A 72,089-nucleotide genomic window follows, 5' to 3' on the forward strand; every position below is an offset into this window, starting at 1 on the left:
TGTGGCATTTTTTCGAGAAGAATAAGCCAGAAACTCCGCGGCCTTGCAACCAGATATCATTACAAGAACGGTCAAATAGATCACAGGGCTTCTATCGTTTTCAGGTTTTTAATATGCGAACTTCCTAAAGGTGGTATGTCTGGCCTCGCGCCTGCAAAATGAACATACCCGTGGCAAACGCTGGTTGGCACACATTATAACGTGCACTGAGAGTTAAATATATGCATTTAGGTTATTACATTTTTCGTAAACAAAGTTATGAAATTGCCTGCGCCGCAGCGTTCACTTGCACAGGCTTGCATAGGGCGCCCATAGGAGCTTCAATTAAGAGGAAAATGCATGTCATACTTACATTCCATTTTTATTTTCAGGTTTTTCCTCCTCTTGGTCACTTTCCCTGTGTGAAATGGTCGCTCTCGTGTGCACAGTTAGGCGAAAAAAGACGTAATTAAGTGCGACAAATTGCACGCCAGGCCCAAAAGCATGCTCCCTGAATACAACCAGGAAAGACGACAAGCCCACGCCCGTGCTCTGCAAACTAAATTGCGAAAATCTAGAAACGTCCCGTACACCCACGCAGAAAGCTAGCCAGGGAGCTCAGCTATGGTCATCAGCGTCACGGGATGAGGACATGCGAGAACGAACAACCGGAACAGTGAAAACACAATTCCCTTTGGACGCAGGAGAAACAGCAAAAGTGCTAGCCATCATCACAAGCGGCCTGTCGCAGCTTCAGTAAAGGCAGAATACCTGAAATCGCCATTAACAACTGGCTGAACATTCACCCAGTTCACTTCTCACAACCTCAGTAATCAGGATCCCAGGACACAGCTCCCTGGATGGGAACGAACGAGCGCATGCGTCACACCGAGCTATAGTTGTCCGGGTCACGGCACCACAAAGTGACCAGTCCGCAGTTCCAGCGCCACTACTTCTCACATAAGATGACGTTCTGCAAAATCAGCTGCCGGTCTCTTCCTCCGCCGCACAAACAACTAACCAAAAAGAAGACAGCAGAATGGCGCTAAAATCGGTCACGCGTAGTAAGCGTGAAACACGCTCCCGGCGTCGCACACTTCGCTTTGAGCACCACGTGACTCAAATTGCGCGTTGTTTTTTTCCAACGCATTGTTTTTTTCCAAACCCCACATTGCTTTCTTTTACGCGTGATGCAAAATTGTAGGCGTGTGAACCGAAAAACTCACGCTTAGGAAAATCCTGCGCCGCCGATCACGCCTCTCTTTATCACGCATATACATACCGTGATACATATCCCAAAGGGTGCCGCGTGACGTGTGGCTGCATGCCTAATTTCTTTCTTTTTTTCACGCGAAGGCATTGAAAGGTGGCGCTCGCTACAGCAACTTTGGTGGGAAAACAAAGTTAGAGCTGTTGGGGGCATGGGCTGAAGCACACGCTTTGTGCGTCGTGTCTGCCTGCCATTGAAGTGTGTACTGTGAGGAGTGCTCGTTTTCTCGTAGTAAAAAGTGGCGAAGAAGGAACAACCTGATGAGTGATTTGACATCGACTGGTCCGTGTGGAGTACCGCGCGGTAGGTGCGGAAACATTGAGTGTCGACTGCGGGGAATTCTCGAGCGACACGACGCCGCTCCTATACGAACTCCACTTTTCCGGCCGCACGGCGTTCTTACAGTGGGCAGTCAGCTGTCCTGCACAGTCGCTTAGAATTTCCAAGTAAGATAATTATTTCTTAATGTCCTTGCTTGACGTCCTTAATGACCTTTCTGCGGACTCCTGAGGTTGAGATGTCCTCCGCGTCTACATCAACTTCCGTGGTGCAACTAATGAGGCACAAAAACAAAAAGGATCAGCTGTGAAAAGGCAGTAACCCCAAAAAAGACAACTCGCGGTCTTATTTTCCCTTCCTTGATTCAGTGAAATATTCATCAACGAGCTGTTCGCCAACGCAACCTAAACACCAGAAATTCTTCGCGATGGCTCGCACAGAACCTATATCGAGGTTGTCTGTACTGTGATACCTTTACTCCGGCCACGTTCCATCATCTCTCCTCGAATTGTTCTACTTTTGCTGTCTATCACCCTCTAACGACCATGTAAATAGTTCTCACATAGACCCGCACCCACTGGGTCCGGATAGCCTAATTAAAACAGCCATTTATTCAGTGAAACTCGGCCTGGCATGAGTGCTATGAATGCTGGGTCTGCATTACGTTACTCATTACGATTAAAAGGCACCTCCTCACAGTGCCCATCAATAAGCCTTCTTCCCCCTTTCCTCGTCCTCCCTTCGCCTACTTTTTTCTCTTTTTTTTTTCTAATTAGAAGTGCTACTACTATTCTCCCTACTGACTCTACTACTAGTACTGCTACTACTAATACTACTACTACTACTACTACTACTACTACTACTACTACTACTACTACTGCTACTACTATTACTACTTTTACTACTACTACAAGTGAGCCACCTAGTGAATATTAACGACAAATGACCGTATAATGCTCATAGAGTGAGTGAGTGAGTGAGTGAGTGAGTGAGTGAGTGAGTGAGTGAGTGAGTGAGTGAGTGAGTGAGTGAGTGAGTGAGTGAGTGAGTGAGTGAGTGAGTGAGTGAGCCAGCGAGCGAAGTAACTTTATTCGATGTAAAATGTAGAGTTCCTTAGTCCAGAGTATCATTAACGAAGAAAATCAGGCAGTTGTGGCTACGCAACTATAAATCTCGCAATTGCCTACAGGTTCCCAGAGAAAGGCCATTTCTGTAATCCCTAAATACTTAAGCATTAGAAAGCCGTAATAATAAACCTTTAGGTTTACCCCACCGAAGCTATAACGTTTCTGTGTGATACATGTTATGTATAGTAGAGCGGGTCAATTTGGACCTCGTGGGGCGATCTACACGACAAACAAAAGGTTCTGGGCAGGTAAACTTCGGTGTAGCGCGGGTGCAGATATCAAGGTTAGTGAACTTCTTCAAGGTTTGGAGGATAAGCTTTCAGTCGGCACTTCGAGGTTGTGTTGTGACATGTAATGCATTACTTACAAACGCTACTTACAAAACGCTACAAACGGAAGAAAAAATAATGCCGCAAAGACGGCGGTGTCTGACCATACTCTTGCGGTTAGGCATGTTCTGTGCAAGTTGAGCAAAATTTTGCTGCGTTTGGGATTTTGTCGTCAGGTCCGAGAAAGGAACTCATACAATTTTTGTAGCTTTCGTTTGCGACACGGGAAATGGAAGTTATGTTGGGAAGCTCCTTGGTCCAGCAGAAAACAGGGAGCATTGGGCAGTTGTACAGAGTCAGCGTGACCTTTGGGCGTGGGCACACGTTCAAAACGAGTCAGCATTTTGTTCCCCGCAGTGTGTAAGACAACATGCGTAATGACATGGCCCATCACACATAATCGCTACAGCCTACCGTGTTTCAGAATGTACGGACTGTAATGGCACAGGGAAAGCATTCCATTGGTTGGCAGCGACCGTGATGTTCAAACTGAAGCATGTAGCATGTTTTAATACTACATGCTACCTTTGCTGAGAACGACTCAGCCGGCCAATTGTTCGCCACGTGGCGACATGTCACACACAAAGGGACACAACGCACGCCTTTGGCGCCCCTTGCGCTGAGCTTACCAGAGGGCTGCCATCGCTTTTGGGGCCGCACCCCTCCGAAGTCATCCTGACTGAAACTCTTCGTTTCGTGTAGCACCCGTGCGTAGTACAGGCATTGAGTCGTGAATATTTGTAGTAGCCGCACGTTCGAAGGATATGCGCCTTTGTTCACTGACAGCGCACCAGGAATAACAGGCAGCAACGCTCCGGCTGGAAAAAAATTCGGGGGGAGGAGGGAGGCTGAAGGGAAGTCAGACCCCCCTAGCTACGCAATTGATTTCAAGCGGCCCAGCCTAGCTAACCCTATTTCGAACATAGGCGCGCCGAGAAACGGCACCAATGGCCGACTCTCCGCGTAGCACTTTCGTGACCGTGCCTATACCCATTGATAGTATGCTATCGATGAATACAAATTCAAATTTTGTTGCTCTCCGAGCGCTTCTGGACCGATAACGTCATCCGAACGGTAAAAGAGAAAATATTTTATCAGTTTCGCTTTCTAGTTTCGTTTTTCCGCCGCGGGGGGATTTTTAAATGTCCTTCGCCAGCGGGGAGACGAGCTAACGTGGTTTCAGCAGTTTCAGTTATGGCGTTGCCGCCGCTCGCCCATGCTTCGCGCGAACGGCGAATATCGACGGATTCCGATGTATCTGAGCTTGAATATGTGCATGATGGTAGCAGCACGGACACGGAAGACGACTTCGATTCGTCAGACTTTAGTACGAACAGCGAAAGTGCATCAAGTCGCCCCTGACCATCACCATGTGTGTGCCGGTGAGTTTCGCTTTCTTCACCGGTCACTCTATCGCGGGCGCGCCTTGTTGTAAACAGATCCGGCCCTGTTCTAAAGGCCACAGCTCTTATCCGCCGGGTGTCGACTACATTCGGGCTAGACTGTTTAGCGCCGGCTGCACAGAGTCAAGTTTTCTCCACGAAGACGGCCCGGAGTTGACCTTGTCGCGGCGCTCCGGAGCAGCGCGCGGCTGTTCATGTTTATATTTATATTTTTGTGTGTAAATACCTTTTGTACACACACCGCTCATTATTACAGTATTATTCTATAAGAATTTTATGTTCAAAGTGTATATTTCAAATTATTTTATGTGTACCGTGTGCACAGTAGCATTGAGGTTATCATCAATGTTTTTTTCTTTTTGCTACTTTTTCTTGTTTTCACATTTTTTTAATAAAATTAGTGATATATCTTTTGTTTGAAATTATTACTGTTGAGAAGCCCCATTCTTCCTATATCATTTTATAACTTTCACTTTCGCATCCATCATTTTCTGTGGCAAGAAAAAAGATATATCCTGGACTACCCAAAAAAACCGGTGTTTATAGAATTGTATGTATGTAAATAACTTTTGTACTTACAGCGCTCATTTTTGCAATATTACTTTATAAGGGCATCATGTTCGAATTGTATGCAGTAATCCCTCGTTATAACGAAGTCATTGGGGGCGAAAAATTTCGTTATAAGCGGTATTTCGATATAAGCGATGACTCGAAAAAGGTAAATCAGTTGAGCTTTAATTGCACCAGAACTGCAAGGAATCAAAACACAATGTATTTAGTGAAGCAAAGCTTTATTCAGGTGCACAAAAAAAAGCAGTGAGCTTTGGTTGTTTCACTGTTCTTGAAGGGCGCGAGCAACCCCTGCTCCAATTTAACCAAGTATTGCATGAGGCTGTGGTCGACGCCCATAAAAGTGGCAGTGGCTGCGGCCAATTTACAGGGGGTCGTGCGGGCGTCACGGAACGCTACGCGAGTTTCGCGCTGGAAAGCACCGCAAATGCGGCTCGAGTCTGAGGTTGTGCTTGTTGCGCTCAAAAAACGATTAACCGCTCATTTTGTGTGCACATCGCAATCATGAAAACTGTCTGGTTTTGCACTAGGGGCTTTGCATGATCTCTGGGAAATTTTCCCCCGAGGTGTGCAGCAGTGAAGTTTGCAAAACAAGAGTTTTTTGGCGCCATGTTGTCACTGCTAATACTACGGTTCGAGTGTCGGTTTTCGCGCAGCGTCGCGTCCACGACATTGACCGATGTCTAGGAACAAAATTCAATGACCCTCCGTTTGTCTAAAGTCGGGTGGCGTGAATCGAGCATGGCCGGCTCGATAAAATCGCCGGGGAAAGATCAGTTGAAGCGCCATGTTGGCAGCCTGACTCGTCGCTGGGTCGCCGCCGCTCGGCCATGCCTCCGCTCGCTACTTCGCTCTAAAGGGGTCAAGCTCTTCCTGCACTTCGAGTAATGCGTCCTAAAATGCATGCGTTTGGGTTGGGACCAGAATAAATTTTGAATAAACCGATATTTCGAGTAAAGCGATTTTGTTATAACTAGGAATTACTGTATTTAAATTTTTTATTTCCACGCTATGCAAAGTGGCATTGAAGTTTTTGTCATGTTTGTTTTCTCTTTGTTACTTTTTGTTTTGATAATATTCTATAAATGCGTAATAAATCTGTTGTTTGAAATTATTACTGTTAGAGAGCCCTATTCTTTCTCTATCATTTCTAATCTAACACTTCAGCATCAGTCACTTTCTGTGGCAAGAAAAAATATTTCCTGGAACACCCGAAAACAACCGATCTTTCCGCGGTCACGAAAATACTAGACTCACGGGCGACCTTCCCCCGAGGACCGGAGTCTAAAAAAATTAGCAGTGGCTTAGCTCGGCTATGCCAGGATATACGTAGCATGAGCTAAGGTTCAGCTGGTTATTCTTAGGTTTCGGGTTGTCTAGGATTAGCTGATTATCATGCTTACTGCTGCTAAAACGATTTCCAATCCAAACAAATGCAATGCAATCCAATCCAATCCAATCCAATCCAATCCAATCCAACCCAGTCCAGTCCAGTCCAGTCCAGTCCAGTGCAGTCCGCTCCAGTCCAGTCCAGTCCAGTCCAATCCAGTTCAATCTAATCCAGTCCACTCCGGTCCAGTCCAGTCCACTCACTGCTCCTCGCGCATGCGTAGCACGGCTCTCCGGGAGCCACGTGAAACGGCTACCAAGCGGCTCCGGCGCACCGTCAGACTTGGCTACTGCGCAACGGAGGGGCACAGCTGGGCACGCGCCGGCGCCAGTGCAGCTGCCGCGGCTATGACGTCACTCCTCTGGAATGCGCAGACCGGCGAATGTAGAGACCCTATTCTCTACACACCCGTACTCCAATTGAATTGGATTTGTAATCAAATCCAATACACTCCAATTTATTCCAATCCAATCCAATCCAATCCAATCCAATCCAGTGCTCATCGCGCTTGCGCAGCCCGCCCTTCAAGATCCAAGCGAAACTGCTCAACCTCGACCAGTGTAGCTAACGCTACAAAAGGGACGTCGAAAAGTAGAAGGTGAGCCCATCTCTCCTCCCCAGCGTTCGCCCTGGCAGTAAGCCCCGCCCAAGGAGGACTGACTATCACTGCCTATATCAAAACACGCTCACCAGATGAAGCTGAAGAGGCGGCAATCGCGCTTGCCATCTCCTCAACCCAGGCTACCACTGTAGTGACGGACAGCCAACAGGCCTGCCGGCACTTTCAGGCCGGAACGGTGCACGCTGAGGCCCGCGCAATGCTACTCCGCCACCTCCCGCCGCGACAGATCCAGATCGTATGGATTCCAGCCCATGTGGGAGTACGAGGTAACGATACGGCCCACGACCTTGCGCGAGAAATGACACGCCACCCGAGGAGTGAAGACGCCGCCTCGGAGAGATTTACTCCCATGCTGGCATACACGGAAATGACCCAACATCTACGCCTGGCCCGATGCACCCTTCGCCCACCCCACCGACTCCTATCTATCGAGCAGGCACACCACTACTGTGCGTTGCAAACGAACACCTTTCCCCACCCAAAAAGAGTGTGCCACTACTCCGAACAAACTACGTCCCCTAGCTGCCCATTCTGTGGAGCAGACTGCTCTCTGTTCCACATGGTTGGTGGATGCCTCTCCCACCCTCTCCCCAAACCGAATCCATACAACTCTCCCGAGCTCCAGAGGCGCGCCCTGTCCAGCTCATGCCGGTCCGACCAGCTTCGGCTGGTGGAGCGGGCTGTATCGGCTGGCAAAGCATATGGGGTCCTGGACTGAGGACTCCACCTCCTGAAGACGCCATACAAATTTTCTACAAAATAAGGATGTTTATCCTCGCCAGAAGAAATTACGGAGGAGGCCGAGTGGCTCACGTGCTATCGTCACCGCAGCGATCGCGCCCTCGCAAACTGGACCTGGCCACGGGGCTCCCTCTTGGGCAAGACGCTGGTGGCGTCTGGTCAACGAACCAGAGGCTACATGTGCAGCCGCAACCGCGCAGGCAACGGCACCTGCCCAAGAAAGACAAAGATCGTGCTCCGGCCGAGGGATGGCCTACACATCACCAGGATCAGTACCGCTGGACTGCGCGATGGCGTGCTGGACACGACCGGCATCGCATGCAGGTAGCGGGAGAATACGTCCTCCGCATCCCCACAACCAAGAACACCATCCTTGCAAGTACCCCTAGCATAAAGCGGGCAGAGCAGTACTACGCGATCAGAGAGTTCCGCATCGGAGAAAAGACCTATTGCGATGACCGCGTACGTGGCCCCGCCGGAAGACACCGTCAAAGGGGTCGTCACAACCTCCGGGAATATGACACTGCCGAAGCTGTAACGAAGGGTCTCGTCTACACGAAAAGCCCACTATTCTACAAGCGAGAAGGTTAGGTCGGACCAACTCGGTTATCATCGTTTTCGACGGCAACAGAGTACAGGTCCATTATCGCGGTCTATAGGTCTATTATTGCGGAGATGAGTATAGACGATTCCCACATAAGGAGCAGCATGAGATATGCGACGCGTGTGGTAGAGTGGGTCATCGGTCCAATGTGCTGGAGTTGGAGCGTTGAAACGAGTTGGAGTGTTTGAGCACCATTCGTAGTAGTTCTTTTGATTTCCTCTAGTAAAAACCAACCCACAGTAAATTATTAACCGAAAGAACGTGGTACTACCGGTTTAAGTACTTACATCCTGCCTCAAATGTGGCGGAGGTTTCCTTTGCGCTAAATAATGGGGACATGTATGACTTTAAAGAGCGGTTTTAGTACTTCGGAATGGCTCTACCTGTACAAACTTCTTTTTGATTAATTCTTGAATCGAGGGACAGACAGACGGACACACAGACAGACAGACAGACAGACAGACAGACAGACAGACAGACAGACAGACAGACAGACAGATAGACAGACAGACAGACAGACAGACAGACAGACAGACGAAAATTTTCACGTTTAAGTAATCCAATAGAGGCTATCGTCTTTAAAACTACAAAACGCCGCATGGCCAGGAGTAGTTGGATGTGCCGCCATTGTATCAAAAACAAAGGGGGGAAAGCGTGCGCTTTGAAAGACTGCTCTATGAACGTCATTTCCAAGTTCACGTGGATGCCAACGTGCATCTCGCCGCACGTGGGGTAGTTTCACCTGTTGTTCCTCACGCCAGCTGCGTTTTTTGCCGGCCAGCTATATCCTGTCAGTAGCCGGCAAACGTCCTTTCAAAATGAACAAGCTTATTCAACCACTAGAGCTGGGCTATGTTTCCCTTCTAGCCGAGCCTTGCAACTCTCAGGATTCTTTCCGGATGGTCAAAAAGAATGAGCAGCAGTAAATTGCAGTTTTGCTCCGGGGAGAAAAACGCTGGTTTATAATAACCATTTGAATCCACTGTTAGCCCTCGCAAACACCCTCTCACCCACACACATAATTGGAAGTACACAACTAGGTGCTCCTGCAGCGGCACGTACAAACACACACACACACACACGCACTTGAAAATGCAAGGCGCTAACTTTTGTTTTTGCCGAGACTGCAGCACATCAACGAATTTCGTTTTACATAAAACAAAGAAAATTAAAAATGCAACATCGAGTAACGGAAATTTTATTTTACTCCGTGATAATTGTTTCGCGTCATTTGTCTCCTCGTTGTTTAAGAACCCAACGCCATCTGTTGTTAACCATTGTTATGTGGGTCGTTCTGGAGAGCAAAATCTTCGGCTACTGTTTCGCCACTTACACCCCTTGTCACTATGAAGGCACCATCCATTAGCAAGTAGGCGTGGGACCGGTTGACAGACACCGTAACATAGGGCATAAAATCTATTTCGCCAACCCCATAAAACTGTCTGTGCTGTCCCCGATCATTTCGGTAGGTGGCTATGATGTATCCTGTCACATGAACTTCGGCGGTCCAAGGAACTTCCTGCAGAAAAAAAGAATGGAAGTTAATTGGGCATGTTGTCCTAATTACTCAACTGTTCAATAAAGTCATTGCTGTTGGGTCGACAGCGGAAGCAGTTGCACCAAGCATAATTGAATTCAACGTGCGTCTGAGATTAGCAAAGGCTTTAAACAGTCTCAAATAAACCTATGTCATGGTACGCATGTTTGTATGAATTGTTATATTGCCGCGAACCATGCATTGAGTTTGTTTATTTGTGTTTTGCTTTTACCGCCCGGCTGCGCTGGTCTGTGTTATCTCCGTGCCAAGGGAAGCGCGTGTTCCATTCCTTCTTTATGTGCCGCATGTGTTATCTGTTCTGATAGGGAGAGCATTCCGATTTACGTGAACAGCCCGGAATAATCTTCTTGCATCTACAATGTTCTCGATGCGAATCGACGGTTCCAGAACCACGCGCGCCGAAAGATAAAAAGCCTGCAGAGCAGACGCCGGGGCATTCCGATTCTGCGACGCTCGCCGACGCAAGTCACTTTGTTGACCGCTGCTTCGCCGCCTCTGTATTCTTTTGAGTTGTTAGGGGAGCACAAGTTCGCTCCAATAAACGTGTTTCTCATTCAAGACAACTGCATCGTCCTTGTCTTCGTGACAATATTTTATCCTTGTTTTCAGGGGTTCGTGGAACCTTCATATTTTTTTGAGATGTTCTTTTTTCCTGGTAGGGTAAGGAGATTATACTCGCCGAAGCTGCACTTTCCGCTTTGAGATGCACCGTCATTTGTAGGCTACTCAATATTTTGGACCAGCTGGAGTTATTTTATGCGGACTAAAATTTCAGCACACGGGTGTTTATTGTTTTAATAAGAAGCTTTATTTTCTTCATTGATGCCGTTGTAGGCCAATACGCCCTGCAGGAAAGTCAACTTTCTCTGATAATGATGATGAATGATCGTGGGTGAAGGGAAAAAACCAACTACCCCTCTGTCTAACGACAACTATTTGAAAACGCGAAGCTTTTGCCGTTTAGTTTATCGTTTGATCGTTGAGTTTAATCCCCTCTGTCCCACGACGACCACGGTTGAACGCGAAGCTTTCTCGTGATGGATTCTTTGGTTGGCCAGTCCCAATCTAAGTGGTGCGTACATCCAGAGTAGCACATACTCGAACAGCTAGGAGGAGGTGGAGGAAAAAACTTTATTCCAACGCAACATTAAGCGTCGAGAATGTCCCGGGCCAGGTTCACCAACGCCAACTGGTCCGTGAGCTGGTCCGAGGCTAGCCAAGCCCGCCACGTTGAAGGAGGTGGGTGGGGAAAATGTGGGGATTGAATTGCAATGGGGCAGGCGAAAATGCAGTGTTCTAAATTAGCGTATGGTTCGGGACAATTGGGACATGCTGGTGAGTGTCGGATACGGTAGAGGAAGGAACGAGCAGGTGTAAGGATGGTATTTAACTGTACGCGTCGAAGAATGCGTAGTTGCGTGGTTGTTAGAGATTTGTCTGGAACAGGAAGTGTACGAAGAGTTTCTCTGATGTTCTTGTAGTGAAGTTTTATTTCTTGTTTGTAGTGGAGAGTAAGTAGCTAAGTTAAACACCGAAGTTACCTTGCGACACGTCACTGACGTAGTGATGTGCCGGGCCTCCGACGTATATCTCGTACACAGATCGGAAGAGGAACTACAGGGCGCCAAGATCAAGTTCAAAAAACTGCCTCAGGGCGAGGAACAAGCCCTACGTGATCAACGCCAACATCGATGTCAAAGACGGCTGATCTACGGCGCGGTCGGCATACTCAAAGCCCTGGGAAACCGGGAGGTCGCATGAAGATACATTGCCTGTGGTTAAACTTGGAAGACCCGGGAACCGGAATTATCGCCAAACTAAAGGCCAGACCGTTGGTGCGGGACGCCGCCATCAGGGGACTGATGATGGAGAAAGACTGGGTACCCGTACAGAAGACGAGCGCCACCGTGACCATAGACAGGAATACAGGCCTCGTGTGCAGGAGGACGCAGTTCCCCCTCGTGCAAGCCAGCGCCGTGACCGTTCACAAATCGCAGTAAGCGATCTACTCGGAAGTCGTGTACGAGTACAACCGCGCGCATCCGCAGAAGCTAGTGTACGTGGCTCTCAGCAGATGCGCCGACGTCAATCGTCTCTACTTGACCAACTCGACCGGACACCACGAGCTCTACCACACCGCATGAAACGCCGACCGCGACCTGATGAACGCGTTCTACCGCTTGAACAAGCATCACCTGTCCACCGTCACCAAGTCCGTGCTGCAGACGTTGAAGCGCGACGAAGACGAGTAGGAGGACCTGATTGTCGGTGCACTCCACGTTGGGTACCTTCAGAAGCACGCGAAAAAATTTATGCAAGACGAAGTCCTCTGCACGGCAGACGTTCTTTGCTTCTCTGAAACATGGTCGGACTGCACAGTAAAACTCAAGGGGTACCGATCGATAACCACGTCATCCGATCTACATCGCCGCGCGTGCGGAGTGGCCGCCAAGAGCGACATGGCCAATACGTTCGTCGCGACGTGCGTCTCCGAAGCACCCAGCGTCAAGCGGAATGCGTGTGCGGTCATCACGCCGAATGGGCTCGTGATCGTCACCGTATACATAAGACCGAACACGTCCCAGAGAGAGCTTCAGAGTTTCCTGGTCGAGGTTATGTAGACACTACAAGTACCGGTAGAAGAGACTTCGATTCTGCTCTGCGGAGACTTCAACACGGACGAGTCTAAGCAGTCAGGGAAATGGATCAAGAACTATATGCCAGCCCAATACTCGTTGTGTCTATGGACCCCATTTCGACCCAACACCCAAAAGTGTTTCTGCATAGATCTCACATTTGCAAACATACTGTGTCGAGTCACGACGACAGAACCTCTGACTGTCTACCACTGCTATCACAAGGCAATACTGTGTAAATGTAAAGTCGTTCGTTCTCAGTGATCCGCTGTCAGACTTAAGGAACGTGTCTTCATTCCCTCAACCTTTCAAACAAGTCAGCTACCACCCTGTCTAATGACAACGATGGGAAAACGCAAAGCTTTACTGCGTCTATCCGAGTCGAAGCTTCCGAACCAGCGCTAAATCCGAGCCAATTAAACGATCAAACTGAACGATCGAACGACAAACTCAACGACTAAAGCTTTCCGTTTTCCCATCGCTGTCGTTAGACACAGGGGCAGTTGATTTTTTTAGTTTCCATCGCCCAAAAATTAGCCCAGCTTCACTGACACAAAGAAAATGGCGGAGAAAACTGTGGTGAAAGGGGGAGGGGGAGGGTACTATGCTGAGCCTGCACGAGACGATCGTCGGAGAGTCTGGCGAAAGTCTAATGGAGAAGGGTGGCACGCGCTGCTATGGCGTCATCTCTCTCACTGCCTCTCTCTCACATTCTCGCCACCTCTACTCCTCCGTGCGCGGCTCATGCGAACCGCGTGACACTTTCGCGGGAGGTTCAAACACGATTTGCAAAACATGCTTGCCGGCGGCGGCTACGCGTTGCGAGATAACAGAACAGTAGCGCGCTCCAACTTACGTTCGCTGATCACGCGATCATGTCCTGAGACGCGCAGCAGACATGCGCGGTGACCGAGAAAACTGCAGTTCGTGCGGCGCACAAATTTCGCATTAGGGAGTGTAGGAATCGTCAGCGAATTCTTTTGCCGTGTTCCACTGCTCGCGCCATCTACTGGAAGCTTTTATAACTTTTGAACAGTAACCAGTGCCACAAGGTGCGCCTCGAGCGCCTTCGGTTTTTTCATGGCGTATTTGTGTTATTTACTATCACAAAAATCAAAGAGTAATGTATTTTTAATTAAACGAACCATGCAAATATCACTTATATATTGATGTCTTGTCTCACATATGCTTAACCTTTTCTTTTTTCTGAATAAGGTTGGCAAGTATGAACATTGCCATCAGATTTAATAGCTTAAAAAAACTTTGCCCATGTAAGCATCTGGTCCAAGTATTCTTCTGACTTGCTGCATGTGTGCTTGGCGCTTGCTCTCCTCATCGATAGGCTATGCACTCTTCATGTTACCACATTTCGTCCCATGAAAGCCTCGATCATCGGGGTGGGGATCGAACCCACGTCCTCGGGTTCAGCAGCACAACGCCTTAGCGAGTGAGCTACAACGCCACGTCAGGTGGGTGCTTTAAAGAAGGCCGCAATACGACTTTTTTTAAAATGTGATATCCGTTTTCTAATTAAACTCAGTGACTTGAATGACCATTAATATACAAAACTGGCTATGTTACTACTGCAAGACCAAAGTGAGACTAACAATTCATTCGTGTTAATTATTTTTGTGGTCTCGGTTCCCTGAAGAAGCTCATTCCGGCCGCTGCAAGATGCTATTTCCGCCTTGAATTCATCGCACGCAAGTATAAAGCCCACAGGACTCTGTAGACTGACAGGTTTGTGTCAGCCACGTCGTCTGCAACCATGGCGGGGATTGTTTCATCCTGTTCCATCTTCAGCGCTACATTCAGCCACAGACTGACCTTGTCGCTTTCCCTCTTTACATGCAAGCTTTACAGGCGCACTGGTCGTCTCCAACTGTAGAGGCTCTAGTTTTAAGTCCAGAATAGGCTAGGACGATCCACTTGCGTGCCCGGATAGCGCTGAGCGTAAGACTTTAAATTACTTACTGGGCATCTGCCCTCGGTTTGCTGCGGCGCGAAAGCTCCCGGTTTCGTATACGGCATGGAGAAAGGCTCAAACCCTGCCATTTTATTTGGGAACTATAACTCTTCTCCGCTTCTTACGAGTCCCTGAACGGGAAATATCTCTTTAGCTCGTAATCAGTGCAATTGTTTAGAAATATGTCGTATTTCACGCTGTGGTGTTTACCTATTTTTTTCTCTTGGTTTTGTGCTCTTCCCATTCTTTGCACCGTTTACTTTACCGTTTACCTCAACGATTTCTTTTCAAATTTAATTTCCCTCGGACCTTTGCTACCAGAATTTCCTTATATCTCGTTTTCAACATTTTTTTGTTGGCCGTCTTTTTGTTGTACCCGTGATTTCCAACATTCGTCGCGCATCACTGTCCAACATTCGTCGCGCATCTGGCGCAGCAAGCCCTGTCACAAGCAGGGCTCTGACGTTACCAGTTACCATTAAAGATCTGTCTGTCTGTCTGTCTGTCTGTCTGTCTGTCCGTCCGTCCGTCCGTCCGTCCGTCCGTCCGTCTGTCTGTCTGTCTGTCTGTCTGTCTGTCTGTCTGTCTGTCTGTCTGTCTGTCTGTCTGTCTGTCTGTCTGTCTGTCTGTCTGTCTGTCTGTCTGTCCATTGTAGAATAAACAGTAACATGAAGCTGGACCCTGCGACACCGATCGCCAATGACCGAAGTGCACCAGAGAAACCGAACCCTCCCAGGAAAAGACGCTTTACCTCTTGTGTTCTGACACTTCACGCCGCTACGCACTACATCATTTCATCAGCGTTCAGTACAATTTCAAAATGGCTTTTAGGCTCATCAAGCATGATGAAGCGCAAGTAGGTCGTATGCAGCTGACTGTCGCCTTCACGAGACACTTCCGGTACGACCTAAAACAAGCCATTTTACACTTCTGCCCCCTCTGCGATGTACGTGATGACCTAGAGCACCTCATTAGTGATTTCTTGATGAACGTTTTATTGATCTTTAGGATGGAGATGATGTCCGGGCTTACGTCATGTATAAGGGGCGTCCCTAGTCGGGCATGCCTTAGACCAGGCTGGCTTCCGTGCCCTCTACCCTAACCGACACTAGCAAGAGAGGTCGGAGCTGCTCAGCCTGCGATTATGTAGGTCGATTATACACTGCGATTATGTAGGTCGGGTAGGCCTTTGTTATCACTCCGACACCAACTTGCACAAAGTTCCGGTGGAATTGGTAGAATAATGGCAATCGAGTAGGATTTAGTTTGCACGCGCCTAAACGTTAGGGCTTCACCTCGATAAGGGATTGGGTGATGTGATGTTTGTTTCTGTAATGTGCGAATATTTTAGTTTATATTTGAGGGGGGGAGGGCGCAATTCAAGAAGGCTTGTGCTGGATAGCCTTCCTTCTTTAGGAGCGACCCGTTGTAAGTGGGCATGCACGGCGGGCTGTGAGCCGCCTCGTTCTCCTCGAGGGATTCGTAGCCAGGAGACCAGATGATAGCAGTTCCAGACTTCCAATAGTTTCTTGGGTAGTCTTAGGAGATTCAACATGGCTTGGAAGATGCGTCCTTCCATGTGACTCAGTTTGGCGCTATGGGACAAGTGTGCGTGGAGAGGAAAACAACGTTGTGTGGAAGGCAATGTGGAGAACATCAAAATATTCACCGAGCACAAGGCGGTATTCGCGAAGCGCTTGGTTCGCCCTGCATCCGAGTTCTTCTTTGATTTGCGTATGAAAGGGAAAATGTTCAAATGATACGTGTGTAGATCTTCCACCTCAACTTGCGTTGTCTTCGTTCAAAACATCGTAAATATTGTTCTTATTTTTTTGCCTTCTCATTCCTTTTTCTTCCCAAAAGATGTCCTGCAAAAACTGAAAAGAAAAGTGTAACCAGGGTGCTTAAGCAAATACAAATAAAAGCCGACGAGTGAAATGTCGCCAACAGTACATACCGCCCAACTGAACGCTTATAAATTCCAAACAAACTTCTGAAATTTAGGTTGCACGGCATAACCATTGCAAAAAATTTGTTAAAAGAAATATTTTGACGAAACAGTGCGTGAAGTAAGTTTGTTTTGCTTAGGATATGAACCTCTGACATCCTGTGTGGAGAGTAAAACTCTTCGAGGACATCATTATCTCTGCTCGAGCACGAACACGAAATTCTAAATCCTGGCGTTCCATGACTCCGAGGTGAGGTTGCAGCCGGCATTGAGGATGAGTCAAAGGGAGCTTAGTAATCCCTTCACTGTATTTTCAGATACCAGATACCAGGGTGATAAAATGCCTTTCCTTCGGTAGTTATCATTTTTTCCGAAGATGCAAGGCGTACTGCAGAGTTGGTCCATTTACGCTGTTTTAAAGCAAAGATTTCTACCTCTGCCAGTCAACGGCTTCTTCGTGAAGTGTGCGACAAGAAACTCCCAACGCGGCTGGGGAGGGGGAGGGTACTTTTCATTCGCGGAGCACAGTGTAGATGGCGCAGCGAATGGGCGGTATTGCCCAGCCGTATCCTGGAGGCTATGGTCCATCGTTTCCCGTGCTCATCCCGGCGGGCGCGTCGGCGGGAACCTTCCGTCGGCTTTGTCGTCTGCTTTCGCGACGGTTGTTTTGGGCCTGTTTGGTGCAACTTCGCGTCCATTGCACGCTTCCTTCGCACGGCTTGATTAACCTGTTCGACAGCACCTTTTGGATAACCCCGATTCGACGGAATTAAGTGGTCGTACGGCAAAGATGCGTTAAGGGTTGGTTTGCAAAGCGGGAAACGAAATGTAGAGACCACATACATACATCTGGATGCTAGAGAAACGCTCCTTTTGCGCACAGCTTGCCACGCATGGGGCTCCGTTATCTAAACTGGTGAATACCAATTCGGTTGTGTTTTAACAGGTGTTACAAAAGGCAAAAGGAGCAACTGGATCTGATAAATAGCGATTATAAAAGTTCCCCCAGATTTCTCGCAATTCTCAAACTTACGAAACTAACTAGTTTAAATCAGTATTTCGATTGTTTCGGTGTCTGCGCTTGTGTCTCGCGGTGGTGTAGCCCCGAGCTAGCACATCAGGATGGCTAGGTTCCGCTGTCTCACCATTCGAAAGACACTCCTCTCCGTTTTTTTTTTTTTTCGCCAGCGCACGGCCGGGCTAGAGTGGTGGCGTCCGCCGCTCTAGCGCGGCCATGGCCGACGCTTCTGCGTTCGGGACGCCGCCGTCACGAATTATAGGTAACGGCTGGTAGAATCTCTGGTTTCACACGTTGTAGAGCCACGTGTGTGAATTCAAGTGACGTCGCATGGGCAATTATTGGGGGTGTCGTTTACAGCTTTGCTTTCCAGCCGCCTTCACAGCGTGGATTGAAACCATTTTTTTCTATTTCTATGCTTCGTTGGTTTGGTCTTTTTTCGTCGTATTTTGGCCTTTGTTAAGGACATATTAGTAGAAATTAAGAAGAAGAAATGGACGTGGGCAGGGCATGTAATGCGAAGGCAAGATAACCGTTGGTCATTAAAGGAGCCATGAAGAGAAAACAAAAGTTTGTTTTATTCGAAAGATTAGGTGTTTCATAGTACCCCATGCGCTTTCCCGGAAGCAAATGATGCTTTATTCACTGAGAAATAAGGCAATTTAAGCCAAAATTTTAAATATCCCGCTAAAATTGCACATTTCGTCACGTGAAAAATGGCGTCACATGAGCCGGTCCATGAAACAGATATTTAGTATGTCCACTCCATATAGCACCCACACGCGGGAGTCGACCGAAACGGCGGCCATTTTAAAAATACTAGTAAAACCTAGTGCACCCGCAGCCCTAGTCATGGAATCACCTGATCCGGAGAACAAAACTCTCGCCGAGGAGCTCAGGCTTGCATTTAACAACCTCACACCACTTGAACGCTCAATGATTATTACAATTAGGCGTACATAACAGTTGGGAGGAGTTACAAGAAGCGCACCACACTTCTCAGATAGAGCGCCTGAAGAAAACGACGACGGGGCGTGCAACTCTTCACCGATTAGGTTATACCACTCCACCGGTTAAAGATCAGAAAACAAGCATACCTTTGAAGATTCGACAGCACATACGAGTGGCCCCAATACCAAGAAATATGCATCCACAGTACAACAAGGCCAGAAGAATTGCCAGAGCACGAGCCATGTCCGCCAGATATGCAAACGACCTAAATACCTGTTTTGTGGATGCATCTCCTTATCCGCACCATCCGGCCCACGTAACTTGTGTAGTGAATGGACGGGGCCAAGAGATAACATCCTGTACCGTCAACACCACAGCGATTGATACTGCCGAAGAAGCCGCGATAGCCCAAGCCATCATCACTGCCCAATACCCAATCACCATACTTACCGACTCTCAGGCAGCGTGCAGAAATTACTTACAAGGTCGAATTTCTGAAACGGCACTTCGTCTTCTTTTAACAAGACAGAGCATTCCCGAAGTTTATATAGTTTGGGTGCCAGGACACGAATCCCTTGAGGGGAATGAGGCGGCTCACGCCGCTGCCCGCGATTACATACACCGGGCCATTTCTCTCACGGGGCAGTCACCACCTCATCCACCTAATCCGCAACCTCTCTTGCGCTACACAGATGTATTGGCGGACTACCGACTCAAACGGCAAATTTTCCCCATTCCACACCACCAACTCACAAGAGATGAAGCAACAACGTTCAGACGACTTCAAACTAACACGTATCCACACCGTACCCATCTTCATGCCATTTATCCGACAGATTATCCAGCCACTTGCCACTACTGCCCAGCGCCCGGTACCCTATACCATCAGGTGTGGGAGTGCCAAAAGACACCGGACCTGCACCCAATCCCCAACCCCTCTATACAACAGTGGACGGCGCGGTTGACCAGCAAGGACCCTACGTTCCAGCTTGACCTGGTGCAAAGGGCCCGCGCAGCCAGCCGCAGCCAGGGGATCCCGGACTAGGGATCCCCTCCACCGGGCGGGTGCCCTAACAACTGCACCTGTTGTTTTAATAAAGATTTGTTTCATTCATTCATTCCAAGTGCACGAGCGGCAAGAGTTGTGGGATACGCGGTGGACGGGAAAGCGACCATTCCGCGATAGCCACAACAGACGAACGCCCAGCCGTCGGCACCGCTGTCTCGTCAGCCCCGTCGCGACGGACGAATACAGACTGGTACGTATGTGCCGTATTTTCAATTTCAGTAGCAGTATCGCTTATGCCAGTTGACCGGTGTCGTGTATGGAAAGCCGTTCGCTCGAGCTCTCTGCTCCGACCAGAAAGATTCGAGCGTCAATGCGCGGTGTGTACGGCAATTTTTTTCCCCAAGGTCAGAGTGCTTTGACGAAGTCGGCGACGAGCGCCAGCATGTCCGGGTCCCTGCCGTAATCACTTCCTCGGAAATGAAGCGAGCACACTCGTACTTCCTTTAGCTCTCGTTCTCCTCCGTTTGCAAAGTTCACAAAACGTAGCCACTTGCTTCGCCGAGGTTCGTCGTTGGGCAGCACATGAAAGGAGATCTCACCGGCGGGGATGTCGCACTCCCTCGACGATTGGCCCGTACTACATGGGTATTTCGAAACACAGCAACGAAATTTCATTGTAAAGTACTCGAACAAACTGAAGTTTTCAGTGGTTGTAAACTGTAAACGAGCTCGTAACGATAGCAGCAAGCCAACACGACCTCCATACCGAAACCTGTGCGACAAGTGGCACTATCTCGTTGCTGCTCTGTGTTCCTTACTCCCCTTGTTTCTATTTTTACCTTTGCTGGTTGGCGATATGACGGCCAACCTCCTGTGAAGGGATTACGATACCAAGCAAGGTCGCGGCTGTGCGTGCTGGGACGGTTCGTTGGCCCCGAAGAGCCTTGAACCCGAAAATTCGTCTGCGCGACGGTGGCAACGGCGAGATGTCGAGCTCGTTTCGTACACATTGGCATACACGCTTGCGTTTTCGTTCGGAACTTCAACCTTTTACTCCACCATTCTTTGTCATAAAAAGAATGTGCAGTATGTTTCACGGGCATTTAGCTCGCTATGCAAACTGTAAGCCCTGCCTAACATGCGTTTGCTTTTGCCGGCCTCCGCCAATCGCAGAGCATTCTCAAGTGACATCACAGGTTCTGTTGCGGAAAATGAGCTGGTGGGTCGCATGGTCATTTCCTTTTTTCCTAATTATGTAGCTTATTTGAGGCAAGTTTGCGTTATAAGTGGTGTCGTTATGGTTCTAACGAGGCAATCTTTCGAATGAACCAAACTTGTGTTTTCTCTTCATGGCTCCTTTAAGGGTAACAGAGTGGATTCCTAGAGAAGGCAAGCGTTGCAGGGGGCGGCAGAAAGTTAGATGGGCAGATGGGATCAAGAAGTTTGCGGGGATAAATTGGTCACAGTTGGCATAGGACCGGAGTAATTGGAGAATAATGGGATAGGCGTTTGCCCTGCAGTGGGCGTAGATAGGCTGGTGATGATGATGATGATGATGATGATGATGATGATGATGATGGTCTTTGAAAAGTCTGTCTGACCAATTCTCTCTTACGCCATTATAACGATTACAGGTCTTACTTCCGCCACATATGCATTTTTGCGCAACTACAAGGCATCAAGTGGTCCTTGCTGTGGGGGCACTCGGCAAGGAATGCTAGGCATAAAAAAAACATTTGAATGATACTCACCACTTTGTGTTCAGATATGTGCCAGGTCACGTGGGTGGATGTTCTCGGGGGAACCGTGATCACTTCCTTCACGCTGAGTTCCTCCGTGGTCGTGACGGTCGAAGCACTGTCTTTCTTCATGTCGATGTGTGTTTTGATTGAGATTGCCCCGGTAAGAATTAATGGCACGCTGGCTTCGACGGAGACGCTGGTACCGATGCGTACCATATCCAAGGAACGCGACTGGATTTCTGTCGTGTGCGACGTCTTGTGCACGAAGGTTACGCTAAGTGGGCTGGTCTTCTGCTCGTTGTGGAACCACTCGTCAATCACTGTCAGAGGTTTCAGATGGATACTCTTACTCAAACTTTCCATCACGTGGGCTTTTGCGGGAAGCACCGTAACGGGACCCCTGCAGCAAAAAGCTTGCATATTTACCCTGCCTAACATGCATGTCTCTCAGCAAGAGTTTTATTCATTAATTCTGCATCAAATATCTGAATGTGCACTTTCCAGAGTTATAAGCCCCTTCCCCAATGGTTCACTTAGACAACACCCTCCTGAAACGTGGAAACATGGGGATAAGAATTTTTTACTTTTGCTAGCTGGCACACCGCCGGAATAAAAGCATGGATATGTGTCAGTAACACATCATACTGGAGTACGGTATTTCGTTAGAAAAAATGACACTGGTTTTATCTCTGTACGACCCCCGAAAAAGGAAATCATACCGTATGAACTCCGTACATAAGGAGTATACGGAAAACATATGGTGACGTATTTCGGGCTTTAATTAAGACACAAACACTAAAACAGTGTCAAACGTTTCTTTTGTGACAAATTATTTGAGTATTTTGTTTTTATAACTATTATCTGCATTAGGCCTAGTTACGCCTTGCTGCGTAATAATCCGTACGAAATCCGTATCCGCATAATTTCGTATATACGGACGTTTTACTAGGGCAGGTCCGTTCATAATTTTACTGGCCTAGCCAGCACCACGTTCTCTAGCTTGGCCACTTCGCTGCAGTATAGGCCAGTAAACGCTTTAGGACATAAGCGTGATGGACATCGCTTTAGCAGAGCAAATCCCGAACTCCATGGTGCTAATTTACCTCCGAATTCGGAACAATGGCACCGCTCGTGCGGCGGCACTACCAATTTTTGTAGCTGCGGCTAATTTGCAAATGTTTGGAATGACGTACTTTCTGTACGACACCGCGCGTCTGCGGCTGAAGCATGTTTTACATGGTGCGACATTCCCCTGCGAATACGCAGCTGCGGCGCCGAACATGCAGTAAAGCGATCTATTCTCCTTGCTGAGGCAATTTTCCAGATGTTTGGAACAGTCGAACTTCTGAAGTGAACGCCGCTGGGCGTTTGGCAGTTTGTCGCAGGAACGAAATAAAAAAATTATGTTTTAAAGAAATAAATTGTTTAAATAAATCATACCAAATAAATTAATTCAAATAATAAATTATTTATATTCATTTATTTTAATTATTAAACGGGCTTGGTAAACGTCGTTTGTTAGGTAAACGTCGATTGTTCAAGGAGGTAAGATGTAAAATCTCTTTGTACAGGTCACAGCCGCATCGCCATCGACCGCCATAGCCCGGGTGCGGCCAGCCATTATCTGTAGTGAACTGAGGTCAATCTCCCTTGGCTGGCATGGTCATGCCTCACGCTTCCCAAGCGCACCCATTGTTTCTTCGTCTTCTGTTCCCTTCGTCGTTCCATTAAACATAGACCTCGATGGTCGCTCCTCTCCCCCTCGACGCTTGAGTCTTGTCCTTGGGGGTCGACGGATCCCACAACTTGGTGCCGAAACGACCCGGGACTCGTGTCTGCCAGGCCGACACCGACAAGCAGGACCGATAGCCTTTCTTCGACGGCTTCTGCTTGACTGACCGGCGGACCTACCTCCAAGGACCAAGGATGACTTCAATCGAGCGAAAGCTGCTTCGACGAACTGCCCTTCGGGACAAGCTTTCCGCCGTCTTCACCGAGATAGAAGACGGCCTCCGAAGTGGCACCCTGACTACAGCGATGGACGCAGCGATTTCCTTGGAGAGGATCGAGGCCATGCATCGACCGATCCAGAAGCTGGACGACGACATTTTCCTGGAAGCTACAGAGGAAATGGTCACGCAAGAGACCTCCAACGCGACTTCATACAACGACAAGGTGGCGAAGATTAGGGATGTGCTTCAGTACAGATCTCGAGACCAACAGGCTGGTAAGTCCCTCGTTTCGCCTTCTTTAACGAGGCCGCCGCATAGCGAAACCGCAACCACTAGAACGAAGCTACCGACATTAGAACTGCTGAAGTTCGATGGAGACCGTCGAAACTGGTTGAGATTTTGGAGTATATTCGAGTTTGCTGTACATAACAACACAGAACTGCGGGCGACGGAGAAATTTTGTTACTTGAACAGCCTACTGACCAGCTCGGCGGCTGCATCAGTTTTTGGACTGCCCATGACCGAACAATGCTACAATGACGCGATAGAAATCCTTCAGAAGCGGTTCGGTGACCAGACTCTTATTGTCCGAGACCACCTGCGGGCTCTGATTGACATACCACCTGTTTCCTCATCAATTGACGCAACGGAACTACGAAAGCTTTACGACGAGGTGCAGATACACTGTAGAAGCTTGACTGCACTTGGTACTAGCCCAGAGTCTTATTGTGCCATGCTACGTGAGATACTTCTTCGGGCACTCCCTCGAGACATGGTCCTGAGGTACCACCGGCATTCAAAGACGTCGTATACTGCTTCATCGTCAACAGGAGTGGAGCGTAAGCAACAACCGATCGACCACAAGAAAAAGTTTGATGAACTGATGGACTTCTTTGGAAACGAAGTTGAGTACCTGGAAGCAGTTTTTCAGGACTCGTCGGAGCAAACGAAGTTTAAGAAGGACAACAAGACAGGGGAACAGCTGCGAACAGGAATTTCAAAACATGAACATGCTGCAGCGTTCCTAAATGCCACCGCTCCCGAGATACGAAAGTGCTTGTTTTGTTCCGCCTCACATGACGCAGCGTCTTGCGCAGCTAAAAATGTAACCATGGAGCAGAAGAAGAGCCTTCTAATACGGATGTTGTTTCCGTTGTCGGACCCATGGACACATCGCTCGACAGTGTAGGAGGAAGATCGTTTGCCCGCGTTGCGAACGACGGCACGTTCCCTCAATGTGCAACGAAGACCCAGAAGAGCCAGTGGAAAGCGTGTATTTTGTCGGCGCAAGTTACGAACTTGCTGTTCCCTCCAAACAGGCAACTGACCTAGGTGACAATTCCAAAGGAGCAGAGCGAAGAACAGGTAACTTGGTCGAGAAGCACGATCAGAACTTTTCCCTAGGAAGCGACGACTCAGACGAGAACCTATCGAGGAAAACGGGAAGCGAGCCGCTGATGACTTACGCGTCGTGGGAAGGACCCTCGCGGACATCTTCTATGCACAGCTCACCCCCCGACCCGGAGATTTTGCCCATGCAGCCACAGCAAATAACCGAGGCAACGAGCTTGAAGGGACCACGTATTTTCAAGACACCATCTTCGAAGAAGCGCTCCCACGTCATTTTATGATTCGCCAATCTAAGAGCCATTCGTTTCATTTTGGACTCCGACATGGGTTTTGAAAACATTCTGCGGAAACTACACTGCATTGCAGTGCATGCTGCCATCGGGTATGCCAGACTCTACGCACCGACTGCGCAGGAACTTGTACCATGGCTGCCAGCTCAACGCCTACACTCTTCACATGCAGACTGTCTCCACATTGTCGGCCGCCGGAAGATGTAAAATCTCTTTGTAGAGGTCACAGCCGCATCACCATCGACCGCCATAGGCCGGGTGCGGGCAGCCATTATCTGTAGTGAACTGAGGTCAATCTTCCTTGGCTGGAAATGGTCATGCCTCACGCTTCCCAAGCGCACCCATTGTTTCTTAGTCTTCTGTTCCCTTCGACGTTCCATTAAACATAGACCTCGATGGTCGCTCCTCTCCCCCTCGACGCTTGAGTCTTGTCCTTGGGGGTCGACGAATCCCACACAAGATGCTTTTTTTTAAGAGCGCAAAACTCTTATCCCGCGACAAAGGTAATTTCTTCTGCAACCATCGTGTTTGCCACGCAATAACCGCAACGTTCTCAGGAAATGTAGAAGGCACTGACAATTTCGCAAGTGCGCATATTCTGTCCACCGAATTCGCAAGAGAGAACGCACCGTGTTGCGCTGGCCTTGAGTCAACTGCGATATTTGAAGGAACAAAGGGCACAAAAGGACACAGATCCCACGCTTCTTGAATAGAGTGGAATAGTTAGCTTGAAAGCAGGTAACTCAAAACTTTGGCTAGCATTTTAAATCCCAAACTAATTGCATGCTCTGTCGATGTACTTGCGCCGGAGTATTTGCAATTGCGTTATGGACATCTCAAAATCTCGGACAGCCCAAATTGCGGATAGCTGATAATCTCATTTGCGATTGTCCGAAAAAGCAAACCCACAAGAAAATATACTGAAACGGGATATCCGATCCAATTTCTGTAAGAATTTTTCACTGGGCACAATTTTTTAGGGAACTTTTCTTTACGTTCAAAACAAATATACCCACTCCGTTTTTCTGCTACAAGTATCTTAGAGTGGATCCTGAACTGTTTTTTACCGGGGGTTCCTTGGTTTAATCGTAGATTCTTTCTGATCGATGTCTACGAAGCCTCACAATTTGCGATTCGGGTCACTAAAACGACCATCCACGAGACGCGATTTCTGAGGGACATTGTAACGTAAAATTAGACATTGCTTTAGTTTATTTTTTAAAATTAGAGCGTGCAAACTTTACTTGGTACATATTTGTATCTAAACAGAGCAAAATAGTGCATCTTGTTGCGTGAATCTGTTGTTTGCTACTTCCCAAGCTTTAAGCACGTCGATAGTGTTTTATTCGCATGTTTTTATCCTGTAGTGCTTTTCTTAAATCTTTACATTGTTGTTTCGTCGTAGTTGTAGATTTATACGTGCTATTGTAAGCTGGTAAGAAGGCATGATATGACGTATCGCAAATCACACAGTAATCTGAGAAAGGTGGAGGGCGGGAATTTTCTGCTGTTCGATCACACGGATAATGTTTAAAATACTGGGGAACCTAAAAAATTTTGCCCTATTTTTAAACCCGCCCATCTCCTCCTTAAGGTGAGTACCGGTAAGAGGCAGCGGTTATACACTTTCCTCGTCAGGGACAATGGTAGGCTGCCTTCATTTTCTGAGAATGCCTGCCGAATGCAGTCCACCCCATTCTTATGCTGACAATTATCTCTGCCTCAAGGTTGGATTGCGGGGTCACTACTTGGACTAAGTAGATATATTTGCTCACCGCTTCCACTGCCTCGCCACCTATCTCAAACCGCCGTGCTTCACCGAGGCTATCGAGCATTACTTTAGTTTGCTCCATAATAATTTTCAGGCCCACGATTCTACTCAGCTTGTCCAGTGCGGAAACCATGCTTTGCGATTCGTCCCCCGAGTTACTTAGCAAGGCAACGTCATCAGCAAATCTGAGGTTACTGAGGTATTCTCCATTTACCCTTACTCCCACCTGTTCCCAATCCAACGTTCTGAATACTTCTTGTAAGCATGCTGTGAATAACATTGGAGAGATTGTGTCTCCTTGTCTGACGCCCTTCCTTATAGTTATTTTACTGGTCTCCTTATGGAGGACGATGGTAGCTATGGACCCATTGCAAATATTTTCTAGTATTCTTACATAATGCTCGTCTACACCCTGGTTCCGTAATGCCTGAATGACTGCTGAGGTTTCGACCGAGTCAAATGCTTTCTCATACTCCGCGCACTTCTATATCACCTGATTGATCGCGTGAATATGGTTCATTGTTGAATAGCATTTACGAAAACGTGCTTGTTCATTAGGTTGACAGAAATCTAAGGTGGCAGAAATTATGTTAGCAATTACTTTGGTAAGTACCTTGTAGACGACTTACAGTAACCATGGTTGGCCTGTAATTTTTCAAGTCCTTCATGTCACCTTTCTCATAGAATAGGATGATGTTCACGCGAAGTTCTTCCAAGATCCCGTATGCTCGCGGTCATTAATTATTGCGTATACAGGGGCGCTATTCCAGAAGGCCCGAGTTTCGCCTACTCCCGAGTTTACAGCTGCTTAGGTTATGAAAGTAGAAATAGAGGAGCATTCGATACACCTAGAGCAAAACCGCCGGAATCGCGCGCAGCACGCCTGGCATATTCAGCGCGCTGCATTGGGGCCGCTTACGTTGATAAAGTACGGCGTGTTGTATCTTTCGCATGCAGCACCCTCTGAAATCACTCTGCGATACTCATTCCCCGGCACAAACTAGATAACCCCACTGCTACTTTGAAATCCCCAGCGTGGCTGTTGGCCACGCCCGGTGAGGGGCGGTCGGTTTTTCTCGGTGTTCTGTTCTTCCACTGAATTGTGTTTACAACGTGGCCTCAGGGCAGTCCCAGTGCAGCTCTGCGCAGGCGCAAACCAAGTAATCAAACGAGTCCACTGTAGCGAATGGAACGCGCCCTGCTCCCGACCATCAAATTTCACGGTGTATGAAGAAGGCTCCCATGGGAAAATCGTCGTTTTTGCCTCTCCTGTCGGCTTGTACAATAGTGAACTCCAGTTCGGACCGAACACCCCCGCGACTGTGGCACCATTGGATGACGGTGGCCTGGGGACTTCATTTTTCTTTTGCGCTAAGTTCTTGTCGCTGCTAGGGGGCATTAAGTGGACATTTATTGGCTACAACGCTACGCCCCCACAAACTGGACGCCATGGATGGATGTGGCTTCAGTTGTTACGCCGCGCCCACGAAGGGGCTGGATGTGTTTGACTGACTTTAGAACTCGAAGGAAACTCGGGCATGGTTTTGCACGGCCGAGTTGAAGTGGGGACGCCCGTGGTGGCCGCTGCTGCAGCGTAGTTTATATTAGATGCGGAGCATCGCATAATCGGGGCTGTGTCCCTCCCTCCCTTGTCGTCGTTGTCCGCCGTCCGCACACCCACTGCGCATGCCTGGCCAGGCACCACTGATGATGATTGTGGCAGGATGCCCCTAGGGATTGGCGAACCAAAGAATCCATCACGAGATAGCTTCGCGTTCAACCACCGTCGTCATCTTCCCGTAGGGGTACCCTGAGTAGTATGCGAGGCATTCCTCCTCTCCTCTCCGATGCCTCTCCTCTCCGGAATTCCACCTTTCCTCTACGAAGCTCTTCTCCTCTCCGGGATTGCGCAACGAATGGCAACACATGCGGCTCCGCGCGCTATAATGCGAAGCAGCTTAGGGTTAGAAACGCGAGAGTAGCCGGTGCATACTCCGCTGGGGGCGCCACTATAGCTCCGCGGTATAAATGACGCGCGCGCGCGCGCTCTGCTACCCTCATTCTCCTCCCGCAACGCCGCGATCGAACTTAAAACTCATGTGAACTTGAGCCATGGGGTCCATGGCTGCTTTGCATACTATTTAGGGTTCCCCTGCGGGAATATGGTGAAATTTTTTGTCGGCCTCTTGCGTTACAGCCTGCCGGCCCTACATCAGCTGTCGTCTACAAGCCTGAAGGTCATAGATTCAGTGCTAGCAACTGCTATGCGCGTCTGTCTGGGTCTACCTTAATGCACATCGATGGTTGTAACTCTATGCGAAGCTCGGTGCTTTTCCGCCACAATGCCACAACGCCAAGAGGTGCTTCGGGCGTGTGTGCGCCATTTGACTCGGTGTCATACGCATCTTTTGAGAGACGCGTAAGACAGCATGTAAGACGCCTGCTTCCGGCGAATTTTTGAAAACCTCAAAAATCGAAATTAGCAACTTGGGTACTTGCGCAGTGGAAAATATGCATCACAATACCCAGAATCAGTCTGCAATGTCCGCGGCCGCGTTCATGTTCTTCACTCTCGAGTATATCTTCAGTACTTCAAAGACTACACTCAAGTTTATGCGGATTGCTGGGTTCTCCTGAGCTCATCCGCCATCGCCGTGTGGATCTCATCAGCCAGGTGCACTATCGAAAAAAACTAAGCCACGAAACATCCTCGACTGCTACCGAACTTGCAGCTGTAAGAGCTGCACTTCATTAAATCTGCGGACATCATGCCCAGCAATGAGTAATATTCCTCGACTGCCCATTACGGCACCAAATGATTGCTTTGGAGCGATGGGGTTGCACAACACCATAGTCGAGCTTGTAGAAGCCCCAAAAATAACACAGCTAGAAAGCCTCTTCAAAAGCACAACAGGCAGACACATCCTACAAGAGCTTCGAATCAGCTTTGAGGCGCAACAAGTAAAAAAGATGGATATTGTTGGGAATGACTATCCCAGGGTGGTCGCCAAGGTTGTGACTCGCCTTCCTGCTCGTCACCGAGGTTGGGAATCAGCCATCCCGACGCTGTCACCGCTGTTGCGACTGGCCATCCGAGCGCAGTCACCGGTGTAGCGACGTTGCCTCGCTCCGTCCGCTATCGACGCGGCGCAGAGCAGAGCGAAGTTCTCGAGCCGACGAAAACTTAAAGTAACATTTATATACAGTAGGTACAGGGTAAGCAAATGTTACATAACTCGCACAAAGGCGACAGCACCCTTTTCACTCGGTGCTTCCGAAGAGACTGGTGCCGGAGAGAAGCCGCCGAGGAATGCCGACGATGAGAGCCTCCGGGCTTCTTGTATAGCCCGGGAGTTCGTTGTGGCCCCAAGAAGTTCGAAATGCTCCAATCAGGGCTCTCGCTGCCTGAAGTTTGAATTCCGACGAATGGTAGCGAAGCGGTGAGTCAGCTGCGCCGCCAATGGGGAAAGGGAGAGCGATGCCGCCGCCGTCTCCGTGACCTCGCCTCCGGGCGTAGCGACATGCCCTTGTTTGGGTCGTTCTCCGCTGAGGGATTCGGCCGCGCCGCAGGGTTTCGAGATGCAGGAGTCGGCCGCGCCGCAGCGTTCTGAGATGCGGGATTCGGCCGCGCCGCAGCGACGAAAGGGAGAGGCGTGACTCAGCCTCGCTGTCGGCGCGTCGCCTCGTGCAACGCCTTTGGGCCAGGCGCTCTGGCACAACAATATCCTTACCGAGCACAGGGCACGTATATACACAACCCCTCTGCCCAGAAATATGCATAACCTACAGCGCAGGAATGAAAGAGCCAAAGCCCTTTAAAAGCGATTCGAACGCTCTGATTACGTGGTCTGCATGGACGCGGCCGAATACCGTGGACACAACGTCATGGCCGTGGCAGTAGCAGTAGTCGATCGCCAGGGCCATTGCATAGCCTCCACAACGATCCGCACGGACGCTACGAAGGTAGCAGAAGAGGCAGCCATTGCACTGGCGCTTTCATCTACAAAAGCTAAATTCATAATAAGTGATTCCAAATCTGCGATCATAAACTTCGCAAAGGGAAGGATCTCACCCGAGGCCCAAGGAATCCTTAGAGAATTCAAAGAATTAAGATTCAGAAGGGTCTGAATTGTATGGGCACTGGTGCACTCTGCACTTCTCCGGGGAACGAAAACGCCCACGAGGCAGCTCGAGGTCTGAGTTTACGAGACTGCCCAAAAACACTTGAGGTATCGTTCCACACGGGGGGTAGGGACCGCATGGTGACCTATAGGGAGGCATCGATCATTACAGATTAGGGAGGGCCAGATATCCCGCAGCTCATCGCACCTTGGGAAACTATCAGTCAGTAGCGTGGCGTCTACTTTAGTCCTACACTTTTTTGAACCCTATAACGTACAGTCATTGTTACCCCGGACTATATGAAAAAGGAGTGGCAGGACCCTCACCGCTGATATTCACCACTGCAGGCTATTGATCCGCGCTGTGACTTCCGGATTACCCACCGCCTCAACGAGCGGTGTTCAGGAGTGTTGCACCGACTTCGCCAGAATGTTGCTTTTACTTGGAGTTTTATGTTTAAGATTGGTTCGAACGATTACTCCCATGGCGCTACTTCCGCTGTGCGTGAGACTAAATCACTTATTGTGCGTCTGCCGTCGACTCGCTGCTTCACGAAAAACTGCAGCGAGCTCCCTGTCTCGTGTACGCCATGGAGGCAGGCTCGAATTTTGTCATTTTCTTTGGCTCTGGGCCTATAGTGTGACAGTACCTTGAGTACAAAAATTCTTCTGCGGTTCCTACGAGACTCTGAACTGGACAAATCTCTTTAGATCATAGACAGCGCAAGTGTCTCACGATATGTACTCTTTCGCGCAGTGGTGTTCATCTATTTATTTTTCTTGAGTTGGTGTTTTTACTTACTTTTTCCCCGTTTACTTTGCATTTTGATTTAGAGTTTACATAAATGATCCTCTTTTCAAAGTATTTCTTATGTCCGGACTCTGTTTCTCGTTTTTAACGTTTGTTGTTTGTCTTAATTCTTTCTGCCGTACCCCTAATATCTAATATTCACCACTCATCATTGTAGTCACCCCCATCTGGCCTAGCAGGCCTTGTCACTAACAGGGCTGACCTCAACAGTTCACATTAAAAAAATCCTCTCTCCCTCTCTGTCTTTCTCAGCGAGCAATGGAACGTAACATCGTAGGTGTAACGTTAAGGGACAAGAAGAGAGCGGACTGGGTCAGGGAACAAACGCGTGTTAAGGACGTATTAGTAGAAATAAGAAGAATAAATGGGCGTGGGCAGGGCATTTAATGCGAATGCAAGATAACCGTTGGTCATTAAGGGTCGCAGAGTGGGTCCCCAGAGAAGGCAAGCGTGGCAGGGGGCGGCAGAAAATTGGGTGGGCCGAGGAGATCAAGAAGTTTGCGGAGAAAAATTCGCCGCAGTTAGCACAGCTCCGGTATAATTGGAGGAGGAGGAGGAGGAGGAATAACGAGATGCTTTTGCCCTGGAGTGAGCGTAGATATGATGATGATGATGATGATGACGACGATGATGATGTTGGTGGTGTGGTTATGATGATGACGATGGCGACGACGATGACAATGACGACGACGACGATGATGATGATGATGATGAATCTCCTCTTTACTGTTACCGTGGTGACATAAAACCAAAGCGCTAAGAGACGTAAGAAGGGGCCAAGAATACAATTATCTTGTCCGTTTTATTGCTAATGAAGTTTTAACTCTTATCTGCTGGCTCCACAATTCTACGACTCCTATAATAAGTTCACTAAACACAGACAATAAAACGAATTCATTTTGAATGTTATGCTTGAACAGCAGTTTTTATATGCCGGATGAATTATCAGGATTCTTTTTGTAATACATTCTGCCGGCCAGCTATCTCCACAACCAATTATGCTTTGCTTCGGTAAATTATTATTTCAACAGCAGAGCTGCTTAAGCTTTTAGTTCCGCCATTGAGCGTTACCAGAAAACTGAGCCCAGCCGAGCACACGTAAGCATGCGCCTCGTGGGGAGCGCCCGGCGTCGGCCAGCTCGCCATTCGGAAACACTGTGCGCAGCGTTAGTGGCGTGATCTCTCGCGTGGTGTTCTCCTCGCCAGTTCACGTGGGTTCGCGCCTGAAGTGGGAAGCGCAGACGCCGAGTTCGCGCTACACACGCCGAGTTCACGAATCTGGTTGCCGCCTGTTCCAGCGCGTTCTAACGCGGCACACTTTGTGAGAGTTGTGAAAGGCTGCGGACAGAACGATCCGGGCCTGCCAGTCATGGAAAACTCTCAGCGGCAATTTGGGAACTCCATGTGAGGTGCAGAAGCCGGATCTGCGACGAAGGGGGAGGGGCCGCCAGCTCTGCTGTTTCTCCAGCCTTGCGCCACTAGTGCAAGGTTTGCCAATGTTTTTTTATTTCGAAAGTACTGTTGGCTTTGCAAACTAAGCGCTGCCGAGGTCGGTGTCTAACCTGAGTCCTTTCGGTTGTGAAGCCAACGCCTTACCTACTATGCCACGCCGGGTGGGTCGTTCTTTACGAGCGAAACGTTTAACGTGATATTTATGCGGCGCGTGTTCCCCCACAGATGAAGCAGCCTCGGTATATACGAAATGACGCCCCCTTGCATATGCGTGAAATAAATATGGAGACTGAACTGTAATTGTCACCGGTAATGTCTAAAGCCGAGATTAGTCACTCCTGGCTCCTGGCTACACATACGACAAAGATATAATGAAAAGAGTATACCGGATGTATGTAAAGACCTCTGCGCCGAGGCCCATATCCACATTTTCACGTTTCACGCCCACGCTCAAACGACACCGCGAAAACGAAGCACTTGATTAGAAACTGCGCAAACAACGGCATAGCGATACCAAACCTGGTGATAGAAAATGGCTGATTTTGTTTAGGAAAATGAGCTTTCACACGACATTACTGGGTTGGCGAGTCAAACAATCTGTCAATTTTCAGACGATTTTTTTTTCGTATACAGAGTAGCAAGCTGAGCGCCTTTTCTATATTATAAAATGGCCTAATCCTCTACCATGAAGGACTCATTCCCCACCTGTACCTGTTACATACGCTGCTAACAATTTACTTACGTGACTGTAAACTGCTGAAGGTAGTGCAACGAATTGTAGTTCTTTGCTTCGTTTCGATCCTGTTGCCGTTTGAATGTTCGGAGTATTTTCAGAAGAAGTTAAAATGGCAGGTTTTATAAAGCTAGCAATATATGCCGGAGATAATATTCATTTCTGATAGAGGGGCGTTCGGTGTTACTGGATATTAATAACATGAGAAGTCGTCTAAAAGATGCATAATAATACTGCAACTATGAGGACTTACCAGTTATGCGGACGAAACTCGTTAGATTCCCCATAGAGATCGATGTCGATCAGCTCGTAACCTGCCGGTGCTTTCCTGCGAGCGGCGGCCACTAGTTCAACTTCCAAGTTCGTTCTTGTAGGCTCTCCTGCGTGTGTGAATGCATGCGAAAATTTTTTAGACTTGCAGGGAAACAAGAAAAATTTTACAAGCCCCCAAACACGGCCTCTTTACTTCAGGTGTGCAAGAGTAGAAGGCGGGTCGCTCTCGTGACTTCTACAAGAGCCGAATCCGGCTGGAAGGAGACTACGACCAAGAACCACCAACCGCAGTGGTTTTCTTCTCACGCTGACGGTATTTGGGCGCTTGATTTATTTCATTTTCTTCAGGTGTTCTGTTACGAAAGAATAGAGCCTGTCAAGTAGCATGCCACGAGGCTCGGTATTGGTGGTGAGATGTTTGAGTGGTGCCCCCTGGCTCTGACGTCTGCTTAGGGACTCGCACCGCTGTCGTCTGCTACACTCCGCCTGTGGGAGGCAGCAGTGACTGCGCTAGAAATCCCCCGCTTTGATGCTTTAGTGCATTGAAAAGCGTATTTCTAGTAATTCAGTAATTTTTGCCGGCTTCTGACACATCTGAATAATTTCAAGTTGTATCCCCCACAAGTTTGCAACACACGAAGAGAGGGACAACAACTTTCTTCAGGGTATCGGTCAGAACATGGGTGTAACACGTTTTTTCAAGCTTATTCGCGAGGTTCAAGGCTCAGGGCTTCTCGATAAGTATTCAAAATGCATAGGCTTCCCCACAGTATTTCTGAGATGTTTTTACGAAGACTCAGAAGTTTGTAATGCTACGCACCAAGCAGCGGGCCCCTATTCGCAAATCGCACAGCAGCAAATAAAGCGGCTGTCTTGTATTTCTTTCGTTTAATTGTACCAGATGAATGTTTTTTTTTTGTTTTTATGCGCCTAACGTATTAATCTTTCTGCACTGTCACGAACTTCTTATTAGTAGGTTTGGGGTTGTTTGGGAGGCTCACGAAGATTGTATGGATATTTTCTTCAGGCTGTATGGCATACATTCACTTCTTCACAAATTGGATTTCCTTAAGGCTGCATGCAAAAAAAAATGTATATTTGCAGCATGAGTTGTTTATTCACAGTTAAATACAAACAGGTTTGTGCTACGCCACCACGATCACGCCTCAGACAACGTTGTCCAGAGTACTCGAAGGCGGCTTTTGTGTTCCAAATTTTTATCGTAACCATCGTTATCATAACGAACTGACTCTCAACCTGAGCAGTTACGACATGATTACGGTGTTGAAGGCTTAACATAGTCGCTAACGAACGCAATACATAGTATACGTGCATATATAACAAGAAACGAAAGCGATGAATATTTCCAAGCAGCTCTTCATTGTTATCCAACTTTTATCTCCAGGCGTAAAGAAGAAAATTAATCTTACTCTCTTGTCCTGGATTGAGAACCCGGCCCACTAATCATGTTGATTTTACGGTTAAATTAAGTTTTCTCCCCCTCCTCCTTCTCCTCCTCCTCTTGAGTGCAGCATTCCTGTAACGCATATCTGAATATTGAGAAGATTTGGCTGTGGGAAATGTAACAAAATATCCCTCCATCCGTGAACAAACATAGTGTTACTGTATTTTTACCGTAGACGTGGCTCGTTTTGCTCAATAAACCTTCATACTGGTTAGAATCCTGTATAAAACCAGCACGCGCCTATGGTTATTTGGAACTCAGCCTACAGTTTTTATGGCCCATAGTGCATGTCGGCACACTTTCATGCCATGACAACGTATTGTGATGGGATACAACACTTTCGAGCGTTCGTCAGCGTTGCAAAAACTGATTTACCTCACATGCAATTACCGCGAATCGTAATGCCTTCTGCCATAGCCGACAGCCGCGAAGGCCTGGAATTTGTTTTGGTCTTGTATTTTCACTGTTGTCGGCTACTAGCAGCTGGCTGTTCCCTTTGTTCGAAATATTGCTTACAACAGAAGCCGACGCCTAGCACCGACTCTTCGCGCTGCGCACAAGACCGGTTTCGCAAAGAATGGGACGACATCGGCAATGTTTCTTCCGTAGCGGTATCGAAAACTATACGTTAAATCACGCCTTGAGCTAGTGTAGACGATTTTAAGTCTATTCTTATGATAAGAAGTTACGCACAAGCAAAATGTGGTGTGGACAAGCATCAGACGTCAACCGAGCGCAAAGAAACAGCAGGGAGAGCGAGCCCGAGACGACAAATGCGAGAATCCCTAAGCCGACGTCACGGAGGCGCGCTTCGCAGCGCCGCCCGTGGTCGCGCTCACCGCCAAAACGAGACGACAAGAAACTACAACCAGCAATCCAGAACCGCTAAACGCTGCGAGATTGTTTTGCTTTACACAAGCGAACCAAAACACCAATTACTACAAAAAAGCATTTCCAATTAAAATGTATTGCCTGTATTTGAAAGCACGTGACTACCGGCCCGTTAGTTAAGAAACAATCAGTGCTGCAAGCAGACTGAAAATAATGTAAATAAATATCGGTGGATATCTAAGCATTTTTTATAGTTCTTAATGCGATAGCATCAATATCGAATTGCACGCCGAGATGCTTTGCCCCTGCTTCGCGTTGTCAACGGGCTTCGTCCTCCTGCCTCTTGAGACGCTGTGTTTGGGGCTTTGAGATCCGCTAAATTCTTTCGAGCTGCTTCTGTCGGTCTCATAGACGTTGCGCCGCCGCTCGTTCCTGCCGCCATATATTGGCAACATTGACGACGACTGTACATTTCGCTTCCTGTCTGTTCGCTCGCTTGGCTGCGTTCTGCCGCTTCGTTGTGTCATCTCTGCTGCACCTGCGTAGACAGCCACCTTTCTTCCGCCCTATGGGAGGCACCTCTGGCCAATCAAGAGGGTCTTGATTCTTTGAACCTGGAGAGGAGCAGCAGAGTAAGGATGGGCCCTTGAAGGAGCGCACCACACCTAGAGCAACCGCTGCTCCTTGTTTCTTATTTCCAACAAACATGTGGTTGACATCCGAGTAAAACACACTGCAGGAAAGCCAACTTTACACAATGGGCTTCATAAAGGGTACATCAATCACACACCAGGTGACATAGCAATGGGATGTCTCTGCAGACGTAACGGACATCTCGTAGTGCGCAAAATATAGTTCGGCACTACACAAGGTTAGCGATGATGATGATGATGATGATTATGATGAAATACATTTTCTAAGCCCGGTTGGACTTTGGCTGTGGGCTCAGGTGTAGGGGGGTGGACGCTGGCTTTGGACGGGACAGTTCGGGTTTTGGACTTTGGGGGACGGGATTTGGGACTCTGGCTATGACTCAGGTTGCCTGGGAGAAATCTTCGCGTTCTAATCATTTTTATCTTAAGAAATGGGTTTTGATTTTCTCTCTCTCGCTCGCTCGCTCACCACTGCTGCGTTAAAGTGCGTGTTATGGAGCGCCTCGCGCTATGCAACGCTTCAAAGAGACTGGTTCTAGGGTCTGCTCCGTTGTTAATGAAAACGGCGCCACCGATGGCGCAGGCTGCTTACCTCTAGCCCCTGCACGCATTCCCCGCATGTGTTTTCAGGGAAGGGTACCCGAGCCGGTAAATGTGGGTGCAAGAAAATATTGGTAGAGAAAGAAGGGCGTGGCGACAAGGTTTAATGGCACGAGGCCTTTAACTGCGCGAGCTTACTTGGCGAGAGGTGGAAGGGGAAGGGAACAGAAAAACGTAGCCGAAATTCCAACACACATGCGGCGAAATTCACCATCATCGTCAACCCCTCTGCTGCACGGTGGCAGGAACGAGCAGTGGCGCAACACGTAGGCGACAGATCGAAGCCGTTCGAAAGCGTTCAGGCGGTTTACAAAGCTAAGCGGCTTGAGCGGAAACATCACAAAGCCCTTCGACATCGCGAGGTGGAAGCGACGAGTCTCAGGAGTTCGACTGGTCCCTCATATGCTTTCGATTTTACAGCCCATAAGTGCTAAGGTGTCCTCGAACTTTTTGTTTCGTGAATTTGTGCAACGCAATAAAAACGGACGTTTCGCTGGTTAATGCGCCACCTTTTGAATGGTTAGGCCTTTGAATTTTGCCTTGGCGCATTGCGATTTGTATGAAATACGGCTGAGGGAACTTGAAATGCTCTTCAAGTATACATTATCTTCTGAAACAGGGATCGTTTGCGGTATTGTTAGGATACGGGGATTGGAATAAGCTTTCGCTCTACAACATCCTGTGCAGTAGCGTAAACATTTATCAAGTTTTTTCTTCATTACCTAGAAAATCCGCAACGTACTGCAGTAACTCAACATTATCGACAGCTTTTAGAACCCCTACGCCCCTCTCTTAGGCAACCTGCACGGTGCTATACTGTATAGCGCCGTGTAGGAGCGACCAAGCCTTGTAAAGACAACCCCATGTGTAGCCTATACATGGGGTTGCCTTTGCAAGTCTTCATCACGCCTGTGCAGCTTTCCGGGCTTGTAACCCCTCGCAGTCGATGGGGTGTTTGGGCGTCACCAACTCGAACTCCTTTATTGCACGCAAACATATTGAAGCTATAGAGCTCACATGGTTGAAAGGCTCGCTGGCTGTGCTTGGCCACGCTACGCCTGTCTCGCTGGCGTAGCTCACCAATCGTCCTACTCCCCTACAGAACGCAGCTCAATGTGTCTCTCCAGGGAGCATGCGCAAAACGGTTGGGGCAGCGTGCTACGCAATTTTTGTGGCATTCCTCCTGTTTTCTATGCTATTGCAGCGCTGATACTGAAAAAGCGCTCACCGTGGCAAGTTTGGATGCTATTCACCGTTCTCACTGTGGATGGCTGCCGCCAGTAAACAAAAAGCAAATCCTTGCTGAAAGGTAACTGGCTGTTCTAGGCAAAAGTGTCAGTAAAGAACACACACAGTGTAACTAATCACGGCGTGAGACTATCGCAAGGGGTCCAACCACATATACGTAAGCCTACTTCCGCACCAAATATAAACCCGCCAAGTACTCACACATAATTTAAGCCGGAGGACATGTGATATACTATAACAAAAGGGCGGGTGGGAAAGTTGAAATGGATTTGTAGCACTTACGATGGGTGGCAAATCCGGCTAAACAATGGAAGAAATAGAACACAAACTTATATATTAGAATACAAAAGTGACACATCCCCAAATTGATTCACAATACGTGCAAAAAGAAATTCCATTTGACCTTTTTATAAATTCAGTTGAATAAAACCCATCACAAAAAAAGATGGTCTATGGCGTAAGTGCGGGAAATTATTAAAAAGTCGTTGAGCGCATGGAACGAGAAAACACGCGCGCACTTAAGGTTTCGTCACATTACCATCATCACCAGCAGCAGCAGTCTTCTCAGGGCCACTGCAGGGCGCAGGTTTCGTATATTCTCGGTCAATCTCAACCGTGAGCATGTGCCTTCTGGATGTATTTTTGTATGGACCACCGCTGGAGGACGTCCCTTCAGATCTGTGTTTCAAGCACTTTGAATTGCAATTTTTCGTCTATGTGAGCGCGCAAGCGTAGGTCTGATGCAAAACATTTTTTTTCTTGTTGTTGCAAATTCCAGCCGGGTACCGCTGTCGCCATAGCAAAATATTGTCGCAGCTTCAACTAGTGCTGCAATGCTGGAGAAACAGCAGGGCTGGCGGCCCCTCTCCCTTCGTCGGAGACCCGGCTGTTGCAGATCACATGGATTTCCCAACTTGCCGCTGAAAGTTCTCCATGATTGGCTGGCCCAGATCGTTTTGTCCGCAGCCTTTCACGACTCTTCCAAAATAAACCATGTTAGCACGCGCTAGAACCGGCGGCAACCGGCTTCGCGAACTCAGCGTCGGTAGCACGAACTCGGTGTCTGTGCTCCCCACTTCAGGCATGAACGCACGTGAACTGGCGAGGAGAAAAACACGTGAATGGTCACGCTACGAACGCTGGGCAGAGTGTTTTCGAAGGTCGAGCTGGCCGACGCCAGGCGCTCCTCACGAGGCTGATTTTCTGGTAGCGCTCTACGACGGAACTAAAAGCTTAAACACCTCTGCTGTTACAAGCGACCTCAAAAATTCGAAATTAATTAAACAAAGCCTGCAAAGTAGCTATTTGGGTGTGTTAGACACGTTTACAAAATAAGAAAAAAGAGCAGCAGTTACAATGACAGAAAGAAAAACACACGAGCGTGGAAACATGCAGGCTTTGTCACACCAGTGTACTGTGTGCGGGATATTTGACAGCCCTGTGGGCGCTGATCTCCAGTCTTTCGCAAAAGTGAAAGTGTTCCAGATAAACTGAGCTACAATCCAGCCGTTCCGTTGTTTCAATTCGGAATTTTTCTTCACTCCCTGTCCCCTCGGTTCCCCTTGTCCGCCAGCGGGCCATATCCGCACAATACAGCAGAATCTCCAATGCAGGAACTCCTCGGGCTGCGTGCAAGTTCTACTGTATTGCGACTAATTGCGAATTTGTGTTTTTAGTTAATAAAGCTTGTCTTAGTAACTCCATATACAGGGTGTCCCAGCTATCATCCACCAAGATTATAAAAAAGAGCAATGGCGTTACTCGAACAGAACCTAGCGCATAACGTTTACAATACAGTGGAGTAGTGGCGAGTAATTTTTTCGTAAATGAGATTTAATTAATTATTTTATTTAATAATCTAGCTCGGGAAGTACTGCCCTAATAATTGAAGTGTCAGACACTTGTAGTTTCCCACGAGAGGAATCTAACTGTGACATTTTCAGCGACGAACTAATTGCGTACTCATTTATTCTGACTGGTAAATAAACAGCGCGAGATATGAAAAATATCACGTGAAGAAGCTCCCGCCCGCATCATAAACCAGCGCCCTCAAAGAAGCTGATTGAAAGCAACCGCATTGCTCGTCACACGTCAAAAAAGACAGCGCATCACCTTGATGTGCTGTGGGTGTGTGTGAGAGATAAGGCCGGGCTCAGTGAGGTACCGCAACCGTCGAAATAACTTTTAAGAATGACCGCATTTCACATCTCAGCCACCCGAACTGCACGACACTCCATTTTTTACAGCCATAGATCACGATATTGCTTTTGCGTCGGCATACTCAGAGAGAGAGAGAGAGAGAGAGAGAGAGAGAGAGAGAGAGAGAGAGAGGGAGAGAGAGAGAAATTTTATTTAGAATCAAAAGTGGTTCAGACAACCCGATTACAGGTTGTCTTCAGCGAATGCTGAACTCAGCTTAGTGCGTTTTTGATGTACCGCACTACAGCCAGCTGTTCTTCAAAAGTGGAGGCGAGAGTCAGCCAGGTTGGGTCAATAGGATATGGCAGCTGCGTCGGTTTGTGTAAGTCAGGAATGCTGGGAATAGTGTAGGGACATTCCCATAGGATATGTAGCTGGTTGGGATATCCACCACAGTTTTTGCAGGATGGTGGTTCTTGTGCCCTTCCTTTAGAGAAATGATCGTCTAGCTGGTGTGCATGCCGTGTTAGTCTGTGCTTGTCTCAATAATACTGATTGCTGCCTGTCTAGGTTAGGGTGAGGTGGAGGTAATTCTCTTCTGTTAAGTTTAAGGTCTTTTAGCGTATTGTTCATAATGCCACGACAATTGGACTTCTCCAGGGAGATGTTTGGTGCCAGGATTCTCAACTCACGGGCGAGTGTGTCCGCCCGAACGTTGCCAAACATCTCCGCGTGACCGGTGTACAAATAATGCCGTAGTGATGATGACAGTGACTATTAAATAAATCTTCTGTATCTTTATTCATTTCTTTCAGTATAATTTGCCTGCGTGCTTCTTGAGAATCTGTGAAAATGATCACCGGGAGTTCTCCACCATGCGGACTATGCGGTGTGAAGGTGTCGTGGTATCTAATGGCTCTGGCGATGGCGTGGAGTTCAATGCCTGCTGTTTTGATGTTGGCGCTACTTTTGAGACTGCTAGCTACTGCAGGACGAAGGTATCTGTTCAGCACTACGATGCTGTGCTTGCCTCTGCTGGGACTAATATCTACCTTGTATATTGCTTGGCTTGTTGGAGATCTTTTCACAACCTTCTGTAAAAAATAACTATTTGCCATCTTCTGCCCTGATTTCTTTCGGGATCCATATTCCTGGGTAAAAAGGCGACTTTGAGTAGGTCTCGAGTTTTGCTATCAAGAAATGGGCTCTTGATTTCCTGTGGCTCGTTTCGAGGTGTGGGATCGAAATTGATGCTGCTGAGGATGTTCCTGCTTTGCTCTGTTGACCGAAGCCTTTGAACTTGGTTTGCCAAATGAACTGAAACGATCTCATCAATTGTATTGTGAGTACGTGTCCTGAATAGGGCCTCGTAGCTAGTCGACAGTGGTACTCCTAAGGAAACCTTGGTAGCCTTTCTTATGAGCGCCTCTAGCTTACGTTTTGCTGTTTGTGATAGGTTTAAGTACGGTAGGGGATATTTAAACCTGGAAATTATCAAGGCATCCCTCAGTCTCAGGGCTTCCTTCTCCTTCAATCCAATAGTATGGTTGGTGCTTCTTTTCATCATGTGAATGATCTGATTGCCTTGCTTCAAAAGTTGTTGAGTGGTTGTATAAGACTTGCCGCATTTCTGGATGCGAAGCCCCAAGACCTTAATTTCCGCTGTTTGTGGGATGGGAATTTCCCCTAAGGTCAGATTAACTTTTCCTTGGGGGTTTTGTTTGGTATGCCTAAGAGAAGAACCTCTGACTTGGCAGGGGAGCAATGGAGGCCTTTTCTCTTAGCCTCCTCTTCGATTGTATTTAGTGCTACTTGCAGCGTGCTTTCAATGTGCCCCAAACAACCCTTAGTTATCCATACTGTAATGTCATCCGCGTAGGTGTAGTTTTCTGGCGACTGCACACATGGCTAGGTTAAAAAGCATGGGTGGCAGTACCGATCCCTGGGGGGTACCTCTGGTTGGGTGCTTTATATTTTCTGATGTATGCGATCCAAGGACAATGCGTAGAGTGCGGTCTTTCAAAAAATGTCTCACGTAGTTGTAGATACGGTTGCCGCAGTCAGTTTTTTTTAGCTCCTCAAGGATGCCGTCATGTGTGACATTATCGAATGCTTTGGCTATATCGACTGCTAAAATGGCTTTATTTTGAGCTGCGCTTGGATACCTAATCACGTCTTCTTCAATCTGAAGGAGGGCGTCTTGGGTTGAAATATGTTTCCTTATTATTACCAGCCACCAGCAACGAAGCAGCCGAGCCAAGGCTAGGCTCACTGATCGAGACTCCCGAAACCAGGAAGGCGCCCGCCGAGAGCAGGCGCACAAGATCCAAAACCACCTGGGAGTGCGCAGACCGCGTCTGCCGGCTCTTCCCAGAGAAGATATCAAGATAGTTATTCGACCACGCGATGGCTTGAACACGTCGCGTGTGAGTTACGCACAGCTCCGTGACGGTGTGTTACGCGCTGCCGCAGTGTCGCCGGAGAGGGCGAGTGACGACATCTTTCGCCTTCAACCCGGACAGAACATCTTGGTCGTGAGTACGCCAACGATGGAAAATGCCAAGAAGTATTGCAGCATCAAAGAAATTCAAGTCGAGAGCCAGACCTATGCTACGACGGCGTATGTGACGCCCCCGGACGACACATCGAAAGGCGTGATTCACAATATACCCAACTATGACACGCAAGAAGACATCACAAAGAGTCTGGTCAACTCGAAGAACCCCGCGATCCTCCAGGCGAGACGAATGGGCAAGACAAGCTCGGTTATTATCGTCTTCGAAGGTACCAAAGTTCCGCACTACGTATACTACCGCGGTGCGGAATATCGATGCTTCTTGCACAAGAAGAAGGTGGAAGTCTGCAACACCTGCGGTCGTCTCGGGCATCGCACGGACGTCTGCCCCAGACCAAACGAAACATACTGCCAGGGCTGCAGGATTAAAGACCCACCGGAAGATCACAATTGCCATCCAACATGCGCCATTTGCGGCCAAGCGCACGTCACAGGCGACAAAAAATGTCGCAACCGTTTCAAGACACCGTACTTGCTCAAGCAACGGCAATGGGAGCACCAGCAACGCTCGAGACAAGAAGACGGCGGGAGAACCAGCTCCGGGATTCTCCGCGGGGAAAATCACCTGAGCAGAGCTACGAGCAAGCAAGACCCCACCAAAGACAAAGGATACGACCGAAGAGAGCGCTCCAGTTCCTTTCCCCGACTCTCTCCCCCAGAAGAAGCGGAAAAGCAGAACTCCAAGCGTCATCGATCTCGGTCGAAGTCAAAGACTAGGAGGGATTCAAGGCGGGCCCAATCGCGGTCCTGCTCTAGCTCCAGGCCCCAGACCAGGAGGGGTCGCTCGCAGTCCTCGGAAAGGAACAAAGAAGAGAATGCAAATAAGGTGAGCTGGGCAGATGCGGTCTCTCATAATGCTCCTTGCAGAGACAACAAAAAGTCAGGGCCTTCCCCCTTAGAACAGGAACTGATGAGGATCAGGCAAATTCTTGAGCAGGTAACCAAGGAAAACAGAATCTTAAAGGAAGAAATAGTAAGGCTGAAAGCGGATAAGCAAACTCATGCGCAAACCGCTGCAGCGCCAATCAAAATGGGGCAACCAGAAACGGAAACTGTTCCGGTCGCAGTAGCGATGCAGAGTGATGTGGATTCTTCACCACCTTTCAAAAGAAAGGCGGGTGAACAACCCAAAGAACATAACGACTCCGAAGAACTAAAACAATTAAACCAGAGTATTAATTGCAGGTTTGAAGCTATGGACCGAAGGATCGAGGCCGCGATCTCTGAGCTAACCAACGCCATTAAAGATCAATTTGACAAGGTGGTAACCCGGCTTACAGTCTTAGAGGATACCCATAGGAACTCTCGTCCGGCTGGCGTTGGGCCGATCAAATCTTCAAAACCTTACAGTAGACCCGCTTCGGCGGACATGACCAAATTTAACAAGGAAGATTCGAACTCGAACAATGGCCCGGAGTAACGAGAAATACGTGATTTGGCAATGGAACTGCCGTGGGTTTCGCCGGAAACGAGGGAACCTGCAGCAGTTCATCGACACCAATGTGCAAGAGGCGCCGGACGTAATAGCGCTGCAGGAGACAGGGGCACAGGCAAAATTATCCGGGTATAAAACTTACAGTAAAGCCTCGGACGATAAGACGCCCGTCACTACTCTAGTAAGACGAAATTTACCGGTTCTGGAACACGAGACTGGAGTCGCCACCGTGGACCACGTCCTCGTCGAAATTATTCCGACCAAAAAGGGGAGCGAAGGCAGCGTTTTCGTTCTAAACGTATACAGTAGTCCCAGGAAAAGGCACAGGTTCGGATCTCTATTCCGCAAGGTCTTAGACATAGTCAAAAGACAACCACTCGTCGTAGTAGGCGACTTTAACGCGCCTCACCCAGCTTGGGGGTACGGTAGGGAGGTCGCTAAAGGACGAAACCTCTGGATGGACGCACAGCAGCAGGGTCTCACTCTGGTGACCGATCCCGCTCATCCCACTAGGGTGGGTAACAGCGTATGCCGCGACACCACTCCCGACTTAACCTTCGTCAAGAACGTGCCGGATCCTGATTGGCTAAACACTCAAGAAAATTTGGGAAGTGATCACTTTATTGTAGCCACCACTGTGAAGGCCGGTCCTTCCAAATTAAAGGGTAACAAGATCAAAATAACAGAATGGGATTCTTTTCGTGATATCAGAAGAGCAGAGAACTTGGGTAGCGAAATTGATGACATCGAGTCTTGGGCCAAAAATATACACAAATGCGTAGAAAAAGCTACTAAAACCATCCCCGAGGAAGCCGCACTGAAAGTGGCTGACAGCAGGCTCCTGCACATGTGGGAAGCCAAGAATGGCCTGCAGAGACGGCTTAGTAAGCAGAAACATAATCGTAGCCTGCGCAGAAGAATAGCAGTTTTAAACAAAGAAATTGAGGACTACGCGAATCAGCTCACCCGCCAGAACTGGCACAGTATGTGCGACGGCATGGAACATCAGATGGGGCTCGCTAAAACTTGGCATATACTCAGATACTTAATCGATCCCGAAAATAGTAGAACTACCCAGAAACACAACCTGAGTAAGATTGTTCACACTTACCAGGGAACGGAGCAAGACTTGCTCAAAGAAATTAAAGATAGATACATTGGATCTACTCAAAAGAAGGGGCTAAAACCGTACACCGGTAAAGAAAACGCAGACCTTGACCGACCCGTTACGATATCCGAGATTCGGGCAGCTTTGGACAATCTCCGGACAAGGTCCACCCCTGGCCCCGACGGTATATCGAACAAAATTTTAAGAAACCTAGACGACGAATCTATAGAAGCCTTGACGAAGTACATTAATGTATGCTGGGAAAGGGGTAGCATCCCGCGGCAATGGAAGACTGCCCAAGTGGTCATGATTCCAAAGCCTGGAAAGAAATTACAATTGGAAAACTTGAGACCCATCTCACTGACGTCGTGCGTGGGCAAGCTGATGGAGCATGTCATCCTCAATAGACTGAACGCATACATGGAGGACAGAGGGCTCTTCCCTCACACCATGATAGGTTTTAGACTCAAATTGTCTACGCAGGACGTAATGCTACGCCTCAAACATCAGATCCTAGATGGAGACGAGAGCTCGTCCTTAGACACTAAAGCAATTTTGGGACTGGACTTAACAAAGGCCTTCGATAACATCGCTCACGAGGCTGTCCTAGAAAACTTACAAGAACTGGAAGTGGGTCGTAGAACTTACGATTACATAAAAAACTTTCTCTCCGACCGGAAAGCTCATGTAACTATCGGAGGGGTCACATCAGAGGACATAGAATTGGGTAGCCGGGGAACACCGCAAGGTTCCGTCCTGTCGCCATTTCTTTTTAATGTCGCTATGATTGGGCTTCCTGAAATACTAGATCGGATAGAAGGCTTGAATCACAGCCTCTACGCTGATGACATCACCCTCTGGGTCACCGGAGGTAGTGATGGCCGAATTCAGGATATTCTCCAGACAGCGATCGACGCAATCGAAACATACGTGAAGCCGAGAGGCCTAGCGTGCTCACCGCAAAAATCGGAGTTGTTGCTTTACCAACCCACGATGAGAGGACGCAACCGTGCCTCGGAAGTCCCCAAAATCGAGCTCTTCGCTGATGGTAATCTCATTCCAGTTGTGACTAGTATCAGGATTCTCGGCTTGAGAATTCAGGCCAACGGTCAAAATACTGAAACCGTTAAATTTTTAGAAAAAAGCGTCCATCAAACCTCCAGACTGATTTCCAGGATAGCAAGCAGACATCATGGAATGAAGGAGGGAAATTTGATCAGGCTGGTACAAGCGTTCGTCCTGAGTCGTATAGCGTACGTAACACCTTTCTTGAGACTAAGGGCGGACGAAAAGACCAAAATTAATACCATGATCAGGAAATCATACAAACAAGCTCTCGGGATACCAGTTACCACGTCCAACGAACGTTTCGAGGCGTTAGGAATTCATAATACATTAGAGGAACTAATAGAGGCGCAGAGAGTTGCCCAGCTAGAGAGACTCACAAAGACCTCGACGGGCCGTCATATTTTAATGACTCTAGGCATTCGGTACGAATCTCAATTCGGCTCCAAACGCGAGATTCCATGTGAAGTATGGGAATGCATACACGTCCCTCCTATACCGAGGAATATGCATCCCGAACACAACAAAGAAAGAAGACGCGAAAGAGCGAAAGCCTTACAAAAGAGATTCAAAAACTCTGAGAACGTGGTCTACGTGGACGCCGCGGAATACGCAGCCCGCGATGCCATGACCGTGGTAGCTATCGATTGCAACGGCAATTCCGTAACTAGCGGCACGATACTGACGTCGTCGCCGGATGCGGCAGAAGAGGCGGCCATTGCGATGGCGATGGCCTCCACGAAAGCTAAATTTATTGTCAGCGACTCTAAAACTGCAATTAGGAATTTCGCAAAGGGACGGATCTCGTCCGAGGCACTGAGAATTCTGGTCGGCTTCAAAGACCGGAGAAAGGTCCAAATTGTGTGGACGCCGGCACACTCTTCTCTTCCCGGTAACGAGAACGCTCACGACGCGGCTCGAGGTTTGGCTAACCGAGCCGATCACGTCGAGGAAACATCTGAGCACTTCTCGCGCGCTGGGATGGGGAGGGACCGCATGGTCTCGTACAGAGACATAATCAATCATTACAGATTGGAACGGGTTCAGTATCCTCCTCCCCACTGTACTCTCGACAAATGGCAATCTGTAGCATGGCGCCTCTTGCAGACAAATACATTCCCCAATCCGGTCCTGTACAGCCATTGTTACCCGGGGCTCTACACGAGCGAATGCAAGCTATGTGCGGGCAGGGCAGACCTGCGTCATATTATTTGGGAATGTCCCCAGAAAAAGAATTCGTTAGGTGCTTTGCTATTAATTAAGACCGAGGAGCAGTGGGAGACCGTTCTGCGCAGCTCCGATCCGGATGTACAGATCCGGGTTGTCCAAATGGCCGAAGACGCCGCCGGAGCCCAAGGACTTCTGGCCGCCGTCTGAGGGGTGAAGAGGCTCGGCCTCCTTTGCATCAAAACCAAGTTGGACAAATAAATGTTGTTTCTCTCTCTCTCTCTGTACGATCCATGACAATAACCGCGTTTAATCAGCGAGTATCGTTTATATACCCACGAGTGCAGTGGCGTCATACATTGTGTGTCCAATGACTCAAAAGGCCATCTTGTGTAAACGAACAACACTACAGTAACTATAGTGTCCTTCCACTCCTGCGGCAATGTTCCACTTTCCCAAGCCTTATTCATCACCTGCAGAAGATACTCATAATCTTATTCATTTAGATTGCGAAGAATACCGTTGCAATTTGATCTGGCCCTGGAGCTGAGTGCCTGTTAGATTCAGCAATAGTTTCAGTAAGCTCTGCCCTGGTGATTGGCTGGTTAAGGTAGCACGTGTTGTTTTCCTTGCCGTTGTAGTCTTTGTAAGCCGGATAGTCTCTTTCGGGAAAATAGACATTTGCCAGTTCATCTAGCAGGTCCTCTACCTTGTTATAGCCAGCTGCCAAAATGTCTAGACGCTTGTTTAGATCTGTTTTTGAGTTCCCCGGTTGTATCAAATAGCGAATTAAAGACCAGGCTTTTTTCAGGTGAAGATTGCCATTTAGTTGGTTGCATCTACTGTGCCAATTGTTTCATGTGGGTTGAGAGGCGTATATTTCGATTTCTACATTTATGCTTGCCATTCGTTTTTTTTTTTATCTTCCTGTTAGCGCTGTTTTTCCGTATTCAGTTATGTACCAACAAGCCCGCACCAACACACTTTTTCACTTCCTGTTCAGTTTGTTTCTTTTCCATCTCTTGGTTCATCCTCGCCTAGCATCCAATAGGTGCAAAAGATGGGAGTCTATCTCCGGGTAATTATCAGACGTTTGTACACTTTTGGAGCACGACTCTACATCTTGTAATATCCTTGCATTCCATTCTGCTAGGGTGGGGCTTTGTAACGTTCCTGGCCTTTTACGTAATTTATCCCAATTTGTGATGCAAACCTTTTTATTTCTCTTCTTAAATTTGGATATGGCACTTTCTGTGTGTATGATCGTGGGATCACTAGTGAGCGTTTCCGCTTTTGTATGCCAATGGCGTCGAAGCGACTCCTTGACTAGTGTCAAGTCTGGGCTTGTGTTTTTCTGAACTCAGTTGCCTCCTGGCGTCTTTGAGTACGGGTCATTTAGCAATGTAAAGTTTTCCCTGTGGGTTAAAAATTCCAGCACTTTACCTTTTAAATCATACTTCTCGTAACCCCACCCTGTGTGCTTTACATTAAAATCCCCTGCCACCAGGTGCGTAAAGCGTCGTCCTGGTCTTTGCGACAATATTAGGGAAAAATGGCATCCTTTCGCCTTCGGAAAGCTATATGATAGCCTAAGACAAGAACTCGGTTACAATTTCTTCTTTCTTTCTTTCCTTTATTTCATTCTGGCTAACTGAGACGCAGCCTGTTCGAGGGCGTTGGTTTACAATGCACGCGGGAGCACCGTCACGTGGTACAGTTGAACCTCGTTATAAGAGACATGGATGTAAGAGACAAATGGGTATAAGAGGCACTATTCACCCACATGGTTGGCCGCCCTATCTTCCCCATTAAATTGACCTCCTTTATAACAGACATCGGATGTCGAAGACAGTTGGTTATAAGGGACAAGTCGTCCTTGAACTTTAATCAATAATCTCGCTTGTAACCGACATTTTAACTTCAGATGCAGTGCCACCAGTCGCTAATTGCAGTTGCTTCCATTGTGGAAACACAGGTGGACGACAGACGCCTGCAGTCGCTATTTATTATAACTTCAGCAAACACACAGTGGTTCAGTCAGCTATGAAATGGCGATAAGAAGCCCTGCCAATGGAAGTGCAACTTACAGAAGTGGTTGAAGCTTACTGTCATCCATTGCAGCGCGACCGTACATGCGGGATCTCCCACTCGCGTAGCTCCCAATCAAGAAGCATTGTAGATGTTGAGTTCTGCAAGCGTAATGAATAGCCTGAGCACACAGCAGAAGAAGCAGTGTGCTCTGGCTATTCATCAGGCTTGTGAACTCGACATCTACGATTCATCTTCCACAAACAGTGAAAGGAAAAAAAGCTTGTAGAATTGGTAGTAAAAAAACACTGTAAATACACTCGTGAAGCAAACAAAGATTCAGAACTGTTTCATAAATTCTGGGGGCCAAACATAAATTAGAATGAATCTTTTGCCACATGCTGTAGCGTTCTTTTGAGCTTGTTTTAGTCATACGGTGCCCACAGTGAACTAGGGTCTGATTAGTAAGTGAAAACATGGTTCCTTGCTTATAAGAGACATCTCGTATAAGAGACAGAAACTGCTCCCCGGTACGTGTCTCTTATAAAGGGGTTCAACTGTATTTTTTATATTTCGCGGGGTTTCCTTATCAGTCAGAATAAATGGGCACGCAATTAGTTTGTCGCTGAAAATACCACAGGTAGATTCCTCCTGTTGGTACCTTCAAGTGTCTCATTGACACTTCAATGATTAGCGCAGTACTTCCCGAGTCAGATAAGTAATTAAAACTAATTATTTAAATCTTATTAAAGAAATATTACTGGCCGCTACTCCACTGTACTGGAAACATTATGCGCTAGGTTTTGTTCGAGTAACGCCATTGCTCTTTTTAAAAATCTTGATTCATGATAGCTGGGACACCCTAAATAATTAAAAAAAACTGCATAGCTGGTATCGTCGTATAGACGTCCACCAGTATCGGCTGTGAACGAAACTTCATGTTGCTCAGCTGAACTCCAAAGCCGCTGCGTAATAGCTTGAAAAAACGCGATACTTGCCTGAAATAAATAATCCCTGCAAAAGAACCCGCAAAAAGCACAGATCAGAAATAAAGATTCTACGGTTACTCAGCATTTCCATCACTTAAAAGGCTAGCTACTCACACTTGTTACATTTGAGCTAACTGCTTACTTGCACTACCCAGAATTTTCATATGAAATTGTGACAGAACAGGACGCGACAACACAGCCCGCGACAAAACCGCACGCGAAAGGGAGGCCGGGGCTAAGCAGTACGAGTCGAAATTGCCCTACGCAAAACAACATTTCGACAAAGCCGCGAAATTTCAAACCTGAACGACGGCAAAAAGCCCATCATTACTTCAGAGCAGCACGGCACGCTGCTGCGGTGTTTTCCCTTACTCTGCAGCCTAAATAGACGAAATAGCGTTAGCCTCCAGCATGGCGTACTCTGTGCTTGCTTTGATCCAATTTTGAACTCCGAGAAATTCGACATCACACCGCAATTAATTTCAGTTCAGAGTATCTTCTTATTTCGTAGTCTCTTTCCTGATCCCAAATCCTCCCATACTTCTAGTGTTCTAAACTAAGCCGAAATAACTGAGTGGATTTATAGTGTCATATCTTGTCTGACAAGTCTTTATGATCCCTTAGAAAGGCAGCCTTTTTAATATAAACTGTCATTAGCACGCCCTCTAGCTTTCGCACAACAAATTTCCCTGTAATGATACGTTGTTGCCATCGCTTCGGCACAAAACCACCCAATGCACCTTGTAGCGGCTGAATGATAGGTCCTCCGGTCACAGTTTTTTCTTCTTCTCGTCATCCAGGTGGGTATGGATGGTGGCAGCGGAGTTCTCAGCATGGCTGAGAAAAAATACTACGTCTGAAAATCGTTAAAATAAAGTTCACTACACGTCGCGCTGGCTCTGTGGCTAAGGCTTTGTGCTGCTGAACCCAAGCACGCGGGTTCGATCCAGTCCTCAGTGGCCGCTTTTCAGTTGGAGGAGAAAGGCAGAAACGCCGGTGAGTAGAGATTTAGGGGCACGTCAAACATACCCAGATTGTCAAAGTCAATCCGGAGCCTTCTACTACGGCGCGCCTCAGAGCCCAGGTGTAGCTTCGGCGCGCTGAACATCATATTTTCTTTAAGTTTATGCACTCACTCACTCTCTCGTTAGCCAAGGATGCGTCTTTACTATCCGACTGTCAGAAAATTTTCTGATTTGGTTAATTGTTCCGGAGAAAGTCCGGTGGAATCCTTTTTTAGATAAACGATTTGCACCATTCCTCAAAACACGAGCAAATAAGGCTTTTTCTGCATTTTAATTCTCAGATTGGAAAGTTTTACGATTTTCACCGCCTTTTAGAAAACAGGTGTGATTTTCTGTTATCAACGTACGCTCTTGCTCTGAGCGACATTTACTTTTGTTAGTTCTGAAGCTACCCGTAATACCCATATGAGTAAAACTTCGGCGCAAACTGACACAGGGACGAAAAAATGGCAGCATCTTCACTCCGTGAATGATGGCGAGGGTGCGGAGTACGGAAACTCGAAATAACATCCAAGTTGCGCCCCGAGTAACATCCGGATCGCGCCCCGACCGTCATTCGATTTGAGCCATGAGTTGCACCTTGATTATTCCCTAAATAAAACTGCAACTCACGGCTCAAAACAAATTTTGCTTGATTTTAGCTTGACAGTGGTGTGCGCACGGATGGACGTGGACGGGCACTGGGAGGTCGTAAGGTACTCCGCACCGTTACAGGAAAGGGGGTAAGCCGTTTTTCTCTCGGGTGCTTACTTACGGTCGTAGCCCAATAGATAAGACGAGTGACACTAACTCTGTCTGGTCTACCAGACACAGGCTCGAATCCTGTCGGTGCCTGTGTGATTTTTTGCGATTGTAAATGCTATGCGCACGGACGCGGACGGACATTGCGCGGTCCTAAGGTACTCCGCCCCTAAAACGAAAACGACACCAGCGCTTACTATCAACTGAAAGTTTTAAGTGCGAATGCACTTCTTAAGCGAGCCTGAATCGTCCGCCGCCGTAGTCCGCATAGCAACAGCTGCGGGTGCGCGCGCTCCTCGTCTTCCCTAGCAACGGGGGGAGATGGGCGCGCGCTGCCTGGCCAGGAGTGGGGGATTGGCCAGGAATCGGGCGTGAGAATGGCTAATGCACCCGCTTAAAGGAGTACTGACACGAACTTTCAAAGCTGAGATCCGCTCTAGCAATCAAGTACAACGACAACACAAATAGGTGTCTGTGAATAAATGCATCTTTCTTTCTTTGTAGTTGTGTGTGTGTGTGTGTGATCTCTCTTTCGCGAACATTACCGAACCGCGCAAATTCAACTCGTGTATTCGCACTTTCACATTCTTCCCCTCGGGGAACTGCGGGGAATTTTTTTTATTTCCACTCATAAGTTTCACGCTTAAGTTTCACTCATGGCGGTTCACCAGCTAGTTTGTGTCTCCATTTTGGTACCCGTAATACCTGTAGCATTGTGGGTACATTGACCATGATGCGTAATTTGTGACCAAACCGAATAATAGGCGCTAATCAGCATCCGCCCTTTGACAATCTCGTCGTTTTAACTTCTGTAGATCGACCGCCTTTGTAGCCAATGCATACGAGCGGATAGTATATTCAGTATATACTTGACGGAGTGGCATTGTCTATGCTGGTATGCGTACCAACAGTATAAACATTAGTAACGAAGAATGAATATTGTTACCAACCTGCCACATCCTCTGAAGCGCATCAGAATATTCAGTGCTGCCATGAAAAGGCCTAAAATATCCCCAATAAAACTGTAAAGCCTTCCGCATTATAAAAAATTGGCGCAGCTTGCACTAGTTGTGGAAGGCTGGAGAAGCAGCAGAGCTGGCGGCCCCTCTCCCTTCGCCGGAGACCCGGCTGTTGCTCCACACATTTATTTCTGGACTTGCGCTCCAAGTTCTCCATGGGTGGCAGGCCCGGATCGTTTCGTCCGCAGGCTTTCACATCTCTCCCAAAGTGGACCGCGTTAGCACTCGCTAGACCCTGCAGCCAAGCCCAAAGCCAACACCCGCGCTATGAATCCAATGGAAATGCTGTGCTCCCGGAATGCGATGATTGTTTTTTTCAAAATTGTCCTCACGACCGTGCTGGTGGGAATTCATGCATAAGGTGTGTTCTTCTGGCAGATTTTTATTGGCTTGCTCTTCCACTGACCTTTTATTTACGGTGTCGCGCAAAACACTCTACCAAGATTTAATATGAATGCTATTTCCTGCACCCCTCCATAGATCCCTTTACCATAGTTTACCCCGCCATGAGGTCCTTAAGTGAGTTCGTAAAATGCCCCTTTCCCCATGCAAAAAAAATCCTTCTTTTTCAAGCTACATACGAAAGCCTTGCCTGCTAAAGGGTGGGTGCACAGTAGAAACATTTTTGTGTCTTTTTTTAATTTTAGACTATGATGCTTAAGAAAAAAATGCGCGTTGTGCAAAAATACATTTAAATAACACCCACAGTGTGTGTTACGTTGTAGCTGACTGCAGTGGTGTGCCTTATAACCTATTTTTTTCGATGGCTCTACACAGTAATAGAAAATACGCATGTTAGACGAAACGCTGAGCCGATGGTATCGTTGAAGTTGCACTTCAGTCAAATGATCATTAAGCTAAAATGCCACTATGAGCAAAATGATCTGAGGCCTTATTGGTACCCTGTCTTGCACCGGTGTGTATCACTGCCCCCTTAGTAGCGGAAATTGTTGTGAAAGTTTTGTTCCCCGAATCCCGGGTTACTCGTTTCAACTTGTATATTAAGCGCCAAGATTTGTAAATAGTTCATGTATATATGTTTACATTTGAATTAAATGCAATGGAAAAAAATGCAGAAACCGCTATGATCTGCCTATGCTGGCACGACGAGATTTATTTAAGCAAGAAGTGAAAGTCACTGCTGTTAAATAGCCGACAGTTATGGCTTCAGAAAACAAGATAAGCTACATAAATTGTTGAGAGAATTTTATGAACTTGAAAGCCGATATCCTGGTCAATATATGGATGACTTTCAGAATATTGCGGCGAACTATGTACGGGTTTGTTTATTGTTTGTTTTTACTCCCCAGCCACGCCCGGCTCTGTTATCTGTGTCCCAAGTGAAGGACGTGTTGTATTCTTTATTTTTATGCCGCACGGGCTATCTCATTCAGATAAGTACACTGTTTCGCCCCAACGTCACTAGCCTAGAATAATCTTCTTTGATCTACAATGTTCTGCATGTAAATCAACGGTTCGAGAAACACTCGCGCCGAAAGATAAAAAGCCTGCAGAGCAGACGCCGCGGTATTCGATTCACCGACACTCGCCTACGCACGTCACTTTGTTGACTGCTGGTTCACCGCCTCTGTATTCTTTGAGTTGTTATGGGAGCACAAGTTCGCTCCAATAAACGTGTTTTCCTTCAAGACAACTGCGTCGTCTTCGGCTTCGTGATGATAGGAAGGCGTAGGTACAAGCGTTTTATGTTGAGAAATACCTGGGGAGCACTACTTCGGTCGAGGTCACAGCGCTTTGCAACCGTGTCGCCGGTCTCTAGGCGATGGGTGCCGTCATGCCCTGTCTAAACAAGTACTTGTAGTTGAGCACAAGGAAAAAATTACTAATAAAACCAAACCAATGTGATAATGATGGCCTTCGCGGATTTTTATAGAACGCTTTTCCAAAAAAGCGGTGATTGAAGAATCTATTGAAAAATGCATTACTTTGCTGCCCAAATTAAACTAGGGTGAATGTGAAATTGACCAGAGGACTGGCATACAAGAATTCGTGTCTAGCACTGAATCATTGGCGGAAGTCAAAACTGCAGGACATGACTTACAAGATTGGATATCTCCCACCTACGCTGTACGAAGGCCACACTGTTCTAGTCCCTAAATATCCCCAGTTCACATTTAAGAGCCCTCCCTATCTCTCTCTCTCTCTCTCTAGTCCCGAAAAGTAATGATCCTGTCAAACTGTGTAAAGTAGAAGGATATCGTCCCATTTCTTTATGTAATGTAGATTATGAGCGATTTGCTCAGATTTTGGCAAACCGTCTTCAAAATGTCATTGAGCTAGTAGTTGGTGACCATCAGACATATGGCATCCGCGGGCGATCTATTCAATCTAACATTCCCATTGCATGGTCCATACGAGTGCGTTGCGGTACTTCAGCCCAAGTACCCCAAGTACAACTAGATTTGGTAAAGGCTTTCGGTCGTGTCAGTCACCAATTCCTGTTTCGTGCCCTAGAGCATTCTAATACCGATGGTATTCGAATATATTATGCCAATGGCTCTACAAGAGTGATAGTCAACAATAAACTAACCCAAACAATTCATGGAACCATTATGTACGCGCATTACACCGGAGAATAATGTTCGAGGGTTTACGCTATCGTCCTTCGAGGTAAAATTCTTAGAATATGTCGATCATGTCGCTTTCTTTTGTACTGACAAGGCAAGCGTGGAAAATGTTCTTGCCATTACACAAGAATTTTGCTAGGTTTCAGGTGCTGCCCGGAACTTCGAGAAATCCTGCGGAATTTGGTTGGTAGAATGGGGAACGACACCAGATCGCTTCGCCGAAATGAATTGGAATACTGACCTTACGGATTTAGGGGTTCCACTCTCACAGTTTCGCAATACTGACTCGCATTGGTCGGAGCAGGCTGTGAAGGTAGAGTGCAAAGGGAATGATTGGCGTTGACGGCAGCTGTCCATACTTTTCCATGCTCGGGCGTGTGACACGTTTCTTGTGACGTGTCTTCTTTATGTACTACAGGTGCTATATTGCTCTTACCTGAGGATACAGGCTTTTCACCAGATTCTTCTGTTAGCGTAGTAAGCCAATGCGTCGCGATAATATTTTCCTTCCGGTTGTGCGAAGGAGAGTGGGGCTTGTTCATCTTTTTATTGGGCAGCTGCTTTATCACTTATTCTACATTCGAGATGTTGAACGTCCGTTTTTGAAAGCTGTACTGCAAACACGTCTTACACATTTTCTTCTTGATATTGTTGTGCCTTCGGTGCATGTGCAAGCAGTCCGAAGTCCTCGAGGTTTTCTCAAAGAAGTGGTTGACACGTTTCGCTGCTTACAGGCTCGGGTTAGCCTTAAGAAAATATTTCATGCTTCGCGCGAGTATATTTCCGATGCCCTGGTTTCTGGGCTTTTTCCACTGCCTTCATATCGTCTTCCGTACCTCCAGTGCCAATTCCAGACGTCCTCAATAGAGTGCGTAAAATGTGTGTTCCGCCAGGTGTTAAAATATTTTTCTTCAAATTTCACACTGGTAGGCTTATTGTTCAAACTGGGATGAAATACCGGGATATGTTTACAGCTTTTTCAAACTGGTAGGCTTATTGTTAAAACTGGGATGAAATACCGGGATATGTTTACAGCTTTTTCAAACTGGTAGGCTTATTGTTAAAACTGGGATGAAATACTGGGTTATGTCTACAGCTTGGTCGACAGATTCCCGCCTGTTCTCGAACAGAGACAATTGGTTTGTACAGTCTGTGGCGATGTCGCTTATGTGATAGGCATGCTGACCCACCAAGATCAACAAAGCCATATTTCCGAGAAACTGCGGCTTTAGTACATAGTGCTTATAATCTTTTGACCAACCACCTGACTGGTTCCCTCTTTCGAATGCTTGTGTGTGCTTGCCTGCATTTTGAAGTATTTGTACTTTTCCCAAAATTAGTCTATGGTTTCGTTTGCTCGACTATTTAGTGTCCTCGAACTGTCATGTTTGAGTGTATTCTGCCGTGCAATAAAGAAAAAAGAAAGATGATAGCTCAATTGGATAGACGCCGGTGTCATAACGCGAGTCACCCAGGTTCGATTCGGACACGGGAAGGCGTTTTCTTCTTCTTTCCAATTGGCTGACGATGTTATTGTTCCCCACCGCTGCTAACCCCGTACCCCCTGCGCCTTTGGGGTGGCCCAGTGGTTGAGTGGCCGGTTTCAGGGCGTAAAGATCCCGGGTTCGATTCACGGGACCTCCTCACTACATTTTATTCGTGAGGCGCGCACTCCCCACACCTGCTCGTAAGCTCTTTGCGTCCTCGCCACTTTCCCTCACCCTTCGGGGTTTTTTGGTGCGACGGTCGGATATTTCTCGGCCTAAACAGCTCCTCTGTTAATATTGTTTGTGGGTGATACGACGACGAAAGCGAAATTGAGATCTGGGGCCCTTGTACGATGCAACCGTAGCACGACATGGGTTACCTGGGGAGCTATTATACATTCCCTAATCGCGAAAGAGCCCCGACTGTTTAACACACGGCTGGGAAGTTTTACGTCATGAGCTCGGGAGGATTGGATAACGCAGACTACCTGGTTAAACACAGTATAACCTGAATAGTAAAATAGGACTCACCAGCAGCTTCAGAAGAAGTGGAAATAACGTGAACCTTCCGTACATTACTGTGGGGTAACCTCAGAAACGAGTGTCGAGCACCGCTATGCGGTCATATCGAATGCATCACTTATTGCGTTGTGACTGCTTTCTTGGGAACAAAAAATAAAACACTTGCGACTTCTGCCACACAGCACCTATTTTTAAATATTGCATTTGCATCTTTATTTGTTCAAACGTTCGGCTCCTTTGCGTAGAGACTGGATGTGTCCCATATGAATAGCAAGGAGTGACAATCGATGACAAGAATATTAAATGGTGTATTGTGTATCTCAACGGTTTATATAAAGATAAATATTTTCCCCATATGGAGGCCATTCGCGCGATTCTTAGAAACAATGTGACCGGAACGTTTTATTTTACGTTTTACTTGATTTATTACTTTTCAACGCTGTAAAGTTAATAGAATGGACTCAACGTATGTGTTGGTTCATTTGCGAAACATTTAAAGGTACACAGAGTTCCACCGCAAGCAATCATGGGGAGCAAGTTCAAAGGTCCCTCGGAACACCTTCGGGTGCAGTCTGGCACGGCTGGATACCCACCTGTCAAAAAAGGTACAAGTGCCGCCTGTGTTGGCAAGGATCAACAAAAGGCTGCAACCACACTACCGCTTCGGTATTAGCGGGAGGTACCTCTACCCTCTCTGGGCGGGGACTGGTACCTCTGGGCACCCACCAGAACAAAGATGGGCACAGACACCCACCATACGAGGGTATCAGTGCCTGTAAACCACTCCACCACGTCGGCCCTGTACCAGGGCCAGAGAATGTAGGGGTGCCTCGGTACCACTGGGTACCAAAAGGTGAAAATGGTTGCTAGCATTCCCAGTACATGGTATTCAGTGCTTGGGAAGTCACCTAACTTTGTCGGGAAGTGCCCAAGTGGAAGGGCTCGTATCTTCTACACAGCATCGACGGCTCAGCGTTACAGCTCTCGCCTCATATGTGGAAGGTAGTCGGTTTGGGTTCACTGAATTCCAGGAACCTGCTGGTTCTTTATGTGCACAGACGTCCTTAGTCGAGTGTAGACCTTTGAAAGGGTATTCAGTTCAATTAATTGAAATTCGGGTTTATTTTTCCCAGAATCAACTGGACGACTTCCTGGCTAAAAGCTCCTTGAACAGCTTGGCAGAGGCCAGAAAGCCGTTACAAGGCACAGCAGACAAGGTACATAAATACAGCTGGAATAATACATGGTTTTGCTTAAGTTTCACAAAAAAACGTCGTAAAGAAGCAAATTCCGAGAATAAAGGAAAAGAAACAAAGTTTATATTTGTATCACAAATAATTATAAAATGTTTAAATTCATTCTCACACTGAAAATTCATATACATAATCACAATGCAACAAATGCGAAATCAAAAATAAACATGATGTGCAAAACACTGCATAGGCATATTGTACATAACCAGCAGGTCAGAAACACAGGAGCACCCGCCGCGGTGGCTCAGCGGCTAAGGCGTTGTGCTGCTGAGCACGAGGTCACGGGTTCAATTCCTGGCCGCGGCGGCCGCTTTTCTAATGGAGGCTAAAAGTAAAAACGCCCGTGTGTACGAGATTTCGGCGCACGTTAAAGATCCCCAGGTGGTCAAAATTATTCCGGAGCCCTCCACTACGGCGCACCTCATCGCTTGCGTTGCGTCGGCGCGTAAAACCCTACAATCGAGAAACACGGAAGCTAGATACAATAATGGCTGAACACTCCGGATCTTTTTTGTCACAATTGTACGATGTATTTTCGAAGCTGCCCCCAGTAGTTTCTTGGTGTTTGTTTAGAGTCATGTGAATAATATGAGCTGATGATTGAAACGGGTTATTTGTACGGATATGTGGTACCGCCCATATATCCGCGCAGCGCGTTTTGACAGACTTCGAGTAATGTTGTAACGATGCCAGAGAGGAGTGCTAATTAATAATTTTAGTTGGTAAAAACTTGAACATTTGCAATAGGTGAAACTCATTCATTTTAGCGGCTCGCAGCAAATTATGCACTTCAAACGCTTCTCTGGTTGTGTCTGTGCGATTTAGATATGCAATTTATCGAATAATTCTCTGGATGGTGACAATCCTATTCATGTTGGTTTTCGTGGTTGTAGCCCAGACCAAACTCCAGTAATTTAAGTATGAATAAAATAAGGCGTAGTAAGTTCGAAGCTTTGCTTCTAGAGGAAGGCTACTACGACAACGCGATAGTAGTCCTGTAACTGCCGACAACTTTTTGCTAAGTCGATTTGAGTGTCCCAGCTTAAGTTTAAAGAAAAATATACTCCTAGAATTTTGTGGTCACTTACAATGGATACAGGCTGGTGTTCATAATTTAGCTGCTGAGAAAAATATTGTTGTTTGTGTTTAGCACAGAAGATTATGGCCTTCGTTTTCGTTGGATTAATTCTGAGCTTATTCATTTTGGACCATAAAGAGCCGGAGACAGTAAAAGTGGTATCGTCAGCATTGATCATAAATTTAACTTCACTATCAATCTAGACAATGTCGTTTATATAAGTAATAAATAAAAGGTGACCCAATACACTACACTGAGGTACTCCCTGCGAGACAGGTAAGATAGATGATTTGTGGTTATTAATAAAAACGCATTGCTGTCGGCCGGGCAGGTAAGAGTCAAGCAAGGCCATAGGTTTTGCGCGAATACCGTAATGTGTAAGCTTTGCACTATGAACGTCATGGTCAATTACGCCGAAAGCCTTACTGAAGTCCAGAAAGAGACCTACTGTATACAAAATTTGTTCAGTGTTTCTTGTGATGTTTTCTTTTAGGGTCAATAAAGTCGATTTAGCGGATCTTTCTGCCCGAAAGGCGAATTGAGACTCAGCACTTGAGGCGCAGCTGGAACAGAGATTGGTCTTTAATTTGTAGCATTGTTCCTGTCTCCTCCCCCCTTGTATACAACTGATACTCTGGCCTTTTTCATGGCATCGGGAAAAATTCCAGACTCAATTGCTAAGTTAAAGATGTGAGCAAGTGGGTAAGTGATAAACGGCAATACATATTTAACAGGTAGAATTTGAATGTTATCAATATCTAGTGACCTATTATTTCACAATTCATAAACTATTGTGGATTTCATGTTCGTCTGTTGGCTCAAGAAATATACTCTCAATATAACTGCCCTAGTTACTCCTGATATCTGGTGGGCAATTATCGGCAACATTGAAATTAACAAAGTGATTATTTAAGTAGTCCGCAAGTTTCTTGCCTTTAAGTTCACGGTTGCCCGCAGTTAACATTTCTACAGCAGACTTATTAGTATTCGGACCGAGGACATCGTTTATCGTCTTCCAAGCTACATAAGGACGTTGCCGAGTAATGCGCCCAAATATATGTTGAGGAGCAGGAGGAATAAACTTTTATTTAATCCAAATCTGACTCGGTGTGTGGAGGCAGACCAGTGGGATGACTCCTTAGTCCAAGAGTCCCTGGCTCTGGCTGGCCATCCGGCCCGTCTCACCAGGTTAAGCTGGGAGCCGGGTTCAGAGCTGGACAGCTGCGTCGCCCACTGAAGTGAAGGGTGGGGATTGGGAGGTAGGTCAGGTGTGTGGGAGCATTCCCACACGATGTGGTAAAGAGTACTTCTTTCGGGGCAAAACTTGCACCGTGGTGAGTGAGAGGCGGGGAAGATCAAATGCCATAGTGTAGTGTGAGGGAAGGTCCGGGTCTGAAGTTGGCGGAGAGTGATCTCGTCAGCCTTTGTTAGAGATGGATGAGGTGTCGGGAAGGTGTGACGAGACAGCTTATAATGTGTGAGAATGTCTTTGCAGTTGAGTAGGGGGTGGGCATCCAGGGTGGGAGGAGGGGGGTCAGGGACAATAGCCCGGTGTATCACTTCTCGGGCCGCGTCGTGCGCCGCTTCATTGCCCGTCAACCCACAATGGCCAGGAGTCCATAGAATGTGGCACTCCTCGGAGAGGTAAGTGGAGTGTTCGATGATATGTAGGACAGGGCGAGGAAGCAGACCTTTTTGAAGATGCCGACAGGCTTCCTGCGAGTCTGTGATTACGGTTACGTAGTCGCGACGAGTGGAGGTAAGGGAGAGCGCAATGGCTATCTCTTCCGCTTCAGTTTGTGTTGAGGCCCACGTGAAGGCAGTGGCGATAATGCGTTTTTGGCTGTCAACAATGGCGATGGCATAAGTTGATCGGTTTGGATATGGGGATGCGTCCACGTACAGTGTGTCCGGAAAACGCTGGAAGTGGGGGCGGATGTAGTTGGTGTGGGCGGTGCGACGGCCCTCGTGGATGCCTGGGTGCATGTTCAGGGGTAGCGGGGCGACTTAAATGCGGGTGTGTAGTAGGGGGGAAGTCGTGCCAGGCGGTGAAGCTGAGTCGGGGTCGGATAGCCCAGGCGAGCTAAGGTACTACAGCCAGTGGGCGTAAGCTTAAGGCGTTGAAATTGGGATGTTCGTTGAGCTTCGCACAGCTCTGTCCAAGTATTATGTATTACCAAGAGTAAGAACAAGTCAGTAGAGGTGTTTTTGGGGAGGCCGAGTGCAGTTTTGTACGCTCGCCTGATTAAAATGTCCATTGTCTTGTGCTCTGCTGGTTTGAGGGACAGGTAAGGAGCTCCGTATGTAAGGCGACAGATTACAAAAGATTGAACCAGACGGGCAGTTTCAGCTTCTTTGAGACCAGTACGTTGGTGGATGATGCACTTAACTAGTTTTGCCAATTGAGTAACTGTGCGTTGAAGTGCCAGGATGGTGTGCGAGCCTGAGCCGTCTCGTGGGATTGTGAGTCCGAGTACCCTGAGATGGGCTACTACAGGAACGGGGCGAGTCTTTATAGTAAGAACCGGGTCTGGCGTCGGCGCCGTGTATCGTCCCCGAGTTCTCTGCTGAAGGGTTAGCAGTGCGGATTTTTCCTGGGAGCAGGTGAGGCCACATTTAGAGAGATATATGGTAGTGATGCCGATGGCTCGTTGAAGTGATTCTTGTTGTTCGCCCATAGAACCTGAGTTGGTCTATATCGTAAAATCGTCGGCATATATGGCATAGTGAAGGGGTGGGACGGTGTCGATTAGTGGAGGCAGATCTTTGAGAGCTATGTTAAATAGCAAAAGAGAAATGACGGAGCCGTGTGGTGTTCCTCGGGGGAGCGCTGAGAAGGAGGGTGTGCGTAAGTGGGCGATCCCCACTGTAGTGGTGTGGTTGGTAAGGAAAGCTCTCACATAGTTGTATAGTCATGTCCCAACATGGAGAGTGGCCAGGCTGTTTAGTAAGGCGTCGTGGGAAACGTTATCGAACGCTCTCTTGATGTCGAGAGTGAGGATAGAGTGTTTGTGATGCTTCGGAAGGATAGTGAGAAGGTCTTCCTTGAGCTGCAGGAGGGCGTCTTGGGTAGACAGTTGAGGTCGAAAGCCGTACATCGTCGTGGGGAAGAGGTTATCTTCTATGCACCGTCAGGCGATTGTAAACCATGTGTTCAAGCAGCTTCCCGAGGCTACCACCCCCAAGCGTAGGAAACAAATACCTTAACATAAATACCCGAGAAAGTGGAGGAGAGAACATCCCCGCCGGTAGCGCAGTGCAAATCGCACCAGACACGTATTCTGGAGGTCGTGGGTTCTGATCCCACCCCGTGGGCACTTTTCTTCCCTTTCTTTCTGTCTTTAATTAATCTGCACCTGTTTCAACTTTCAACGATAATAAATGACCAACCGCATTCTCCACTTTCCTTTCCTTGGCATTCTTGACTGCCAACTTTTGTCTGTCGTAATTCAACAAGCCCCTGATCTCCCATTGTGATTCGCTATATATATATATATATATATATATATATATATATATATATATATATATATATATATATAACACAGAAATAAGAGTTGGCCGTCAAGAAAACCTTGGAAAGCAAAGGGGAGGATGTGGTAGGTCATTGAAACAGATTACATGCACCAAGATTTTAAAAAAAGAGCAATGGCGTTACTCGAAGGAAACCTAGTGCACAATGTTGCAGTACTGTTGAGAAGCGGGCAGTATTTTGTTATTTAATGAGACTTCACTAATTAATTGTAATTAATTACGTAACTCGAGAATTACTGTCCTAATCACTCAAGTGTCAATGAGGAACTTGTAGGTACCCACGAGAGGGTATTTTCAGTGACGAACTAATTGCCTACTCATTTATTCTGACGGATAAATAAAACCCTCGGAATATGAAAAATACCACGTGACGGCGCTTCCGCGCGCATTGTAAAGCAGCGTCCCCAAATAAGCTGATTGAAAGCAACTGCTTCCCCTGTCATCCGCCCGAAGAGACAGCGCATCACATTGATAATGGCATGCATGGAAGGAGCAGCAACAGCAAGATTCGCAGGGCGCGTTTGCAGATTCGGCACAAACTCGGCCGCTATTTATTCTTTCTTTCTTTTGTTTATTTCATTCTGGCTAACTCAGAGGCAGCCTGTTTGAGGGCGTTGCTTTACGATGCGCGCGGAGGTGCCGTCACGTGGTATCTTTCATATTTCGCGAGTTTTCTTTATCAGTCAGAATAAATGTGTACGCAATTAGTCCTTCGCTGAAAATACCGCAGTTAGATGCCCCTCGTGGGTACCTACAAGTGCCTTATTGACACTTTAGTGATTAGAACAGTACTTCCAGAGTCAGATAATTAATTACAATTAATTAGTACCCGCCGCGGTGGCTCAGTGGCTAAGGCGTTGCGCTGCTGAGCACAAGGTTGCGGATTCGATTCCCGGCCGCGGCGGTCGCTTTCCTGATGGAGGCGAAAAGCAAAAATGCCCGTGTGTACGAGATTTCGGCGCTCGTTAAATATCCCCAGGTGGTCAAAATTAATCCTGAGCCCTCCACTACGGCGTGCCTCATCGCCTGCGTTGTGTCGGCGCGTTAAACCCTACAATCAATCAATCAATCAATCAATCAATCAATCAATCAATCAATCAATCAATCAATCAATCAATCAATCAATCAATGAACAATTAATTAGTTAAGTCTCATTTACGAAAAAAAAAACTGCCTGCTTCTCCACAGTAGTTCGAACATAATGCACTAGGTTTTCTTCGAGTTACGCCATTACTCTTTTTTTAAATCTTGGTGCATGATAGCTGGGACACCCTGTATAGACAGTCTTCCCAGCAGGTTATGTCCCGTGCGGTGCTTTCTAAAGAAGAAGTGTGTGCTCGCCCAGCTCAGACCCCAGTCCCGGTTTACTCCGCTCACTCGGACTCTGCTCTGGCTATACGACGTGACCGTTTGCCGGCGGTTCTGTCCATAAACGTCACCACAATATATACACATTTATATACCAGCTGTGCAAACGTTAGTATCAAAGAATGACTTGTTATCATCCTGTCACTACCTCTGAAGCACACCAGGAGATACAATGTTCTCAAAAAAGCGTAACATATTCTAAGTAAAGATGTAACGCTCTCCCGATTTTAAATAATTATTTATAGGTGATATGACGTTAAAGGCGAAATTGACATATGGAGCACTTGAACGAAGCAAACATGGGTTACTTGGAGCGCCCCTTTACATACATACCCCAAACGCGAAAAAGCCCTAATTCTTTAAGATACGTCTTGGAGGTCCCACGTGACAAATTCGGGGGACAGTCTAACGAATTAGTTACAATGGTGGTTATAAAGACAATCTCATATTAAGGCAATATAACAGGAATTCTGAATACGGACTCACTAGAACTTTCAGAAAAAGAGAAAATAACGTGAAGCATCCGTTCATTGCTATGGGGTAGCCTTAAAAAGCGAGAATCGAGCACTGCTATGAGCTCACATCGAATGCATCGCTGTTTTTCCTAGTTATTCTCTGCTGAAATTATGAAATGAGTGCTTTCCCGAGAAAAAAATATTAAAGGGCGTGTGACTTCTCCTCGGCTGCACGCGTTTTCAAATGTTGCATTTGCATTTTTATTTGTTCAAACGCTCGGTTGCTCTGTGTAGAGACTAGATGCATCTCGCAGGAATAGCAGGGACTGACAAGCGATGACAGGAATATTAAATGGTATATTGTGTATTTTAATGATTGATGAATGGATAATATTTTTCACAAATCGGTGCCATTTGCACGATTCCTAGAAACAACAGGAGTAAAACTTTATTTTTTGCATTCTACTCCATTTATTACTGCTCACGTAAAAAGTTCACACTGCAAATTCAACAGAAAGGACTCAATGTATGTGTTCATTCCCTTTCAAAACATTTAAAAACACTATATATAGGGTAAATGTAAGTATTGTATCATACAATGTGTTTATAACACTGCATGAGTGTCGTTTCCAAAAACATGCCATACGACCCTTCAAATTGTGTCATTTAGTGGCTATCGTCGGAAAAGAAAACGCCATGTACCAGAATGTCAGAAGGATACTGGGCTTCCAGTTATTTACCGGCTTCCTTAAAGGGTGCAAGCGTCCCTGTAGCTCAGGCCAGTCAGAACGTGGGAATAAACGCTTGGAGCTTCGCCACTAGACGCCATGGCGAGCCACTTGAAAGGTCCCTCAAAACACCTTTGGGAGTCGTCTGGCACCGCTCGGCGCCCACCGGTCAGAAAGGGTTCAAACGCCGTCTGTGCTGGCAAGGTACCAACAACGGGCTGCAACCACTCTACCAGTGTAGTATATGTGGGAGGTACCTCGATCTTTCCTGAACGGGGTCTGGTACCGCTGGTCACCCACCAATATAAAAATGGGCACAGGCACCTACCCTTCGAGGGGGTCCAGTGCCTGTAAACGAGTCCATCACGTCGGTCCTGTACCAGGGGTGCAGAATGGGATAGGTACTTCGGTACCGCTGGGTCATCATCATCAGAACCGTCATCATCATCCTGTCTACGCCCACTGCCTGGCAAGGCCTCTCCCATAGATCTCCCATCATCCCGGTCCTGTTCCCGCAAACTTCTTGATCTCATCTGCCCACCTAACTTTCTGCAACCTCCTGCCCCGTTTGCCTTCCCTGGATCATAGGTGTAACGTTAAGGGACAAGAAGAGAGCGGAGTGGGTCAGGGAACAAACGCATGTTCAGAACATATTAGTAGATAAGACGAAATGGGTGTGGCAGGGCATGTAATGCGAAGGTAAGATAACCGTTGGTCACCGCTGGGTACCAAAAGGTAAAACTAGTGGAAGACCCCTAGAACAGGGGATCAAGCGATTGGGAATCCACCCAACTTTGCCGTGAAATGCCTAGAGGGAAGTGCTCCTAAGTTCTACCCTGCAGCGATGGCGCAGACGTATAGCCCTCGCCTCGTATGTGGAACGTAGTTTCTTCTAATCTGCGAAATGCCAGACACCTTCTGGTTTTTTGTGGGTACATGCGTCCGTGGTCGAGTCTAGACGTTTGAGAGGGAACTCCCGCCTGATACCCTCGGTAAGGGGCCGCTGACAAGGCAAGAGCCATAGATACACTAGATAGAAATGACCTGCCGCGGTTCCCGGCCATACACAACACAGGATTGCCGGGGGTGAAAGAGTCTAGGGACTTTCCTGCTTACGACCGGCTTTATCCTGCCGCAGTCGGTTGAATAGTTGAGCATTCACTGAGGCTTCGAGAGGCAGCATGTGCATTCTTGTGCCATAGGCGCCAGGCACCAACCGGTAATGTAGATGCAAGTGACTTCCCGGCCTCGTTGTCGGCCTTTGTGCGGGAGGACGTTGGCCCGTCTTGTACGGGAATTTGCTCCTCTAGAACAGGACGGCTGGAAAATGCAACCTTTTTTGCCTCTTTTCAGGGGCTGGCTACAGATCCAACTCATCGATGTCCCCACGTTACTAAAGAAAAAGCGAGTACTGAAATGTGTTGCGATGTAAAAAAATAAATCAATAAAAGGCATTCGCAAAATAAACCGCTAAAACCCACAATACAACCGCCATTGGAGGCAAGCCGCCTCCGTCTCCTCAAGCTCGACGTCCTTCGCTCCGATAGTACATGCCCTATTTGCCCCACATCAAGTTGTGAAAGCGTTGAGTGAACAGTCGAACTCGGGCGTTCAGAATCCTGCTGCAACAAAACGTCTTTTAAACGGAAGAGCTGTTTTATCCTTCTTTTTTGTTTTCAGGGTTATTTTCTCTCTTCATCCGGGCTCACAGTTCGTTTCAATCAGTTTCATTCGGTTGGGGTAGGGAGGGGGGATGGAGGGGCTTAAACGCTCCTTTGAAAGTCACTACCTGCATGCCGGACACGGTGAGCTGGTACAGGTTTTCACCGCATATGTGAATAGATCAGTTATCTCATATGGTTTGTAACCTTTTGCCAGTTCGCGACCTCTCACAGGACCTCAGCGATCTTCATGAGGTTTTAAAATTGAAATACGCAGTAAGACGCTGTTCAAGCAGAGTAAGCTGGACCTCATGCATCGGGTTTCAACTTACGACAATTTGTTTGGCAAGAAAATGAACGCATAAACAGAAAGCACAATGACATATTACTGCAACTTCTGGCAAATTTGGTTTGTTCTAAACCTCGCTTTTATTTCCCCAAGAGCTCGTGGTGTACAGGTCCGAGTGCTTGTGGTATTAGGTCGAAATCTTCGGCAATTGTTTCACCACTTACACCTTTCGTAACTATGAAAGAACCATCTACAATAAAGTACGCATTGGTTCTGTTGCGTGGCACGAGAATATTCATGTCATTAATCGCGCCAATGCCGATATATTCTATATGTTCGTCAGCTTCATTCCTATATATGGCTACGATGAATCCAGTGACTTCAACTTCAGCGGTCCAAGGAATTTCCTGTACATGAAAAAGAAAAAAAAAATAATAAGGCATGCGGACGCAGTATTCAGGTCAATTTTGAAATTATATACTTTACGAGTAAAGAGGAAAAAGGATTTTTCGAGAGGATATTAATAATATCGTGGTGGGTAGAATGAGGCACTGCTGTTTATTGCAAAAATAAATGTATGCGGAAAAGTAAAGACGAGCGATTTGATCAAACATTGCGTTGTGCGGAGTAGCTTAACTTACGAACCAGGCTGTATGAATCACCTTTGCGGTAGTCATTTTAAAAGCAGCTAACCAAAACCATCATATTAGTACCACAGAACTCTAGCCTTATCAGCCTTGTTTGAGAAAACACAGGTCTGCTATCTACATAAAGTAAGCTTCTTGCACTTAAAGGGACTCTGCAACACTCTGTTCAACTTTTTTTGCTTTCAACTTTTTTTTGTTTTAACTTTTTCAACGTAAATGCTTGCAGAACATAGTCCCCCAACACACCCAGTACTTAGCTTAGGGGGTCGCAAAGTACCTCAGCAAAAATTACTGCTCTAGGCCCCCCAGATAACTTGAAAAGTCGCTCAAGAGATTTTTCTCTCTTTCCCGATCTTGACGTTCTTCGAAAGCCCGAATTACGGCACTAAGACCATGTAACGTCTGTTGGTCGGTTTTCCTTCAGTTGCAGCAAGGAACGCTTGTCGATAGCAACTTTAAAAAGAAAGCCACAAAAACAAAGCAGAAACGAAAGGCCTATCTGGTGCGACGAGCAAATCGCGCAGTGCCGCCCCGTGCGGGTGATAACTATCCCTTTCGCAGTGGTTCCAGACGCGAAGAAAAGAGTGAAAGTGTTTATCTAAAGTGTTGCAGGATACCTTTAACCTACGACGTGTTTTACGAAGCAAGCCCACAGGCATATTCCTGCTCTTGCATAGTGTGACTACCGTGTCAAGGCTAGATATGTCTGATCTTCAGCTACAAATGTAATTTGCCTCTTTAGGTATGTTCTACATGACAGATTCATTCGAATACTAGAGTGTGCAAACATCGTAGCAAGATAAAAAGCTTCTCTGACATGCAAACTTAGTAGTTAAAAGAATAACCTAGATGTTTCATTCTTGTCTTCCTATTAAACAGACAGCTCAGTCATATTTTTATAGAACGCTCTAAATTAATATGGTGAGTCGTTTTTAGGCGGCGTGCTTACAGAAATATGAAAAAGTCCGCTTTCGTGCACATAAAAAACGCTGTTACTTGTTTGGCTTTAAGTACCGTAACAAATGGAAAACTGGTAGTATAATGCTAACTTGCATAGTGTTTTAACGAAATAAGTGCAACACATGTAATTAACATGTCGTTGAAACAGTGCAGGGATGATAACTAAAGGAAGAGCGGACATGCGCTATGTAGGTTTTTGGACCCCAACCCTTCTCTGTTTCACCGACATGTCATCTAACCAAGCAGGAGTGAAACAGCATATTTGTAAATATAAGAATTGGTAATTGTATTCGCGTTAAGCTTTTTGATTTGCCCAGCAAGCTGCCAAAACATTTTCTGGCGGAGAATAAAAAACTGCCCTATTGCTTGTAGAGAAAGTGCTTTAAAGTATAGTGTACCATTGTGTCTTCGGATATGTGCCACGTTACGTGCGTGGATTTTTCAGGGGGTACCGTGATCACTTGCTTCACTGTGAGCTCTTCTGTCGTGGAAGTTGTTGTAGCACTGTCCTTCTTCGTGTCGATGTGCATCTTCAGGGATACAGCTCCAGTAAGGAGTAATGGCACGCTGGCTTCCACAGATACCGACACGCCAGTGCCAACCATGTTAAAAGTACGAGATGTTATTTCGGTTGTATGTGACGTCTTGTGGGCGAACGTCACCTGGAGCGAACTCGTGGGCTGCCCGTTGTGGAACCATTCATCTATGACTTTAAGGGGTTTACGCTGAAGGCTTTTCGCCCCATCGACAAACGCCTTTGCTTTCGCAGGGTGTATCTTAACTGCTGTCCTGCAATGTCAATAGTTTAAAAGAAAGAAAGACATTGGCTTCAGTTGTCAAATAATTATACTTAAAACATGTCGTGTATATGTTAATGTCCTCAATCAATCAATCAATCAATCAATCAATCAATCAATCAATCAATCAATCAATCAATCAACCAATCAATCAATCAATCAATCGGTCAATCGGTCAATCAATCAATCAATCAATCAATCAATCAATCAATCAATCAATCAATCGTAGCAATGCTAGTATCTGAAGATGCACGCTGTATCAACACTGACGTCAAACTTCAGTCAACTGGTATCGCTGTGGTGGTACGTAAGTGCGTGTCCACCAAGATGTTCTTTAAACATAGTGAATGTCGTAAGATTATGGCAGCACACTTTACAATTTATTAGGACGCTAATAATTGAATAGTTATGTTTACGAAATTGTTTTAAACGGTGTAATTAGTGGAACATTCTACTTTTTTGTCCATATGGCGTAACCATGCATGCCGTGGGTACCTTGTCGCCAAAATGAACAGATAGAACTATTATTTTAAAGCACCACTACGATTTGACCCCATGCCCACACAAGCTCAAACAAGAACATGACCGCTGCACGATAATTTCTTTCTGTTTAAATGCAAGCACATAGTAATGCACAACCCCTCCCTGTTATCAGGAGGCGTGCTTCGTGATGTCTATTTCTAAAACCCGGTGTTGCGAATGCAAGTATATAAATCCGATTTAGTGTCGCCACTTCCAT

The 72,089-nt window shown here is 47.2% G+C and overlaps 2 protein-coding genes across 2 annotated transcripts; one reads left to right on the top strand and one right to left on the bottom strand.

Moving 5' to 3' along the window:
* Window positions 1-9,496: 9,496 nt before the first annotated feature.
* Window positions 9,497-38,992, bottom strand: LOC144167670 (uncharacterized). The gene is made up of 4 exons (XM_077696858.1): window positions 38,975-38,992; window positions 33,876-34,002; window positions 21,152-21,542; window positions 9,497-9,833 (listed from the first exon to the last, which is right to left on the bottom strand). Exons 3-4 carry the CDS (start codon window positions 21,503-21,505, stop codon window positions 9,585-9,587), a joined length of 603 nt encoding a protein of 200 aa, XP_077552984.1. The 5' UTR covers window positions 21,506-21,542; window positions 33,876-34,002; window positions 38,975-38,992; the 3' UTR covers window positions 9,497-9,584.
* Window positions 38,993-46,666: 7,674 nt separating this feature from the next.
* LOC144168551 (uncharacterized) lies at window positions 46,667-48,391 on the top strand. Its single transcript, XM_077697508.1, has one exon. It carries the CDS (start codon window positions 46,733-46,735, stop codon window positions 48,389-48,391), a length of 1,659 nt encoding a protein of 552 aa, XP_077553634.1. The 5' UTR covers window positions 46,667-46,732.
* Window positions 48,392-72,089: the final 23,698 nt, after the last annotated feature.

Source organism: Haemaphysalis longicornis, unplaced genomic scaffold, assembly GCF_048455015.1.
Source record: "Haemaphysalis longicornis isolate Haplotype H1 unplaced genomic scaffold, Haemaphysalis longicornis Haplotype H1 scaffold_2, whole genome shotgun sequence".
Taxonomy (NCBI): domain Eukaryota; kingdom Metazoa; phylum Arthropoda; class Arachnida; order Ixodida; family Ixodidae; genus Haemaphysalis; species Haemaphysalis longicornis.

Coding starts and splice junctions, on each gene's coding strand:
- LOC144167670 (XM_077696858.1), bottom strand. CDS start 21,505: ATGGAAAGTTTGAGTAAGAGTATCCATCTGAAACCTCTGACAGTGATT. Junction 9,834..21,151: donor ACATATCTGAACACAAAGTG/GTGAGTATCATT, acceptor TTTTTTCTGCAG/GAAGTTCCTTGGACCGCCGA.
- LOC144168551 (XM_077697508.1), top strand. CDS start 46,733: ATGATTGGGCTTCCTGAAATACTAGATCGGATAGAAGGCTTGAATCAC.